Raw genomic sequence first — 72,089 nt, 5'->3', positions numbered from 1 at the left:
TTTAGATTAGTTATCTTGAAAATTCTCCTAATGGGCACTAAAACGAACTTAATCTCAATTAATGGTCCACACTTAATGATCAGTCCCCAATTTTGGAAGAAATACATAGTAAGGATAGGCAAACAGTTGGATAAAATTTAGTGGTTAATCAACCGATTGTGGAAAAGGCATAAATCTAAAATTTCACATTTTGTACCAATGAGAGGGAGCTAACTCCAAACATTCACCGGTGTATGATTATAGATTGAGGTCTAAATTATGTATAACATCATAGTCATATGAGACCAAAGTGTGGTCCAAATTTAAGTTGTGATGGATAGCAGGGGGTGGTTAAATCAGAATATCTAGATTTATAAGGAGTTGGTAAGCTTTGAAAGGATAACTTCGCGTCAAAGGAAAAGCCTACCAAAGTGGGATCTTCATATTTCACACTTGGTCCATATTATACGTAATCCAAGTCACTCATATGAAGGAAAATATCCTACTATGACTATCCACGAGGTTTCTTCACTCAATGGACACCAAAATTAACGGTTAAGGGGTTGATTTGTCAATTGGGTCACTTTTACAATGATCTAAGGGCTGAAATTTGACATGTATAGTTAATTTATGATACATAAGTATGGAATAATATTTCACATCGAACGGATCATGAGAACCATGTGATTTAGAATTCAAGGGTCTAAGTTAAAGGCATTTTTATTATAATTGATGATATGAGAGTTTTGAAAAATCTAATGGTTCTACATGGTTATAAACATGTTTCTAAGTAATTCTTACAAAAGAACTTATATCTAAATTATTATGAATAAAGAATTATTCACCAAATTAATTAAGGGAATATACAAATATCAACTAACATAATGGATGGTCAGATGATATGTTAAAAATTAAAAAAAACTTGATGGTTAGTACTCTAATCATGTATGTAAGTGGGTGTATGATTAGTTTTGTAAACGGATGATTATAAGTGAGTTTTTGAAGTGATCAAGAGACAGAACATGTATACCGTTAGATTCAAGTGACTTGTTCACAGGTGTAAGTTTCTTAGATTGTAGTTTTAATGGTACGTTAAACATATTCATATGTGGTGAACAAGATGAATAGATAAAATCTCAATTTGATATGGGTACAAGCGGATTCAGATATCAGATAGTTAGTTTACTATGATCGGGTGATCTAAACTCAAAGTGGATGGTCAGATATCTTTACCTATTAGTGGATAGTTGGCTGAACGGTTGGTTATGATAGACAAGTGGGAATACCTGGACATATGATGATCTTGTCTTAAAATCAATGGTCGGATGGCTTGATCTATGACTGAAGATCATTCTCAACAGTCAGATTCATGCTGGAGAATATATGTAAGGTTAGGATAGCTAGATTGGTATCATACACATGTACATATTAAGTTAAATTTCATGGTAACACTCGAGAACTTTTAATATTCGGGTATTGAAAAGTTCGAGGTGTTACAATCTACCCCCCTTAAACAAAATTTTGTCTCCGAAATTTTATTACTTATACCATTTACACTGATTCATATGTTTAAGTTTTCACTGTATTCTTCGTAAGGTAGTTATATATGTTTAAGCATGTGTATAATTGGCTACATGAACTCGGGACGTTATAATCATAAATTAAGTATAGGTACTCATATCGAGAATAGTTGACTATAAAGGTGATAAAGTGCTTTTGCCCATTCGAAGAAGCCATGGGGAATGGACTACATATATCTGTATGTATCACCTCAAAAAGACCAGTATTCCTGATGGCACCTAACTTCCTTATTCTCGTATGCTTTCCCTTTATGCAATCTACACAAATTGTAAAGTCCGTGAAATCCAATGCATCAAGAATTCCTTCTTTAATAAGCCTCTTAATTCTCTCATGAGAAATGTAACCAAGTAGCTTATGCCATAACATGGAGGAATTGTCCTTAATCAATTTTTTCTTTACACTAGTATTCATGTTTTCATTCACATGTTCAAACTTTAATCAGAGGTATAAATTGTCAAGGTGTAAATGATATCGGTTATTCACTAATTATGAGTCAAGGCCAATGATATATGAACCACGCAACAACACAAACTTTTCATTCCCAAATAATAATGTATATCCATTAGCATCAAGATGCAATATGAAAACCAAACTGTGTCGTAGAGACAACACGTAAAAAGTGTTGTCCAGGTCTAAAAATGCCCTGACTTCAACTTTAACTTATAGACCCCTATAGCCTCAACCTTTACATGAGTGCCATTGGCCATGAGAACAAGGCGTTCTCTGTTTGTTGGCCGACAATCCAAATGAATCCATGTATGTAATAATTAGAAACATGAGTTGTAGTGCCTAAATCAATTCACCATAAATCTTCTTGCGCATCAATTAAATTTGATTCCAAACATATAAGAATTTTATGTATTGGCTTCTCTAAAAGTTCCTCTTTCATGTTTGTGACCCTAAAGACCTTTTTAGAGTTGGATTGCACTAATATCTCATTAGAACTAGGATTTGAAATTGCGCACAGTGAGCCGACATACTATGCATGCAGAAGCTTGCCAGAGCTAAGGAATGAATGGCTAAGTCCTAAAGGGGGAGAGGGTGATTAGAACCAATTAAAAATTATGGCAATTCAAACACAACTGTCTACTTAAAAAATTTACCAATTAATTAAGGCAATTAAACTAAGGCTTCTAAGTTAAAGTGAGTTCAATCAATTGATTTACCAATAAAGCAACTAGTCTATAATCGATAGTGATCTTATGTGTGGGATGTGCTACCAATCAATACTTAGCGTTCATCTAATCATGCATATACATAATTCAATAATTAATTAAGTTAATAAACAAAAATAAAAATGTGCTCAAATGACAATCCCAAACACAAGCATGTATAGTGGTCCAGTTTCCCTACTCTACTCCTAGAGGATGCACTCTCCTTGAGTATATTAGTATTCACTATCGGAGGTTTTAAATCATGTTTACCTCTAACCCATACAAGTGTACACTCCCGTCGGAGGTCTACACAAGGACTTATCAAGTATACAGAGCCACGATAGGCCTATACAAGGACTTATCAAGCGTACACTCCCACCAGAGGCCTATAAAAGGACTTACACATACTCACTTGTGTTGATGGAGTTATGGTCCTACACATGAACCTACACAATTTTGGATCACACACTCTACACTCAATACTACACAAGGAAATAGTATGTGGACTCTTACAATTGACAACTTGTCAGATTGAGCCATTTTTGTATCGTCGTTCTTAAGTCGCTTTTTTAAAGCTCTTCCATGCTTGAATCCACTCCTCAATTGCTCTCTCGAACATTGATGATGATGCTTCAACTCCTATAATTGTATACCGAATTTAGCTGTCCATTAGATGTTATATAGAATATGCCTTAAAACCACATAGCCCACCACATAAAATTCTAGCATGCAAATGCATAGTCTTAAGCTATAGTTCACATCCAACAGTGAGTGGTGGGCTGCTTGCATGAATGATGGACATGACCAGTAAAAAGGATCATCTTCACCATCCGAGACCCATGGATTCAACAACGATGTTGGAACGCCGATAGCCACACACGACACAATGGCCGGATGCACAATCAAGGAGTTGCTCTGATACTATTTGTTATGAAACTTGATGTGTATCCACAATAAGTTTTGGAGCTTACCTATTTTCTTCAAGTTGACAACCATTAATGGCGGTGATGGTGGAGCTCACAGGAGATGAAGATGACACCAAAGATTTCCTTCTGTAGCGCCCTCTCTACAATGGGAACTAAGAACTAACAACATAGGGCATAAAGTCGAGGACTGAGGTTATGAAATATATATAGATGAGGGTTGGTTGTAGCATCCTACCCATCATCAGATACTTGCCAATTCCACAATCCACACGTTTCTCCGCCATAAGAGAAAGAGAGAAAACTGTAGCAAAAACAAATAGCTCTCTTTAGTATGATACTCTATAGGACCTTATGAATATGGTCGGCGCCACACCACTGTGGGCCCCACTTGCAACTTGGATGATGGATTCAAATTGTCCAATCCGTTGCTCTAGCCACTAATACCATGGGTGGCCCACAAACTCCACCACATAAAACCAAATCTTTGAGACAGAATATCATGAACTTATCCCAAAAGGAGGATGAAATCTTTTCCAATGTTGGAAACATTTCAAGGAACTCTTACTTACCTGCCCATATCATGGCTACGAAAGATGGAGAGTCATTAGCTTTTTCTATCATGGGCTAAGTTCCAACATGCACAATTTCGTAGAGATGATGTGTAATGGTGAGTTCATGAGTAAGGATCCCGATAAGGCTAAGGATTTCTTTGATCTTATGGCTAAGAACATCCAATCATGGGATATGTACGTCTAATAAAACTAATAATACCAAGCTTGTGCCTAAGGAGAATGGAGGAATTTACATTCTTAAGAAAGAGGATGATGTAAATGCAAAGATAACGGGTTTCACTCGAAAGGTAGAGGCCATTGAATTAAGGAAAGTGTAAGCAATTAAAACCAACGACAGTGTCGAAAGTGCTTATAGTATTTATGAGAATAATGCACACTTGACTAAGAATTGTCTATGCGCTAAAAAGTCACGATGAAAAGTCCACGCTAATAGGATGAGTCTATCCCTTTTTATTTTTCAAAGTGTGTCATTTTTGCCATTTTTAACAACCCTATGTATTTTATAATCGATTGTGGATATATAAGATGGTTGATGAAAATATGTTTTGGAACCATAAGAAGCTCATATGGAGCCTATTGAATAGTCATTTCAAGAGAAACTATTTCCTTTTTCCATTCAATCTTTTGTTGTTTTTTCTTTCTATTGATAGAATGATTAAGCTCATCAGATCTCCACAAATTTCACTGTAGCTTGATGCGAATGGTATGACAGAATGAACGATTCAAATTGATGAATGGTTGTCCCATGTATCATTTAAAAAGTTGGGAGACATTGCTATTGCTATGAAAGCAGGATGTCAGCGTTTCCCTTAAACAGCAAGTCGAGCCAACTCAAAGAGTTAGACATCAGGTCTAAGTTTTCAGTATTTAAACTATAATCATGCCCTTTGGAACTGCTATCAGTTAGCTGCCTAGTAATACAAAATGCTCTGCCTCTATCCTGGTAAAATGGAATCAGCCCTCCCCCGGGTGGTTCAAATTGAATGTGGATGGGTCGGCGGTTCATAATCCAGGCCACTCAGGCAGAGGCGGAGTCTGCAGGAATGACAAGGGTGACTTCGGTTTTTCTAACGCCTATGGAAGTGGTTCAAACAACCTAGCAGAGCTTCGTGCAATCCACAACGGTATAGTGTTATGCTTAGAGAAAGGTATACGTAGAGTTATGGTCGAGTCTGATTCAAACTTGGTGGTCACTAGTCTCACAAATCAGTCTAAGATTCCGTGGAAGTGGAAACCTTAGATAACTCATATTAACCACCTGCACCAGCTAGGAGTTTTTTCCTTCTCCCACACATTCAGAGAAGGTAACTGCCCAGCAGACGGGTTGGCCTAGGAGGGGAGCCATAGTCAACTAAACCCAATCCATGTTCAGCTTTTGACGCTCCCGGTTCATATCCGTGGGCTGATTTTCTTGGATAAGGTCAAGCTAGGGTCGCTTAGATCAGTCTGTTAAGTCCTACTTGTTTCTTGCCTGCTTCCTTCCGTCTTAGTTTCTTTTGTATATAGGGGTCGCCTGTGATTCCCTACGATAGACCCTCTCGTTGTTTTTTTTTTTTTGGTTCAAGAGGTCTGAAATATTGTGCAAACCTTTTATGAATGAAAAACTTTCTCTTAAAAAAAAACTATAATCATAACAACTGGCCCTTTTAGCAGGTCGAACCCCATCAAACTTCACTCCAGCCTCCCAGGTGAACTAGACAACCCAAGTAGGGCAGTCAATGGGTTGGGCCTGCGTTTGGCTTTGGCTTGGATTTTGAACTAATTGGGCTAGGCTTATTAAAAAATTTGAACTGATTAGCCAAGATTTTGAACTGATTGCCTTTATCTGAGCCGCACCATAATAAAGAAGCGTAGCAACTGTTAATCAGTTATGTATGCAGTAGTCATGATTACAGACTAGATATCAGTTAGGCTCCAATCGGGGTGGGCCGCACATAGCAATGCAGGCACACCAACAACGTGGGGTGATGACATGAACGTACTAGAAAGCAGCCTATATTACTCGGATTGGTTACTTCCCCTACCACCAGCCCAGTGGCTGGTGGTCGGTGCTCTGTGGGCCCCACCATAATGTATGTGTTTCATCCATTCTGTTCATCCATTTTTACAGATCATTTTAGGGTTTGATCCAAGAAATGAGAGGGATATAAATCTCAGGTGGACCACGCCACAGGAAAACAATAGTGATTGGATATCCACCATTAAAATCCTCCTAAGGCTCGCTGTACTGTTTTTTTGACATCCAATCTGTTGATTGGGTCACACAGACCCAGATGAAGGGAAAAAACAAAGATCAGCTTGATCCAAAACTTTTATGGCCCCCAAAAAGTTTTTAATGGTTGATGATTATTCAACACTGTTTCCCGTAATGTGGTCCACTTGAGATTGGGATATACCTCATTTTTTTCTCATACCATAAAATGATCTAGAAAATTAAATGGAAGGCATGGATTGGCTACTCCTCTTGCCACCAGCAAATGGCTGGTGGTCGGTGCTCTGTGGACCCCACCATGATGTATGTGTTTCATCCATGCCGTCCATCTATATTTCTAGATCATTTTATGGTATGAGACAAAAAGTGAGGTATATCCCATTCTCAAGTGGACCACACATTACAGGAAACAGTGTTAAATGAACGTCAACCATTAAAAACTTTTTGGGGGCCATAAAAGTTTTGGATCAAGTTGATCTTTGTTTTTTCCTTTCATTTGGGTCTGTATCCAAGGCCAAGTAATCATTGCATATTGGTTGACATCAACGGTTAGGAGCCCACGTGGCTAAGATATTGACTCCTGGGGCCACTATTCCAGCTTTGGGATCCACGGGATCGCCCGATTTAGCCCACGAGAAGAGAAGCTAGCCACCTGATGCGCTGGCTTTGATCCCAACACCGTCATCTGGAACTTAATATCCACCTTTGGTGTCTAGGCCACATTCGTGATATACCTCTTCATGATCTCTCCATCCTTGAAGCTGATCATAACGAACGACATGAAGAACTCAATCGGATACATGAACAGGGACAAATCGGTGGCAAAGATCGCCCCTTCAGCGTCGGTCCTATTCAATTCGGATATCTGAGAAGACAAGTTCCGAGGGACACAAAAGACAATCTTGCCTTCTATGTATTCGGGGTTAAGGGTGTATAAATTGTTAGGTTTTTTAAAAATAAGAAGAAAAGAAATTTTAACTTATTAAAGATAGTGACATAATAACATCTTTAAGCCTATCTTTGAGTGATTAGTTTTCTATCTTTCGGCTTCAATAATAACATAAATCACAGAGCTCCTTACTCGCATTGCCATGTCCGATGCAAGGATGAAGGTAATGAGGTTGTTCACCATCTTTCTCAAGGAGATAACTACTTTGAATCCAGAGCTTCTCTGGACTCCTCTACGAGGAAAAATTAAAAATATATAAATAAATATTAAAAATTTGTGAATTGATTGATAATTATAATAAATGAGTTTACAATCCTTTAAATATGGATACCAAGCCTTTGAACAAGTTCTATGTGGCTTAATCGCGTTATTCTCCTGATTTTTTTAAACACATGATTGCATACAACTCCTAAAGCTCAAGGGATGAAGAGTTATAATCAAACTAAAACTACTATAAATAATAAAAATGGAAATAAAATGGATTTTCAGGGGCAATCTAATGGAATCTCGCAAATTCGGCATAGGCAACCCAGAATAGCCGGTTGGATATGAAGTAGCTTATCCTACCCCAAAATCATATATGGTACGTTGAGTAACTGATTCTGATTTGCGATATATGCCTATTGTAAGGTTCTAACGGTTTGGATCACCTCCACCTCCGATTGGGCCTTATCTAGTCCATCTTGGACATGAAAGTGTCTGCAACCCGCTCTACGTCAATATTAAAGTAGGACGCGAGAGCTGTAGATGCTCACAGGATAGATTGACTTCCCTATAACAGTTGTGATGCCATCGCCGAGGGTGATTGAAGCCGGATAATCTCTATCGATGGTCCCCGCGGCCACCGTCATCATCCAAGGGGCACCGTAAAGCAAGGTGTAAGCATGTGGTCCACCATTTCCAGCTGAACAGGACACATAGATCACCTCTTCATGGCTGCAAAGGCTCCCATGCATGTGCAATCACATCTTCGTTGTAAGGCAATAATAGCGAGAATCCTAATGACAATGACATCAGATCCACACCGTCCGCAATTGCCAGGTCCATGCCAGCCAGAATATTGGTTACAGCTGACTTGTACGTGGACGTGGAGAATACGACCCTGTAAATTGCAAGCCGGGCCATGGGCGCAACCCCAACGGTAGCGTCCTTAGCATAGCTGAAGTAGTCCACGTTAGGCGTCCAGCTTCCAGCAGCCATGGATGCTGGAGCTGGTATGGCTAATTTGTCCATGTGGATGATGTAGGGCTGACGTTAGTCGGCTGATGATGACGTGGTCACACGAATGAGAAGGAACAGTAAGGAGAAAAGCATGGAAGGGGTGATGATGTGGTGGGCCATGGTTAGTGACATAGACCATTTGTTTGGGGTGAGTGTTTAATATTTGGGATTTCTATACATAGGCATCAGATACGTTCAGCTGATGAGTTAAAATGCAAGCGACAATACCGATTGAGAGGACTTTTTAGCGAGAGAATTCTGTCTGTGAACCACAAAATAATTATCTTCTCCAAAAAAAATAAAAAATAAAAAAATAAATCTTCCCAAAAGACAGAGATATCTATTTGCATGGTATACACTAGTTTTCGCTGAGGACAAGTGCGCCATGCTTTTGAATTTAAAGGTTACTACGAAAGGGAGGGCCAGAGAAAATGAACCAACAGCATTTTGAAACTGACATTTTGTTTAAGGGACGCAGATTGCATACTACCCGCCAGTCCGTAGCCATGAACCGGCAGTTCTGTAGATGGGCCCACCATAATATATCTATTTTCAGTGGCATTCCTTTCCATATATCATTTTAAGGTATGAGCCAAAAGAAATATGGCAGATCCAACGCTCAAGTGGACCACACCAAATAGTAAGGTTGAGTCACATTAAATGTACAAAGCATCAAATTCAAAAGTCATCCTCCCATGCTCTACAAAACATTTAATGTAACGCAAGCTTACTATTTAGTGAGGTCTAGGGGAGGAAATTGGATTGCATTGAGTTACTCGGTACGCTCTTATCGTATTGAGTAAACTCAGTTGGGCCCACCGTGAATGTATGCAGTCTATCCACGCCGTCCATCCATTTTTTCAAATAATTTAAGGGTTTAAACCCAAAATTGAAGCATATGCAAAGATCAAGCCGATCATACCACAGGAAACAGTGGGAATAATGATTTCTACCGTTGAAACCTTGTTAGGCTCCACAGTGATGTTTATTTATCATCCAACCTGTTGATAAGCTCATACAGTCATTGATTAATGGAAAACATAAAAATAAGCTTGATCCAAAACTTATGTGGCCCCCAAGAAATTTTCAACGGTAGATGTTCAATTCACACTGTTTCTTGTTGTGTAGTCCATTTTAGTGTTGGATGTTCTTCATTTTTTGGCTCAAGACCTAAAATTATCCGATAAAATGGATGGACTGAGTGGATCAAATACATAAATCACACTAAACCTCATAGAGTTTACTCAGTAGGCTAAGGGTACTGAGTTACTCAGTACGCAATCCATATTGAAATGATTTACGTAAACAGATGGATGACTTGAATAAATAAATACATTATGGTGGGCCATGCATTGGACTGGCTGTTCGTGGCTGGTGATAGGCAAGGCTAGGATGCAGTCAGCATCGTTGTTTAACCACTCGCTGACTAGACTGACAGGGCGGCTAGAATGGGCTCATCCAAAACCAAATAGGCTTTCGCAAGATGGAAAAATGTCATGCCTCGTACTTCAAATACAGGGTGTAGGGTGTGTACACTCATATAATGAGTCGTGCACTAAGTGTATATGAATCAACTTATCATATAATTATTAAGAGACAATTACATGTATTCTAGATCATCATCATCACATTAACATTTATATACCCAACTATTTCCACTTCACTTATTAATACTTCATCCATAACATTCTCATTCATACATTAAACTATTAAAATTAGTTTATAAGTCAACCCATCTGAGACTTTATTGATGCAGGGAAGGATTTTTTGAGGTCGAGCACCATCTTCCTCAGGGGGATAACTACTCCAAATCCATGGAGCTTCCTAGTACTCCTCACAAAGAGACCTCAAATCCACGAGAAAAATAAGAAACTAGAAATAATTCTAGAAATTTGGTAATAAATTGATTGATAATTAAAATGAGCTTAAAACCTTCTTAAATAATGACATGAAACCTAGGAAGAAGTTTTAAAATTAAACTATAACTAAAACTCCTAGATCGTGACTTACTATAAATAGTAACTTACTATTTATAGACAGTCGTGATCTCCACTAGACCTCATGGTTTTCAGCCAAAAATAGTAAGTGTCCTATTTGTCTCAACCATGCTATTCTCCTAATTATTCTAAGCACTTTTCATGTTAGATGCAACTCCTAAAGCCCAACGGATGAAGAGTTATAGTCAAACTAAAACTTACTATAAATAGTAAAAAAATGAAAATAAATTGGAAATTCAACCATTGATCTGATGTGACCTTACAAAATTGGCTTACGAGGTGGCTAAAGTAGCTCGTCCTACCCCAAAATCATATCTGGCATGTCTGATAACTCATTCCGGTTTGCGAGATACGCATGTTTTAAGGTTTTGACAGTCCAGATCACTTTTGCCTCCAATCGGGCCTTTTCTAGTCCACCTTGGCCATGAAATTGTACGCGACCCACTCTACATCAATCCCCTCCACTTTAAAAGAACTCTTCCTCGAGTTCTAGTTCTACTTTGGTTTGTGATACTCAATCAGGTCCGCAACATTGAAAGTGTGTGAGATCTCCATGTCATATGGAACATCAACAACTTAAGCATTGTCATTAATCTTTTAGAGGATCGGTACTGGTCTAATCTTCTTGTTTTTTAATTTGTTGTACGTCTCTGTCGAAAATCTTTCCTTGCGTATATGGACCATAACTTGGTCACCCACCTCGAATGCCTTTTGTCACTAATGCTTGTCGGCTTGCTCCTTGTACTTGTCGTTCGAGGCATGTAACTTGGCTTGCACCTCCATATAAATGCCCATGATTATGTCCTCCATAGAGCTGGGCATCAGACCGAGTCGGATCAGATTGGGTGCAACTCGACTTGGTTCAAAATCTGCAGAGCCTGACTAGAACTCGATCTAATCTGGGACCGAGTTCGGGTCATCTGACTTGAACCGATCCGAACCCCTGCTGGCCTGAACCGATCCGAGTCCGAATCAGTAAGGAAAACCGAGTCGGATCGGATTAGGCAAGGTTTGGATCGTCCATTTTTTTCAATGGTGTGGAAATCATTATTCCCACTGTTTCCTATGGTGCGATCTACTTGATTATTGGATATACTTAAAATTTGGTATCAACCCCTAAAATGATCTGAAAAAATTGTTGGACGGTGTGGATAAACCAAAAAAATTAAGACGGGCCCCACATAGTTTACTCAGTAGGATAAAAACGTACAGTAAGCTTCTTGAAGAAGCTTTACATTAGCCATGGGAAGCGGATTGCGTACTGAGTAACTCGGTACACTAAAGTGTACTGAGTAAACTCTGTGGGGTTCATCATGATCTATGTATCGACGCTCCTCGAGCTCCGAGTTGTACGAACGGTTTAAAGGAGATCAAAGTTACATGGGCCCTGCAGTGATGTATTTATTATATCTACACTGTTCAACTATTTTTAGAGATCATTTTAGAGCATCATCCAAAAAATGAATTATATCCAAAGATCATCTAGACCACACCATAAATAGCAGCGGAGACGAACTAGGTTGTCTATCCAACCACTGATTATAAAGAATAAAATAATTTTCAATTAGAAGGGTTTTTCCTTCTTTTAAGTTCTTTTTGCCTTTGTAATGAAAGGATTTTTAATTAATTAAGCATGTGAGAGTCTGAATAGTTCAGGGATATGAAAATATTAATAGAAAGGAAAATGGTCTTAAGCTAGAAGTATTCTATTGATATTTAGATGACCACCTATGATAAGAGGAAAGATAAAAAGAAAAAGAAAAAAAAGGATAGCACACGACAGTTTGTTCTTCACTCAGCAAGATATTAGGTTTCTTAGGCAAGATAGTCGTCAGGCATGATGGTCTGTTCATCGTTCAGCTATGCTTCATAAGCAAGATGGTTGTTTTGCAATGATGATTTGTTTATCTCTCAACTAAACTTGATGGGTGAGATAAACGTGGTTCGTGGGATTAAATGGCCGGTGGATTTTCGATGGTTTGTTCATCTCATAGCTGGGTTTCATGGACAAGTCATTCATGGTTAGATGACAATCTATTTATAGCCCGGAACTTTATTCGTAAATGAGACGGTTGATAGGATGACAGTCTATTTGTTGCTTAGTACCAAACTTCATAGGCAAGGTAGTCATGGCCAACGCCTCCTCGTTCGTCACTCGAAACCTCATTTCGTGGGTGAGACTATCATGATTTGATTATCATTTTGCTACTCGATAAGGTTTCATAGGCATGACGGTCATGGTTAGACAATAATTTGTTTGTCATATAATCGAACTTCATAAGAAAGGTAGTTGACGGAACCACTAAGTATGTAAGCAAGAAAGACCCCTTGGCCTTTTGTTTAAAATTTAGGGATCTTCATAGTGATCCAATGGTGTGATCATGGGTGAGGGTAGAGAGATTAAAATAAAATCTAATCGATTTATGCTTTCTATAACATTTTGCTCGCTAGTAGTGGAGTTATATAGAACAAAGCTTAACTAAACTAAGATAGGCATCCATTTAGGCCAAGGATAGGTAGTGTTATGTTGTATACAAGAGTTATGTTGGATTGGCGTGGGCTTGGAGCTCTCTATTATTTTCTTTATTTATAGGCATGTAACGTAGTTGTTCAGGAATTGTATTCACAATCTTCTCTCGACTAATTGGCTAATTAGTAGATGTGGCCAATTATGCTTCTATGTTAATGACAACTTCAGGATTTTCATGCTTCTAACCAATCATTAACAAGCATAGCCAATCACATTCCACCATTTGTCCTAGAATATATCATCATCAACTACCTATTCGATGGTGCACAATATTTTAGGTCACCACATAAGCTATAACCTCTTATGCTTTGCCATGTATCATTATGACAATTCTATACTATTGGTTTCTTTGTTCGTTTGACATGTGTCACTAGATGATGACCATCTTGATCCCCACGATTTTCTTTGATTGATGGTATCGGCAGCAAGAATCTTGTCCTAATCTTCCACATGATAATGTTGTCGTGTATAGCTTTCTAACAATTGGATCCGTTGATGTCAACTTACTGAATGGTCTTTTCGAATGATGATCCTATTTTTTTTGCCCATTCAGTTTGAATGTTTTTTCAATCCATTGATAGGATGGTTAAGATCATGAGATCTCCATGATGTCCCACCATAGCTTGTTAGCAATACCACAAGCGTATGAAAATTCAAATTGATGAATGGTCATGTCAACTTCAAAAAAAAAAAATAAAAATAAAAATAAAAAATAATAATAATAATAAAATAAATAAATAAATTGGTGACATGGCTAATGTTGGGAGCGGATTGGGTGAGACTCAGAATCATCCAAGACAATGCAATCCTTAAGTGAGGCCCACATTGATGTATTTATTCTATATCCATGCTGTCTATATATTTTTTTCAGATCAATTTAAAGCATTATTGGAAAAATAAAATAGATCCAATTATCAAGTGTACGTTACCACACGAAACAGTGGTGATTGACCATTAACAGGCCACAAAAGTTTATATTTGTTTATACCTTCATCCAGTCTTATATGACCTTATCAACAGATTGGATGGCAAACAAACACTACGGAAACATTAAGGTGCACCCTAAGAAGTTTTTAATGGTAGGGTGTAATTAAATCACCACTGTTTCCTATGATACGGTCCACCCTATAATTGGATCTGCTTCATTTTTGGTATAACAGCCTAAAATCATTGCGGATCAGTTGAAATCCACGGTTGGGAATCCACGCGGCCAGGATATTGACTCCTGGGGCTACGGGGTTTAGTATCCATGGGCTCACAATATTGGGTCCACGTGAAGAGAATTCGGCTACCTGAGGCGCTGGCTTGGATCCTAACACTGTAATCTGGAACTTGATATCCATTGTTGGTGGCTGGGCTGCCTTCGTGATATACCTCTTCATGATCTCTCCATCCTTGATGCTGATCGCAACAAATGGCATGAAGAAGCTACGGGGACTCAAGTTCTGGGCCAAATCAGTGGCAAAGATTGCCCCTTCAGCGCCTGTCCTATTCAATTCGGATATATAGACCGTTGGTCTGTTTTGTCATAGGCGGCTACAAAGAGAGATACCAGATTGACCCACGTTCGGCTGAAAGAAATGGTCCCAAGATCGGTCCTTGTGATCTTCCAACGAGGGATCTCTATTCATCATGGTAGGGCGCAGCCTATGAATGAAAGGTGGCATATACAAAACACTGTGGGGCTACACACAATCTGGAAGGTTCAAAAGATGGGATCTCCATCACAACTACTGTTCCGTGGTGTGACCCACCTGTATTGATGTGTGCCTCACAAGCGTAGTTGTAGAATACGCTTTTCTCACAATAGATACTGGAGGAACCGGACTCCAATTAGCTCTGTAATTAGTTGTCATTGGTTTTATTAGTTTTAAGCTGTCCTCTCATAGATAATCACGTCCGTACATGTTTGTAGTCGAAGGTTCCTAAGAAAGGGTGGGTCGGAGCAAATCAAAAGGCTGGCATTTTAAAACTGGCGGGTTGATGAAGCACTCATTGACGAGACCTACAGTGAGGTGGAATGAGCTCATCCAAAGCCCAGTGGGCTTTACCAGACAAAGCCTAGCATCAGCTGATTTGGCATAGTGGGCCAGGAATGGGCTCAAAATTCAAGGCCTAGTAGGCGAAGAAGCCTGGTTAGGGCGTGTTATGTGACAACTTTTCTACCTGACCATATAAAGTTTAATGACCCTGTTTTGTTTTGTTTTGTTTTTTTGACCCACTTAAGACCATGACTAATTAAATTAGTAAATTTATTTTTCATTCATTAAATCAAGAACTTATCCTAGTCAGTAGAAGTACTCTTGGTAGAGGGATAGCTTAGTAGATCAATTTCCCATACCATAAAAAAATAGATGTGATCTGTCACAAATAAATGACGGATCTTACCCATCGCTAAACTATGGAAAAACTCACCCCGATCATTCATCATTATAAAATTTGGAAACGGATATGGTCCCTTACTATTAGGAGAAGTGACAGACTTTACCTTTGTTGTTGATTTTCAACTTGTTTAGAAATTAGCAATGTATTTGGTCCATCGTTAAAATTTTTTTGTTTTTTGAATCTGTCGTACCTCGCAGTTATCCCAAAATAAAAAAAAAAATTACAAAATTCTTTAATAAGAACCCCATTCACAAAATTCAAAAGATCGGCCTAAATAAGAAACTGGATTAAATATCACTTTGGGTGTGTATGAATGTTCAGTTAGCTTGAATAGCAAAATGAACTAAATATATAGTAAATAGCCAAAATTGAAGTGTGACAGCATTGCCGTCTTACCATTGAGATGGTCTTCCAAGATTCTTCTAAAAGTCATATTTGAGTGAAATTTAATCTAAACATCTGAAGTCATTTATTCTTTAATCTAGATCGATCAGGTTGTCCAACGTCTGTCTAGATCTAGAAAAATTGATCGTACCCATTAAAAAAGTGTTTTGGATGGAATTGACTGGTTTAAGGTTAGAATGGGCTGAATTTTGTTCTTTTTCCTAATTAGCACATTCGAATATATCTAACTGTTCATATCAACATTAGGATGGCCTGATCGTAGAATTTGATCAATCTCATCATTATAAGTGATTCTTGTAATTACACTTAAACTGATATGTTATTTGATAGACGAATAAACATCAACCAATCTGATAGACAGTTAACCGAATTAGTGTAATTTTTCATTTTCGAACATCCAATAAATGTCCACCAATAAATTTGGTCCACTCATTTCAAAATTTTGAAATTTTCTTTTAAAAAAATCTCTCCAATTTATGTTTAAATCTCATTTTTTTCAAACTTCTTGATTTTTTTTTTTCCAAAATCTCAAAAATAAAAAAATAATTAAAAAAATAAAAAAAAAATCTAAAATCTCAATTTTTATCAAACTTCTCATTTCTTTCAAACTTCTTACTCTATTCTACTGGTCAAGAGCTTTGATATGACTGGTCACTCACCCCAATCGGGTTTCAGATAAGAAAGATATTGGGCGTACAAAATTGATCAACAATATGATGAGCCATATCTTGTGATCCAACCATCAGATTTAAGCAAAATCTAATCTAAACATCTGAAGTTATTTATGTTTCAATCTAGATTGATCAAATTGTCTAAATTCTATCCATATATAGAGAAACTGATCATGCCCATTTAAAGAGTGTTTGAGTGTTTTAGATGGATCTGATTCATGGATGTCCCTAGTAATTTATTACAAAATGTCAAAATTTTTCCACTTATAAATGTCAGTCAATTTGATAGCTAGTTAACCGAATGAGCGTAATTTTTCATTTTAAACCGTCCAATAAATGTCCACCAATAAATTTGGTCCACTCATTTCTCAATTATTTTCAATCTCACTATTTTTTTTTAATCTCATTTTTTTTTTCATTCTCAATTTTTATTTTTATTTTTAAAATCTCAATTTTTTTCGAAATATCTATTTTTATTCAAAATCTGTTTTTGTTTTTTTTTTTAAAGTCAAACTTCTCATTTCCTTCAAACATCAAAATCACATTGTTTTTATGAAACTATTCATTTTTTTTTAATACAAAATCTCAATTTTTTTTAAAAAATCTCAATTTTTTTCAATATTAAATTATTTTTCAAACTAATCAATTTTTTGCAAAGTACCTTTTTTTTTAATGTCAATTTTTTTAATCTTACTAATTTTTTAAAATCTCTTTTTTTTAAAAAAAATAAAATAAAATCTCAAATTTCTTTTTATCAAACTTCTCATTTCTTTCAAACTTCAAAATCACATTTTTTTAATGAAACTTTTCAATTTTCTTTCAATATCTAATTATTTTTTAAACAAATAATTTTTTTGCAAATTGCCATTTGTTTAAATGTCAATTTTTTCCAACATCTCAATTTCTTTTTAAATATCAATTCCTTTCAAAATCTCGAAATTTCTCAAATATTGTTTTTTTTTTTTTTTTTTTAATTACTTTTGAACTTTGTTTATCAAAATCACAATATTTTTAAATCTCTCGATTTTCATTTTCAAAATGCCAATATTGTTTTTCAAAATCTAATTTTTCATTGAAATTATCAACTTTATACAAACTTCCTAATTTTTTTTTCAAAATCTCAATTTTTAATAAATCAAGATATATATATATATATATATATATATATATATATATATATATATATATATATATATATATATATATATATATATACACACACTATGCGCTCGACCTCACGATAAGCTTCCGTGAGGTCGAGCTGTGTGGGCCCCACTGTGATGCGTGTCGACCATCAACACCGTGCATTTGATGGGTCCCCTTTAAATTATGGGATGTCCCAAAAATCAACCATATATGGAACTTAGCTGGGCCATACCATCTAAAATCATGTGAAGACACCGTTAAAACATATAAAAACACTTGGTGGGGCCCACCTAAAATTTGCATGCATCTGAAACTTGGTTTGAACCCGCATCCAAGTGGGACACACATAATGGATGGGTTGGATTTGCAAACCACATCTTGGTGGGCCCAAAAAATGATTACAAATGTTTTAATGGTGCACGGCCCCTCTCCACTTCTGTATGTGGTGTGGCCCACACAAGTCACGGATTGACTTGATTTTTGAAACCTAGGGCCACGATGGAATGGTGCATCTGACCAATGGGGTAGATTTTCGAAACACATCACGATGGGGCCCACATAGCTCGACCTCATGGGACGGACTCATAAGGTGGAGCGCATAGTACCTTTTCCCATATATATATATATATATATATATATATATATATATATATATATATATATATATATATATATATATATATATATATATCAAAATTTCAAAATGTCATTTTTTTGTCAAAATCTCAATTTTTTCCGAACTTCATTTTTTCAAATCTCAATTTTTTTCCCGAAATCTATTTTTTATTTTTATTTTTGAAAATCACTTTCTTATTTTATTTATTTATTTTATAAAACTTCTCATTTCTTTCAAACTTCTCAACTATTTTTCAAAATACAATTTTTATTTATTTATTTTTTTTGAAATTTTTTCCAAATCTCCATTTCTTCTTCAAAATGTCAGTTTCAAAAAAAAAAAAAAAAAAAATCAAAATATCTCTCTCTTTTTTTTTTTTTTTTAAATTATTTTTTTTAAAAAAAATCAAACTTTTCACAATTTTTACAAAATACAAAATCTTAATTTCTTTTTAACAAAATCTAATTTTTATTCAAACTTGTCCAAAAAAAATAAAATTCAACTTCTTAATTTTATTTTTCAAAATGTTAATTTTTTGTTGAAATCTCGAGGCTTTTTAAAATCTCGATTTTTTTTAAATATTGTCATTTTTTTTTTAACTTCTCAATTTTATTTTTCAAAATGTCAATTTTTTGTCAAAATCTCATTTTTTTTTTTTTTTTTTAAATCTCACTTTTTTCAAAATTTCTAGTTTTTTTTTCAAACTTCTCCATTTCTTTTCAAAATGTGATTTTTTTTTTTTTTTTTTTTCAAACTTCTCAAATTTATTTTATTTTTTCAAAATCACAATTCTTTTTCAAAATCTTATTTTTTTTCAATGTCTAATTATTTTTCAAACTTATCATTTAAAAAAAAAAGTGCCACTTTTTTAGGTGTTAATTTATTTATTTTTATTATTTTTTGTAACATTTCAACATTTTTTAAATATCAATTCTTTTCAAATTCTCAAATTTTCTCAAACATTGTTACTTTGTTTTCAAACTTTTGAACCTTCTTATTTAAAATCACAATTTTCTTTTAAACTTTTCAATTTTCGTTTTCAAAATATCTTTTCTTTTTTCAAAATCTATTTTCTTTTTCAAAATTATCAACTTTATTCAAACTTCTTAATTTTTTTCAAAATCTATTTTTGTATTAAATCACAGTTTTTCTTTTCAAAATCTCAATTTTTCTCAAACATTGTGAATTGTTTTTTAAAACTTCTCGACTATTTTTTTTTTTTTTTCCAAAATCATCATTTTTATTAAGGTTCTAAATTTTCTTTTTCAAAATGTTTCTTATTTGTCAAAATATTGATTTTTTTTTTGTCTCAATTTTTTTCGAACTTCATTTTCTAAAATCTTGATTTTTAATAAAATACTTAGGATGTAAAGGGGGAATTTTCATGTAATATTGCAAAGCATTTAAATATCAGTTTCAAAGCAAATAATAATAAATTCCACTCAATTGATATCAATTAATTGATGCAAAAAAAAAAAAAAAAATCTTAGACACAAATAAAATTAAACCACTACAATTCTATTAAAAATCACTTCTTAGACTACAATAAAATACAACTTCCCACCAAATTCTACAAAATAAAAATATAGAGGTTTAGCCCAAAAGTGAATTTATGAAGGACCATGATCCTTCGCAAAAGTCAATAAAATCCATCGATAAATGTTAAGTTAGTTTTTGGGTGGTATTTTGCGACGGACCTAAATCCATCAAAAAAATCTCTAAGTTGCCAGGACCTAATCCGTCGCAACTTCCCAACGAACTAAATCTGTTGCAAATCTCATTTTAGCAACAGACTTGATCCGTCGCTAAATCCCTCCATAACCGCCATAATTTCCATTAAAAAGGCAATGGACATTTTCAGTTAGTTCGTCATTAAAGCATGCCTTTTTTTCATCACAAAATTCATCATAAATTTGCAATTTTGTAGTGCTTCCACTTTAGTTCTCAATCTCACCATCTATTTTCTTGCCAAGGGTTAAAGGAGTAAGGTTTGAATCAAGCCACCTTAGGATCTGGCAGGCCCAACACGCATGCTAACCATTTTAAAAATAAAAATAATAATAATAATAATAATAAAAGTTCACATTGGACCAATTGAATGGTCATTTTAGGAATGATCACCAGAACCATTTTATCTATTCAATCTTGACTGGATTGTTAAGATCACCAAATTCCACCAATGGTATGAACTAATGAATGATTGAAATTGATGAATGGTCGTACCATGTGTCACTTAAAAAAGTTTGAGGACGTTGTTGATGTCCCATAAAAGTAGGGATGTTAGCATTTCCCTCAAGTACTCAGTCTGATTTAAGTATAAAGACTTGGTTAAGTCTTCAAGTCAACTCAATCTAAGTGAAACATCAAGTTGATCACTCTGGATTTCTAAGTTGTATATAAGAATAACCCTTGACCCTTTTAGCAGGTCCAAGCCTACCAAACTCCGCTCCATCATTTTGGGCTGACCAAAGTAATGCTGTCAACGGACCGGGCCTGGGATGGCTTGAGCTAGTATTTTTGAACTCTATAAGGCTGGGCCTATTCAAAATTTTGATATGGCCTGGACTGAGCCTGGACATTGACAGCCATACACTCAAGGGTTGTAGATTTAAGCTTTTTAATACTCTTAACAATTACGAATATCATAATGAGCTACTTTTTGTCCATTGCATTTTACTGGGCTTTTGTACAAGATCAGTGGGCCATCTTATCACATCCATTCATTTTTTTCATGGCCCAAAGGCTGAAACAATGGGTTTTCTAACAACATGATTTCCCCCATCTTCATACCAACTAAGATACCCATAATTACCTATATAATCACTATTTACCTTTTCATGATCTCTCCATCCTTGATGCTGATCGCAACGAACGGCATGAAGAAGTTACGGGGATTCAAGTACTGGGCCGAATCAGTGGTAAAGATTGCCCCTTCAGCGCCGGTCCTATTCACTTCAAATTTCTGAGAATATATGTTCCCGAGCGAACAAAAGACGATCTTGCCCGCTACATCTTTGTGATCAAGACTGTAGTAATCACAGACTTCCTTACTAGTATTTCCATGTCCATAGTAAAGTGGGACACCAGAGATGTAGGTGCTCTCAGGATAGAATGACTTTCTTTGTACGGTTGTGATGTCATCGCCAAGGGTGATCGAAGCTGCATAGTCTCTATCAATGGTAGCCGCAGCCACCGTGGTTATCCAAGGGGCACCATTGTAAATAGTGTAAGCTTGTGGCCCACTATTTCCAGCCGAACATGAGACAAAGATCCCTCTCTCCATCGCTGCAAAGGCTCCCAGTGCAATAACATGTTCGTCGTATGGCAATAATCCTGGTAATCCCAATGACAATGACATCAGATCCACACCGTCTGAAATTGCCTGGTCCATGCCGGCCAGGATATCGGTTGACGCTGAGTCAAACGTGTCCGTGGAGAATAGGACCTTGTACATAGCAAGGCGGGCCATGGGTGCAACCCCAACAGCTGTGCCCTTAGCATAGCCAAAGTAGTCTGCGTTAGGCGTCCTGCTTCCAGCAGCCGTGGATGCTGTGTGCGTCCCATGCTCATCGTAGTCCCTCGGTGAATCATAGTCATCGATCTTCGATATGCTGAGGCCCCCTTCCTTGAGGCCCTTGTTGTATTTTAAATTATTTTAAAATAATTTAGTGTTTCAAAATATCCGTTGGGACGGACCATGGCTGTGGCCATATGTGCGCATGTGCCCTACGGATGTGTCTTTTCACTGAAAGGTTATTTCCTTTTAATTTTTGTTTTGAAAAGTTGTGTCTTTTAAAGCCTAAGGGTCGCACCACTTAGGTTTAAACCCAATAGTCACAACCCTTTGTGAAAGAGTGTCTGCACAAAGTCTATAAATAGACTTCCTCTCATCTGTTTCAAAAAAAAAAAAAAAAAAAGTTTGTTTTATAGTAAAAGTACGGTTTAAGTGTTTTCTAGTTCGGGTTAAGACTACAAAGTGATTCGAGCCCGTATACAGTGAGTGCACCACTGGGATCGGGTCATAGTCGTTGTATCCTGGAGGTCGATTGCTCTGGAAACCTGTTGCACTTGGGACGCTGTCCAAGGGGAGCAAATTCGATTTCAAGCCGAGTGACTCATGTCACGCCTCGACTTCTATAAACCGATAAGTTTTCTCTTTTTCTCAATTTAAATTTATTTTATTTAAATAGTTTTTCAAACTCCATATCCCAACAATCTTGAAATCGAATTTGTTTGAAAAACTATTTAAGAATTACGGTTGCATCTATTTGGTTGGAATAGCCCAAAATGAAACCACACCAACCCGATTTGTGGGCCATGACTCATATAATCTAGAGTTGTCATATCTCACCTAATGGTCAAGATCTTGTAGATACTTGTTATGTAAGTTCTTTGGACCACATGTACAAAAGTGAACGTATGCACCGACTGAGAATGTTGGAATAGCTTAAAAGGAAACCACACCAACTTGATTTGTGAGTCATGGCCCATATAATTTGGAACCCTCATATACCATCCAATGGTTAGGATTTACACATATTTGTTGTACGTATTCTTTGGACCACCTGTGCAAATTATCTAAAAGGCTTAAAGTTATGCACTAGTGTTATAGCCTATTGATTGTTTTTATGTTTTTGTCACTGACAATGGCAGTCTATCACACACAATAAGATCAAGTCATATATGGTGCCATACCAATTAGGTATCCACTAATATTCACCATCTGTGTATAATGAGGATTGATCCGGGATGTATTTAAAACTAGGATATTAGGGTGGGACACAAGTATCAGAAACTTTTTCAACTACCATACATGCATAAACAAAGGAGAGCCACTTTCACAGAGAATCTTTAAAACATAAATGGTGGGAACCATTAAATAAATAAATAGATGAAAATGACTCAAATCCAAAGGGGTGTAACACACAAAGAAAAAATCTGACTGATCAAATATCCTCAGCATGCACAACTTTCATGTGAAATTGCATTTGAAAGTTCTTTTCAGCCTGTAGTTTTTAACTCTTTTAGGGCATAGTGTGATCTACAGTATCATAAATATTGATATGTCTTGTTTATGGTGGGAATTATTAGATGAATGGTTTGAATAATCATGTTGTGGTATGGAAGTTGTTGAATATGATTTACAAGATCTTAATCCGCTGCCCCATTTGCAATTATCTACTATTTTGAGCACAACGTCTTTTGCCAATCCTATGTTCCTCCAAAAGTTCTATACATGGCGTGATCCAACGTTCGAATCAGGTTGTGGCCAATACATTACATCTCCAATTATGAACTCATTTCAATCTCTAATAATAATGGTGGATGTGGTGCAAAGAGGACAATGGAAAGATGAAGAAGATATGTTGGGTGCAAATGAAATCATTTATGCATTGGCAACGGTTACCATCAGCTGTTAGCAATTGAAAGAAGATGGAGAAGGGAGGAAGTTATAACCATTTTAGTTTAAAAATAATATATATATTTAGATAATTTAATTGAGGCCTAATTTTGATGATCAAGACTATTCAATTAATATGTCAGACCATATATAATGTGTATCGCTAAATTATTCTCTCATTGGACAATCTTATATGTCCAACTTATAGATTGCAAGTGGATGGTTTACTGTCTACTTTATGATAGGAGATTTTGGGAAGATATTTGATGGTGACTAATGGTGGGTAGCACAAGAGTGCATAGTCTGAATTGTGAAAAAATGGGGCCTACTATATCACTGGTGCTAGAACAAATATAATATATCATTTTGATCAAGTGCATGTTAAGGAGTTGATTTTTGTGTGATTGATGCACATAGAATGAATATTTATATTGATGTTAATCTTTACAAATGCAGTAAAATACACGGTTATACACTAAAGCATACTGCACACATGTTTGTAACATGAGTAGTTCATTACTAGGTCCTTTGTATTTATAGTGACCTAAAAATTAAGTTGTAATGTGGACCAACCATTGGTATGAATAACCTTTATGATAATGAGTGCACACAAGGAATAAATGAGTATGCTATATTGAACTTAATCAGATCAATGACTAAGTGTATCAAGCCATGAGCTCACTTATCACTGTGCTATATATAACGCACATTATTTATTTTGTATCATTGCATGTATCTTGTGGCCTTTGATCTATCCTATGTTGATTTATGATTGATATGTTTGAATCTTGTATCCATGTGTCACATGTACAAAATATAGTCTTCCTATTATAATATGAAACATTAGACAATATATGACACTTGATATATAGATACTTAGAAATTGTACATATGTGGAAAACATCTCATTTATAAAGATTTGAAATTATGGGGGTTATGTACTTATATGCACTACAATGTTCCAAAGTTATAGATCCATACAAATATTATATTGGCCCATGTGGGATGATTAGGCTGGTGTATTTTTAAAATATTACCTTTTGCAGGCCCAATAAATGAAAGGTCTAAATCTTGCATATGTATTACTTTTATGAATATTAAGTACTTGATAACTCACATTTTATGAATGCTTGTCTCTCTTGAGTTTCACTTACCATGAAGCAAATGGTGACTTGAGTTTCTCAAGTGGACTAGTAGTGAATGTGCATTAATTCAATGTTAATTCTGACTTACATTTTATTATGTATAAAGTGATATTATATAATATTGGGCTCAATAATAGACGGACTATCGACACATATCACTTAACTATGTAACACACTTATCGTTGTTTTTCTATATATAAACAGTTCATATTATTGTTCTTAAACATAAAGTTGTTAATAGGGTGACGAATACGCATGCATAATTTATGAGACAAGTTACATTCACTTTTGGCATCGTTCACAATACTTTGTAAATAATATTACCTACTTAGAAAGGTGGAAGAAATGTTATTTCTATTCGATCATGTGCCAACCTAAAACACCCATTAGATCCAGTCAATTCATATGATAGTTCCTACGAAAGATTTTTCTTAACTCTTGGTTACTCGAATGCATAAACCACTTAATGCATAGAATCTAAATTTAGTCAATATGTATTTGATAAATGGGTTGAAATGAAATTAAAGATTTGCACTAAGGAAACTATATGTTGAATGTTATGGATCAATATGCACATGTTTTACGTTGATGTGTAGGTCTTTGAAACAAGGTGTCTGAAATTAAACATATTTCATGTTTTAATGATCAAATTAGTAGACATCAAATAAATGGTTAAAAAGAAAATTATTAGTAGTTTGAATTCAAAGATGATTATTAGATCAATGAGATTCTTAAGCTATATTCTATTCTCATTGGAGGCTAGATCTGAACATTTGGTATTGGTATTCATATAAGAATATAAGTTTATGTGATGAACTATTTTGTTTTACCATCAACAAATTATCTAATGACCAAACTTATACACCTAAGGAAACTATATGTTCAATCCACGGATTCAATCCGTAGCAGGTCTGTGGCACGACCGTCGTTGTAGGTCCCGAAACAATAGGTCTAAAACCTATGGCTACGGATCTAATCCGTACAATAGGTTAAAATAACTATGGATACAATCCGTACCAAATTTTTCTGTAGCCAAAAAACCTACAGATACGGATATTATTGGTAGCCAAAAGTAGTAGTAGTGTTGGATCCGTAGCAATATCCCGAATTTTATAACAGCTATGGTTAATATCCGTAGTTATAGCCTACATTAAATAAAATTTTATAATCATTCATTCATTCATTCAATTACCACCTACATAATCATTCATTCATTCAATTACCACCTTCAAAATCATTCATTCATTCAATTACAATCATTCATTCATTCAATTACCACCTGCATAATCATTCATTCATTCAATTACAATCATTCATTCAATAATGAATCAATTACACTCCCATAATCATTCATTCATTTAATTACAATCACATATGAGCTGCCTCAGATTGAAGTAATTACTAATGGTGAAGAGTTACAAGACCATTCAGCAATGGTGAACCAAGAACCATTCTCTGGCCTCATATGAGCTGCCTCAGATTGAAGCAAGGCAAGAGAAACACTTTCATTTCAGTTGCGGATGACTTCCATGGCCAGCTGGTGAGCAGTCTTGTTCTGCAACTTTGCAAGTTCATCCATGGCTTCATATGTGTCTTTGTCAGCAAAAAGCTTTAGATTAAATCATGCCGGTGCCTTTGTTATGCCCTCCCACTTCTCAACTGTCTCTTTCAGTTTGTCAAAGCCCTGCATAGGACAGGAAGAAACTTAATGTATGCTTACTTTGCCGGTATAGAACCGTTCGGATTTTCTATTAGTTGCCCCAGGAATGATATGTAGATGAAAATGGGGCAAAACCAAGCATTAAGACACTGCTGATATAGAAATTTTCTGTGGTAGTGTTCTTTTAAAAATGGTTAGACATTTGCTAAATTTCAGATCCCAAAACCCATGAAATAATTCAAGTTGCAAGTATGGCTGGAAGAAATTCAGATGTTGTAAATAACATGACCCAAATACAAACTTGGGTACTCACCAGGTGGGTTGTGAAATCGCCGAAAGATTCTTCTTATTTGCGTTTGTGACTCCAGTTGTAAGTTTAGGGATTTGAGAATACATTTACATTTTAGGTTTAGATTTAGGTTTTACGTTTAGGTTTAGGTTTAGGTTTAGGTTTAGGTTATAGGTTAAGGTTTAGGGAATTGAGTTTAGGTTATAGGTTATAGGTTTAGGTTATAGGTTATAGGTTAAGGTTTAGGCTATAGGTTAAGGTTTAGGTTTAAGAAATCGAGTTCAGGTTCGGGACTGGGTTTATGTTTGGGTTTTCAAGTTTAGGTTTAAGTTTAGGTTAAAGAGTTGAGATTAGGATTAGGTGTAGGTTTAGGTTTAGGGATCTGAGAATACATTTAAGTTTTAGGTTTAGGTTTAGGTTATAGGTTTTAGGTTAAGGTTATAGGTTTAGGTTAAGGTTGAGGTTAAGATTTTAGGTCATAGGTTTTGGTTTATGTTAAGGTTATAGGTATAGGTTAAGGTTTAGGTTTAGGTTAAGGTTTAGGTTTAGGTTTAGGTTTAGGTTTAGGTTATAAGATATAGGTTTAGGGAATTGAGAATAGGTTAAGGTTTAGGTTTAGGAAATCGGGTTCGGGTTCGAGATCGGGTTTAGGTTTGGGTTTTCAAGTTTAGGTTTAGGTTTAGGTTAGAGAGTTGAGATTAAGATTAGATGTGGGTTTAGGTTTAGGGATTTGAGAATACTTTTAGGTTCTAGGTTTAGGTTTAGGTTTTAGGTTTTAGGTTAAGGTTGAGGTTTATGTTTAGGTTATAAGAAATAGTAGCATGTGGTGGCCATTTTTCTGCTAAGAAAATCACTGCAAAAATCCTGCAGTGTGGTTTTTACTGGCCCACCATGTTTAAAGACACCCATGCTTTCTGTGTTGCTTGTGATAGATGTCAAAGGTTAGGAAGAGTGTCCCGACATAACATGATGTCTTTATCCCCAATTTTACCATTGGAGATTTTTTATTATTGGGGTATTAATTTTATGGGTCCATTTCCATCTTTTTTTGGTTTTCTTTATATATTGGTTGGTGTGGACTATGTTTCAAAGTGGATTGAGGCAGTTCCAAGTAGGACCAATGACAACAAAGTGGTCATACGATTCCTCAAGGAAAATATTTTTGCTAGATTTGGAACTCCAAAGGCCATCATTAGTGATGACGGGTCTCACTTTTGCAATAGGACATTTGAGGCTTTGATGAAGAAATATGGCATCAAGCATAAAGTGAGCACCCCATACCACCCACAAACGAGTGGGCAAGCTGAGATTTCTAATCAGGAAATCAAACACATTTTAGAGAAAACTATAAGGCCAGATAGGAAGGATTGGTCCCTTAGACTATCCGACGCTTTATGGGCTTATAGGACTGCTTATAAGACCCCGATTGGAATGTCTCCATACAGATTGGTGTATGGGAAGGCTTGCCACTTGCCTGTGGAATTGGAACATAGAGCCTATTGGGCAATAAAGAAATTAAACTTTGATATGGATCAAGCAAGTGGACAAAGGAAATTAGAGTTGAATGAATTAGAGGAGCTGAGGAGAGACTCCTATGAAAATTTTAAAATCTACAAAGAGAGGACCAAAGCTTTTCATGACAAAAACATCCTGAGGAAGAATTTTGAACCTTAGTAAAAGGTCCTATTGTATAATTTCCATCTCCAGTTCTTTCCATAAAAGTTAAGATCAAGATGGACAGATCCCTTCATTGTGAAGAATGTTTATACTCATGGGGCTGTTGAAATTGAGAATCCACGTAATGGCAATGTGTACAAGGTTAATGGTCAGAGATTGAAGCCTTATGTGGAAAACTTTCATTTGGGAGAGAAGTCTGTCCCTCTTCATGAGCTAGAATATTCAAATTGATGCTCCTAGTCTGACGGAGCATTTGTGTAGGATTTGTATCATATTGAATTATTTTTAGTGTCACATAGCAGGTGAGTTTTTTATGGCAGGTACTATCCACCCTTTCTTTTATTTTTATTATTTTCTGTATTACATTATCATTACATTGGGGACAATGTAGATTTTAGGTTGGGGGGTGTGGATAGTCATCCATGTGAAGGTTTTTTTTTTTTTTAGGTTTCAGTTTATTTTATTATATTTTTATTATTTTTAGGTTTTAGTTGGTTTAAGTTTTTTTTTTTTTTTTTTAAGTTTATGGAAAAATTTTCAAAATAATTTTTTTTATATACAAGAATGTGAACATGATATTATGTAAATTTCAAAGGCAAAGTTAATACTTAGTCTAGGTTAATAGTAGTCAGAATTCTGATAACTAAAAATTATAGACTTGAGTTTGATTATCTAATCACTAGTTTAAAGCGATTTGTAATTTAATGTACTAAATTCACAATATACCCTAGCTAACTAAGTGATGAATATGAAATGTAAACTAGAATACCAAATTTTGATTCAAACAAGGTTGAATAAACTAGTACCATTGACATATGTTTAAAACAAATAATATTGAAGAAAAAAAGTGATGAAAAAAAAATATTATAGAGCATGAATGCAATGAGTATAACAATCATGTCAGTAATCCGGAGTAAGGATACCTAAGTATCTGTTACTGTTACCATTACAAGTACGATACCTTAGGTTATGAAGCAAACCCGGTGGGAATCTTCATCTAAGGGTGGTTTATAATAATGAGGATATGATGATAAAAGAAGAAATGTCATGAAGGAAATGAGATAACTAGAGATTTCATATTCTTGGGATGATTGAAAGGAGTTAGGATAGGGAACATGCATATTTCTCAAAGTTAGACTAGTGTCATGGAGCACCTAAGTATATTGGATCATAACTATTCTAAATTTTGATTAGGTCTTTGAACTCAAGGATGTAATGGATTAGGAAATTGAGATTCTAACTAACTTCAGACTTAGGGTAAGTATTGTTTTGTTTTGGAATTCATATGATGAATGAAGGCATAATTGTATAAATTTCTGAGTGTTGAACTGTTTTTCATGTTTTCAATGTTTGTGGGTAACATTTCTGTAAACCCTCACGAGACTATAACTCGTCCACTAGGGGAAACCTAGGGGTTTAAAGGCTTGTTGCATATGCTAAATGCAATCGAGATTACCTATGAAAGTGGTGTAGTTATAATTTTTTTTTGTTTTAATTTTGTTTCTAAAATTAATTTTTATTTTTATTTTTATTTTTCTTCGCTTATTTTGCTCGGGACTAGCAAAATGCTGGTTGGGGGGTGTGTTGAGACTCAAATATTGCATAATTTTGCCCATTTACATCTTGGTTTTATGAACATGAATCAGCTTAATGTTCTAATTTACTCATGTATGTGTTGCAAGGTGAATTTAAGAGCTTGGATTGAAAAATGGTGCTAAAAAGTAAGAATTTGATGCTAAAAAATCACCAAGGCAAGGGATGGATCTTAGGAGACCAAGATTGAAGAATTCACATGTTAAAGATCCAAGAAAACCAAGTGAGGAATGAAGAGAATTGAAGATTTGAAGTGAAGAATCCTGAAATCGTCCTGAAAAAGTGTATTCTAAAGCTGTGAAGTTTATTTTGGAAAACTACGCAGCAGGAAGTCTGTTTTAAACGAACTATGCAGCGAGAAGTCTATTTTGAAAAAATACGTATATTTTAGACGGTTTCTAGGGTTTTTCAACTTTATACGAAAATTGGAGTTCCCTACTTATAAATAGGGCTTCCTAGGGCATTCCTAAACATTATTCAAGGCATCCCAAAGCAAAATTTAGGGTTTTTAAAGAGTTTTTAGTTTTATTAAAGCTTTATAAGTTATTTTTTTTATAGATCTTTTCTATTTACATTTTTTTTCTTTCTTGTTGTTTTTTTTTTCTGCAATTTAATTATGTTTTTCTAAGTTGCTTCTAGCCCAAGTTAGAAGGGAAGCACATGGGTTTAATAATTTTTTAAAGTTATGATGATTGATTGTTTTAATAATGAGAAGAATGGTGTATGCATGTTATCTATTATTTAGGTTTTGTTTTTTTATCCTCTTGTGAGATCCATATGTTTCCATCATATGAGATCCACATTGATGGATAGGCTTACCCTAGATCAATCAGATTTCCTAGATAGGAGATGTTCTCAACCTGTTATATTTCTTTGATATTCATTATCCTATAGATATTGAATACTTAAAATCACTGGCGCTTGAGAATATATGTCAATGGTGCAAATCCATTATTTTCTAATCTTTTATATCATTTATTAAAATATTTAAACTGTTTTATTTTCTGATTAGGCTGACCATAGTGCTCAGATCCTAGTTGTGTTATCCAAGTCATCATGATTTTGGAACATTAACCTATGTGTGGAACTTTAAAGCTTAGGTGTTATTTTATTCAGTTGAATTATATCCATTCAAAAATTCCAAAATCAAATCATCATATTAATTTTTATTACTTAGTTTGTTTTGTATTTGATTTTTTTTCTTCTCGCAATTCATCTCCCTGTGGGATCGACCCTGTATTCACGGGATATTACTTATGAACCTCTGCACTTGGAGGCAAGCAATCAAGTTTTGGTGGTTTAGGGAATTGAGAATAGGTTAAGGTTTAGGTTTAGGAAATCGGGTTCGGGTTCGGGATCGGGTTTATGTTTGGGTTTTCAAGTTTAGGTATAGGTTTAGGTTAGGGAGTTGAGATTAGGATTAGGTGTAGGTTTAGGTTTAGGGATTTGAGAATACATTTAGGTTTTAGGTTTAGGTTTAGGTTTTAGGTTATAGGTTAAGGTTATAGGTTTAGGTTAAGGTTTAGGTTTAGGTTATAGGTTAAGGTTTTAGGTCATAGGTTTTGGTTTAGGTTAAGGTTATAGGTATAGGTTAAGGTTTAGGTTTAGGTTTAGGTTAAGGTTTAGGTTTAGGTTATAAGCTATAGGTTTAGGGAATTGAGAATAGGTTAAGGTTTAGGTTTAGGAAATCGGGTTCGGGTTCGGGATCGGGTTTATGTTTTGGTTTTCAAGTTTAGGTTTAGGTTTAGGTTAGGGAGTTGAGATTAGGATTAAGTATAGGTTTAGGCTTAGGGATTTGATAATACATTTAGGTTTTAGGTTTAGGTTTAGGTTTTAGGTTATAGGTTAAGGTTATAGGTTTAGGTTAAGGTTTAGGTTTAGGTTTAGGTTTAGGTTTAGGTTATAGGTTAAGGTTTTAGGTCATAGGTTTTGGTTTAGGTTAAGGTTATAGGTATAGGTTAAGGTTTAGGTTTAGGTTTAGGCTATAAGCTATAGGTTTTGGGAATTGAGAATAGGTTAAGGTTAAGGTTTAGATTTTTAAAATCGGGTCAAGGTTCGGGATCGGGTTTATGTTTGGGTTTTCAAGTTTAGGTTAGGGAGTTGAGATTAGGATTAGGTATAGGTTTAGGTTTAAGGATTTCAGAATACATTTCGGTTTAGGTTTTGGTTTTAGGTTTTAGGTATAGGTTAAGGTTTAGGTTTAGGTTTAGGTTTAGGTTTAGGTTATAGGTTAAGGTTTTAGGTCATAGATTTTGGTTTATGTTAAGGTTATAGGTATAGGTTAAGGTTTAGGTTTAGGTTTAGGTTAAGGTTATAAGCTATAAGCTTAGGGAATTGAGAATAGGTTAAGGTTTATGTTTAGGAAATCGGGTTATCAAACCCCATTTATTACCTGGATTTATGAGCATGACTCTGTTTAACGCCCGGTTTTAATTATGTTTTGTTGCAGGATGCAATCAGGAGCTTAAACTGAAATTGGGTATTAAAAGCGTGGATTCGGCACTCCGATGTCACAAAAGCAGGGGACGGACTCCTGGGGATTGGGATCGACGATTTTACACAGCCGAGATCCGAAAAAATCGAGAAACTGAAGCTCAAGTGGCCCGAAAGTCAGCCACAAGATCATAGGTTTCTCACCACCCGTTTGTCCCGAAATTTCATACACGACCTGAAGAACATAAATTAACCGTACATGCAGAATTTCGGCCGTTGTATCCTGGTGGAAGTGGCCTAATGGATAGATCATCCCTTGGAATCATGATTCTGGGCCCACCTGCTGTTTGGATCTGCTTCATCTCCGGTCTCCACGGTCTAAATGATGTGACAGAATGGATGGACGGAGTGGATTTCATATATACATCATGATGGACCCCATAAGGAGCATGCGAGTGCATAGACGGTGCACTCCTGTGGTGCACCGAATTCCTACAAAAGGGTCAGTCACCGCTGACCCGCATCCTCTTCAAAAACGCAACAGCGTTTTCGCTGTCGTCTACCGGTCCTCCTCAGTGGGGCCCACTCGACACCTGGAGTGATGATCCGAACCGTCCATTGTATCAAGAGGGTGGGCGTGAACATCGCCTAGGTGGCGTAATCTCGGAAGATAATGGAGAGTGGATTTCAGCTGTTAAAACGGATGATTAACGGTGACTTGAAAGATAACGTGGGTCACATGGAATTTAATCCAAAAGTAGTGCTTCCCACCTGATTTTTCGAGTATAACGCAGTGGAAGGATCGGATTATTCAAAAAGACAGTGAAATGGGGCCCACCATCGTCACAGCGTCAATGACGCTACCCTGTTTTCGCAACCGGAAGCCGTCTGGATTGTACGCCCTTGGGCGCGGTCGGACAGCTGATCTGAACCGTTCATCATGTAGGTGGGCCAGAAAGCTCCCAGAGGACGTTGTCCTTTTGGAAGGAAAGCAAAGAAGAAGAAGAGGAGAAGACTCCGAGTTTGGCTGCTGTGCGTGAAGACGTCTCCGCAACCAACTCGTCCGCGGACTCCGGCCTTTCGCACGGACCTCCTGCTCTACATACAGGAGTCTCCAGCTTCTGCAGCCGAGTCCTGCCAGGACTCCACACCAGGGAGGTGAGAAGAAAGATAAAAGGAGAGGTCTCGGTTTGGGTTGAGGAGGAGGAAAACGAGGAAGAAAAGAAGGAGGGAAGCTGTGTGGCTGGAGGCAGGTGGACGTGAGCAAGAGGTTGGGTTTGAGAGAAGAAACAGAGAAGAAATAGAGAAGACAGGAAAGGAGGATGTGAAGTTTTTTAAGCTGTTTTTTTCCCTTCTCGTTCTTTTCTTTCTTTTCTCTATTATCATTTGTTTTGTTTAGTCCATCCATGTCAGGCTAAAACCTCTTAGCTAGGGCTAAGAGGTGAAGCTTGTAGAATGATGGGAGATTGTATGCGTGTGCCTTTTGTTTAGATTAAGGGATTTTTTTATTTAATTTTATTATGGAAGTATTGTTAGTTTTTAATGGCCTGTTGTGAAATTACAATGGGTTTGCAATGGCTTTGAGTATTTCTTGTTCCTTATTTTGATTATGATATCAGGAAGCCCTGTTGTTCGCCATCGTCTCCTGGGCATGGTTGGATGTCGGTACCCTTCATAACCTTCATAATCAGCTGATTGGTTGGTAATTAGTTTAATTCTGTTGTTGACTTTGTCTCTTGGGCATGGTTTGGTGATGGAATCCATTCTAATTCATATACCTTTCACCCCTTGAAAACTATATCAAAGGAAGTCTAGTCAATTTCCATGATTTCTAAAGCAGGCATAAGATCTCCCTGATCTCTACAAGCTGATCCCGTTCCAACCTTTTTTTCTCCTGCCCTTCAACCCAAACCGAGACCTCTCCTTTTATCTTTCTTCTCACCTCCCTGCTGTGGAGTCCTGGCAGGACTCGGCTACAGAAGCTGGAGACTCCTGTATGTAGAGCAGGAGGTCCGTGCGAAAGGCCGGAGTCTGCGGACGAGTTGGTTGCGGAGACGTCTTCACGCACAGCAGCCAAACTCGGAGTCTTCTCCTCTTCTTCTTCTTTGCTTTCCTTCCAAAAGGACAACGTCCTCTGGGAGCTTTCTGGCCCACCTACATGATGAACGGTTCAGATCAGCTGTCCGACCGCGGACTAGGGCGTACAATCCGCCGTAAAAACCGGACGGCTTCCGGTTGCGAAAACAGGGTAGCGTCATTGACGCTGTGACGATGGTGGGCCCCATTTCACTGTCTTTTTGAAAAATCCGAGCCGTCCACTGCGTTCTACTCGAAAAATCAGGTGGGAAGCACTACTTTTGGATTAAATTCCATGTGACCCACGTTATCTTTCAAGTCACCGTTAATCATCCGTTTTAACAGCTGAAATCCACTCTCCATTATCTTCCGAGATTACGCCACCTAGGCGATGTTCACGCCCACCCTCTTGATACAATGGATGGTTCGGATCATCACTCCAGGTGTCGAGTGGGCCCCACTGAGGAGGACCGGTGGACGACAGCGAAAACGCTGTTGCGTTTTTGAAGAGGACGCGGGTCAGCGGTGGCTGACCCTTTTGTAGGAATTCGGTGCACCACAGGAGTGCACCGTCTATGCACTCGCATGCTCCTTATGGGGTCCATCATGATGTATATATGAAATCCGCTCCGTCCATCCATTCTGTCACATCATTTAGACCGTGGAGACCGGAGATGAAGCAGATCCAAACAGCAGGTGGGCCCAGAATCATGATTCCGAGGGATGATCTATCCATTAGGCCACTTCCACCAGGATACAACGGCCGAAATTCTGCATGTACGGTTAATTTATGTTCTTCAGGTCGTGTATGAAATTTCGGGACAAACGGGTGGTGAGAAACCTATGATCTTGTATTCTGGCTGACTTTCGGGCCACTTGAGCTTCAGTTTCTCGATTTTTTTCAGATCTCGGCTGTGTAAAATCGTTGATCCCAATCCCCAGGAGTCCGTCCCCTACTTTTGTGACATCGGAGTGCCGAATCCACGCTTTTAATACCCAATTTCAGTTTAAGCTCCTGATTGCATCCTGTAACAAAACATAATTAAAACCGGGCGTTAAACAGAGTCATGCTCATAAATCCAGGTAATAAATGGGGTCTGATATGCAATATTTGACCCTCAACACAACCCCACCCCTTGAAAACTATATCAAAGGAAGTCTAGTCAATTTCCATGATTTCAAGCAGGCATAAGATCTCCCCGATCTCTACAAGTGGATCCTCCGAATCCCTAGTTTTCTTCCTTGGATTGTTTAAAGTTTTAGATAATTATTCCACAATTATTTCTGAAATTCTATTTGGTTTAGATCATATCTTAGTCTAATTTTAGTTCTAGTTAGTTTTAGATTACGTACAGGTTTCAGTTCCCGTAGATTCGACCTCGGTCTCACCGAGTTTATTACTACATCACAACCCTATACTTGGGGAGTGAACAGTTTAGGTTTAGGAATTCGGGTTCGGGATCGGGTTTATGTTTGGGTTTTCAAGTTTAGGTATATGTTTAGGTTAGGGAGTTGAGATTAGGATTAGGTGTAGGTTTAGGTTTAGGGATTTGAGAATACATTTAGGTTTTAGGTTTAGGTTTAGGTTATCGGTTATAGGTTAAAGTTTAGGTTTAGGTTAAGGTTAAGGTCGAGGTTTAGGTTAAGTTTAAGGTTGAGGTTTAGGTTATAGGTTAAGGTTTTAGGTCTTAGGTTTTGGTTTAGGTTAATGTTATAGGTTTAGGTTTAGGTTTAGGTTTAGGTTATAAGTTATAGGTTTAGGGAATTGAGAATAGGTTAAGGTTTATGTTTAGGTTTAGGTTATAAGCTATAGGTTTTGGGAATTGAGAATTGGTTATGATTTCGGTTATAGGTTTTGTTTAGGTTAAGGGTATGGTCCCTGCAAATACAGATATAAACACGGCCACCAGTGCAAATGGCCAGGCCCTTCCAATGCTATCCATAGGAAATGGACAGCTTCATTATGGTCATAACAGCAGTTCCCATCTTCTACGGACCCCGCTCATCCGAATAGCTCCGACGCACATGTGGGCTCCATTACTTTCAAGCAAATACATAAACACGGCTGTCCAAATGGCCAGGCCACTCCAATCTTGTCCATAGAAAATGGAGCTTCATCATGGTCATAACGGTTCCCACCTTCCAAGGACCCCCACTCATCCGGATAGCTCTGACCCACATCCAGGTCTGCTCCATTAATTTTGAGCAAATTTAATGGATCAAATACATAACCACTTGGCCCCAAATACTTACTTTATAAAAGAAAATTTCTCATGTTTTCTCAAATTTTTATTTCGATCTTTTTGGCCCAAATCCATGTCGATGCATGAGAATCATGCATAAACATGGATTTCAAGCAAAATACATGTGGAAAATTACAACATAGATATCATACACACGATATCATATAATGTATTGTTTGATGAACTATACATGTGCATTCTTGACAAGCTTGTTCGTATTCGATACGTTAGGATAACACTTTAACCCGAACCTCTGGACTAACATTGTCATCATTAGGGTCATTATCAACGATATCTTCCAACTTACGTAGTCTGGAATGACTCTGTTAAACCATTTTTCCAGCTTTTCCAGTAGGTTGTCTTCTGTTTTCCTTTATATTGGTTGCGAATATAACTGTCTCCTCTTAGATGTATTGCTCTGCAATACAACCCTCAGGTCGTGTTTTGTTATGGACATAGGCCTTGAATGTCTTTATGAACTGACAAAGTTAATGATACATTATATATACATGCAAATGTAGATGTTAAGCCGATTTATTCTTATTAAGCTCACAGTGTACCTTTCGAATGGATACATCCATCGATAGTATACAAGACCACATATGCGAGCCTCGTAAGCCAAATGGATCGACAAATGCATCATAATGACAAATATCAATGGCGGGCATATAGTCTCAAGCTGACATAACATCATAGCCATACCCCTCTCGAGAGTAAGGAGTGTTTGAAGGTCTACGGTTGTCGAGCACAAGGCATTAAAGAAGGTGCAAAAGCTTGTAATTATATGACGAATGACCTTTCTATCCCTGAATGCATGCTGAATGAGAACCGGGAGCAGATGTTGCATCAACACATGGTAAGAATGAGACTTCATTCCCTTTAAATCCATGCAATCTTCCTTTACGATGGTCCTTCAATTCGTACTAAAACCGATCGAAACAGCAACTCATGCAAAGTTTGGATGAAAAGGTTTTTCTCTTCTTTTCTTAGACAAAAAGGACCTTGTTTCTGAATAACCTTGTCATTATTCTTTTTCAGCCATAAACGCTTCTTAATTCCCAATTGTTTCAGGTCCCTGTGTGCATTAGCATCATCCTTGGTTTTGCCAGGCGTGTTTAACATCAAGGCAACAAGGATTTCACATATATTTTTCTCAATATGCATGACATCAAGGTTGTGACGCACAGGAATATCTTTCCAATACTCCAGATCAAATAATATAGACCGTTTGAAGAACCATGGTGATTCAACATCATCCGCTAGCTCTTATCGGCCTCCATCAATACCCCTTATATTACTCTTCCCAGTCTTCCCCCACTGCATATTCAAGTTCACGGTTTGTCTTTTAACCTCAATCTACGGATCGGTTGACGTCGTATCTCCACCTTCTTGTTGAACGTGCCAGCACTTGTGTCCTTCCTAGCCTGTTCTGACATTGGCAACCATCGTCTGTGGCCCATATAAACATATTTCTTTCTATATTGGAGTCGCAAAGAATTTATGTTGGGACCACATACAAGACAACCATACTTACCCTTTGTCCAATAACTAGAAACGTTACCATATGCTGGAAAGTCATGGATTGTCCAAAGCAGAACGACACACATGTTGAATTTGTTTTCATGGTATGCATCAAACGTCATGACCCCTTCTCACCATAACTTTTGCATTTCATCAATCAAAGGCTGTAAATAAATGTCAATATCCTTTCTCGGTTGTCGCAGTCTCTCAATGAGTAAAGTCAACATAGTAAAATGAGGTTTCATGCAAAGCTTTGGTGGAAGGTTGTACATCACACACATAATGGGCCATGAACTATACGACATACTGAGAGCGCCGATGGGTTAAACCCATCTGTAGCCAAACCCAATCGAACATTGCAAGGCTCAGCTGAAAAATCTGTATACCTGTCATCAAGATTCTTCCATGCAATAGAACAGCCAGATGCTCCATCTTTTCATGTTGAAATTTCCTAGTTAAGTGCTAAGACATTTCTTTCGCCAACCATGGCACACTGAACATTCTTTGTAGCCTTGGTGTTAATGGAAAATACCTTAACACCTTCCTAGGTATTTGAGATTGTTTTCTCTTAGAATCCATTTCACTCTTGTACCTAGAAGTTTTACAATTTGGACAAATGGTTTTCATCTCGTTCTCTCTCCAGTATAAGATGCAGTCATTTAGACAAGCATGGATTTTCACATAATCAAGACCTAACTTTGTAATGATCTTCTTTGCTTGATAGGTATTAGTTGAGGCCTTATTACCGGAAGGTAACGCCTTCTTTAGTAGTTGAAGGAGCTCTGTAAGGCTTTTTTCACTCCATCCATGATTCACCTTTAATTTGAAAAGCTGTACAATGAAAGTCAGCATGGTGAAATCTTGGGCCCCAGGGTATAGCTCAGTCATTGCGTCTCGTAGATTTGTTTCAAAGTCATTGGTTTCATTTTCTCCAAAGACACCTTCAACTATAGGGGTCACATTCGGCTCATCCTGTACAACTTCATCTAGGTTATTACCACTAAGTTCTTGAACGATCACGTTGTGAACCTCATTTAAGTTTGGGACACTATGGTATTGTTGGGAACTTTATTCACGTACAGTATACTTAGGTGATACATGCTCCCCATGCATGTTCCAAACCCTATAGCTTGGGTCGAATCCATTTTTCAATAGATGTATTTCCATATCATCATAAGAAATCGGAAAACATGCACATCTGCAAGTGGTGCATGGACAAGGAACAGATTCTCTACCAGGAAGGTTGATTCCAGAAAGAAAACGTGGGTCTGGGAAACTTAGTGTCATCCACTCCCTATTCATTATAGCCAAATCTCGATTAACTAACGGGTCCACTTTCAACCTGCACCTTACGAAAAAATAAAGTTGGAAATTAACGTAATGCACCATCCTCCTCAAAAGTTAGAAATGAAGGAAGTGCTATCAGATGATTGGACCCATACAAATATTATCTACCAAATACAATGTATTAAGGAGTTTGCAATCATCGCATTTTTATAATAAATTAATAATGTAATTTATAAGTAAAATCTTAAAGCACTTGTATAGATGAAAAGTCTCGCATGCAATTCTAATATATCAAGCTAAATGATGGATCGTACCAGTTAAAGACTTGACCACACAAGGGCAATGGAATACTTACAAAGACCTAGGATGAAGAAACCACACAAATATCAGCTCTATCCAAAATTTCTTTAACCCACATTAAGTTTTAATGGTGAATTACCACTGTTTCCTATGCATCCAATCCATTCATATAGTATTGACTCATCATGATGAAAAAAACTACCCAAAATTTGTATTATTTCGAGATTGAAGTGGACCATACGATGTATATTTAGAATTTTTAGGTATAATTTTATAAGTGGCCAGACTAGGAGTTGAAACAGCCTGATTTTTTGAATAAAAGCCAAAAATGTTTACCCCCAAGCTAGTAAAAGAAACCCAAGGTACCCAGGCGGGGTACCTAGGCATGTTCCAATTTTCTCTCTTCTTCCTTTCTCTTGCATCATCACACCCTTCTTTTCTTTTTCTTTTTTCTATCAAGACTCATTATAACAGGCCAATAGTCTTACCATCCAGCGCGAACAAAAAATAAATCATCCGCAGTTATAGACACTGAGAGAGATTTCTTTTGAGGATTTTCATTTAAAAGGTTTATAACTCTGTAGGGGCCGTTTGGATGCCTTTTACTTCTGTAAAATGTAAAAAAGTCAAAGTAGGGCTGAAAGTCGGGTCAGATTGGTCAGGTGGATACATGCTAATATTTTTGTTATTAAATTAATCCGTTATATTTCAATACCCATCTTATTTTTTATACTTATGATTTTATTAATTATATATTCATTTATTTACAGTAAAAAAGCTTCATTTTTTCTAAACAAACAAGGTAAAATACAGGACAACTACTCCTTTAGAAGTTATGTTGTGTAGCATGCAATTTATTTGGGAGAGAGAAATCTGACATACTTTGTTAGCTCAAGTCATCTGAAATGGCATGGACCAATGAGACCCTATGAGGTCAGGAAGGGCTCATATATTTATAGATCGCCATTACAAGTAATTGGGAGACGGAGAGATTCAATATAATTACAGCACGCCTGAAGCCAGATCATTTTATATAGCTGGGGATACAAGGAAGAAATCCGGATAGAAAATATTTAGAGTGGAGAATTATCAAAAAAATAAAAATAAAAATTCTTCCTATTAAGAATATCAATATTGAGACATAAGAATTTCATGTGCCTTCAAGAAAGACAATATATCCGTACTCAATTATAATTTATATATCGATCGGGTTCAGGTAACCTGATACCTCAACCTGAACCAGACCCAAGTTTTATCAGGTTGGTGTTTATATACCCAAGCTTGAGACCAAACCCAACACATCTTGCCCAAGCCCAACCTAATGTCAGGACTTTCAGCCCTAGTTACAAGAAAGTGAGTTAGGATGATGCAGCAGCCAATAAGTTCTCCAGCTACACTAAAGCGATGCCCTAAAACCCTCTCTTCATTGTTTTTTTTTTTTAATAATGTATTTTATATCTGGCAAGGCTTTAGATGGCATTGGTATAGCCACGTGGCGGCTACTGGTTAGTGCCTTGTGAGGCAGACCATCTTGTAGGTGTTTTAGACCACACCATAGGGAAACAGTAGTAATTGAATGTCCACCATTAAAAACCTCCAGCCCACTGTAATGTTTGGTTGACATCCGACTTGTTGATTAGGTCATAAGGACTTGATGAAGGGAAAAAACAAATATCAATTTGATCCAAAACTTTCAAGGCAGCCAAGTTTAATTATAATGGTGGGCATTCAATTAACATTGTTTCATGTCATATGGGTCACTTGAGATTTACACCAGTGTTTAAAAATCAGTTTTCAGGGCGTCCTATTTGCAATGCATTTCTGGCATTGTATTAGGTTTATACGGTTTCGCATTGGCCAATATGAACCATACTAGACAGGCCAATACGGTTCGCATTGGCCCTCAGCAGTAACCATCAACCCATCAGACGGGCCATACCCAAAAATCCCCTCAATACAAGCCCTCCCATTGCAGCAGTGGTCTGTATTCAGCTTTAATGGTGGGCATTCAATCACCACAGTGGTGAAATCCCACGGCGTGCGTGTGTAGGGTGTGTGTGCGTGTGGCGTGAGTGTGTGGGGGTGTGTGTGCGTGTGTAAAAAAAATCACCACAGATTTCAGAAACAGAGAGAGAGAGAGAGAGAGAGAGAGAGAGAAACTTACCGTCCTTCTTTTTCTTCTCCTTCTTGCGGTGAAAGGGGGTTTTGACACCAGAGATAGGGGAATGCGGCCAATAGATAGGGAGAGAGGGTGAGGGAGAGCGGGAAATCGAGAGAGGGCAAGGGAAAGAGAGAGGCTGAGTGCTAGAGAGAGATGGAGAGATGGGTTTTCGTCTGCTGCGCGCGAGAAATGGCAGACGGAAAGCTTTTGGTTTGGGGAGGGCATTTTGGAAGCGGTGGTGTCACTACAAGAAAGAGGGTTTTTAGCGACGAAATTTTTTTCGTGGCTAAAAGTGACTTTCAATGACGAAATAAATTTATGTTTCTGTAAGTGTTATGGTCTCATGCTCCTTTGATTGTCAAATTTTGTTATGCCAAAACCTCTATCTGTGTCTTGTGTTTGTCTGTTGATAAGTATATGATCAAGACACTACATCACAAAGGTTCAAGACATGTACGGTGCCCTGCTTCAAGAAATGTAAAGTCACACTACAAGAAAGAGGGTTTTTAGCGACGAAACTTTTATTAACGAAATTTTTTTTCGTCGCTAAAAGAGTACCCTTAGCGACCAGACATTTAGCGATGAAATTTTTTGTAGCTAAAAATCATGGACGAGACTTTTAGCAATGAAAATATTCGTCGCTACAGGCTTAACACATTTTTTGGACGATTACTTTTAGCTACGAAACTTTTCGTAGCTAAAAATCGCGTAATGCTTTTTTAAAAATTTTCCAACTAAGAGTTTTAGCGACGAATATTTTCATCGCTAAAAGTATCATGCATTCCAATTTTGGCCCTGACTTTTAGCAACGAACCAAGACCGTCGCTAATAATATTTTGAGCGACGAAAGGTTTCATTGCTAAAAGTAATTTCTAGAAGAGTTTTAGCTTTTAACGACGAAAGCTTTTGTCGCTAAAAGTGTTGTGTATTCCAGTTTGAAAATTTTGGCCCCGACTTTTAGCGACGAACCAAGACCGTCGCTAATAATTTTCCCGCTTTTTTAAAAATTTCCCGCTAAGAGTTTTAACAACGAATATTTTCATCGCTAAAAGAGTTGTGTATTTCAGTTTGAAAATCTTGGCCCTAACTTTTAGCGACGAACCATTAAGATTTTTAGCGACAAAAAGTTGCGTCGCTAAAAGTAATTTCCCGCTTTTTTAAAAATTTTTCCTCTAAGAGTTTTAGCAACGAATATTTTCATTGCTAAAAAATAGAAATTTACTTTTAGCGATGAAAATTTTCGTCGCTAAAAGTGGTGTATTTTGGTTAGTTTACTTTTGGCCTTGACTTTTAACGACAAACCAAAACCGTCGCTAATAATATTTTTAGCGACGAAAATGTTCGTCGCTAAAAGTAATGTTGCTTTTGAAGAAAAAATAGGAAATTTGAAATTTTTGAGAAAAAAATTATAATATGAGAAATTTTTTGAGATTTTGAAAATAAAAATTCTAAATTTGTATTTTAATTTTTTTAGAAATATTTTATAATAAAAATGATATTTTATTAAAAGAGTAAAAAAAAATACATTTTGGGAAAAAAGTTATTTTTAAATGTTAATTGAAATTTATTTGTGAAAAATAAAATTACTAAATTATTAGGGAGATCCACTAATTGAACTTTTAATCAACTCTTTTTGGACAATTTAATCAGTTCAAATTGAACAGTAAATAACTTCAGATGTTTAAATCAAATTCACCAATTTCTCCCAAATTGGATCACCTGCCCTCAAATTTTGAAATCGAACGTTCAAATCCTTGATTTTGTAGGAAAAACATGAAGAATCAAGCATTTCTCAGCTATTGGCACTAATTTGGTACGATTTGAACAAAAAATGGAGCAAAATGCAAAAATATGACAATGAGAAAAACTTTGAAAACAAAATGATGCTTTTGGAAAAAAAAATTCAACATTTTGAAATTTTTGAGGAAAAAAATTAAAATATGAGAAAATTTTTGAGATTTTGAAAATAAAAATTCAGAATTTGTATTTTTTTTTTGAAATATATTATAATAAAACATCATGGTGATCCATGGGTTTGCCATATCCCGGGACAAATTCATTGGGTTTGTTTGGCTCGTTTGGCATATCATGGGATTTTACCATCTCATCCCTCCTAATCCCTCTTAATCTGCTTGGCCAAACAGGCCCTGAATGTATTTGGTCTATCCATGTCATCCATCCGTTTTTCTGTCTAATTTAAGGAGTAGAGCCCAAAAGATCAAGTAGATCATATCACTGGAAACAATGAGGATAATAATTTCCACCGTAAAAACCTTTCTAGGCCCCACAGTGATGTTTATTTGTCATCCAACCTGTTCATAAGATCATACAGACATAGATGAAGTTAAAACACAAATATAAGCTTGATCTAAAACTTCTAGGGCTCCCAAGAATTTTTCAACTGTAGATGTTCAATTCAATTGTATCCTATTGTGTGGTCCTTATGAACATTGGATATGCCTCATTTTTAGTCTCAATCCGAAAATTTATCTGTTAAAATTAACGGATGGAGAGGATAAAATACATAAATTATGGTGGACCTCACAGAGTTTACTCGTAGTGAGTTACTCACTACGCAATCCGCTTCAATGGTAATAAGCTATATGGGCCCATAGAAGAGTTCAAAAATCAGGCAGATCTAAAATTCAAGTGGGCCACACGTCAGACAAAACAGCCGGGATGGAACATCCACCATTGGAAACTTGGTAGGACATCGAGACGATATTTGTGCCATGGTTTTATTCGTGTGGTGATAACCTTATTAATGGTTGAGATGGTGTATAAATATCATAATGGGTTCTAGGAAGTCTCAATGGTGGACGTTTCCATTCTCAGTATTTCACTCGGAGTAGCCTAGCTTAGTTTTGAATTTACCCGATTTTTAGACCCTGTCCCATTACGAGCTTGAGAAAATCATGAACAATGTGGTTTTGTTACTGCATTTCTGAGGGCCCACATAGCTTCTGGTCACAAGAACTTCCCATGATGCATTTCGTCATCCATCCCTTGGCATGCATTTTGCAGTGAGGATTTTGACAACTCACGGTGCCCCTTATCAGCATACATTGTTGGGGTGGGTTTTCAATCCATTTTGCTTCCTAAACTATGATCTCCCCTGTTTTTGTTATAATCATGCCATAGATGCTATGGTAGCAATGCTTCATTGTTGATCCTAACCTATCATGCTTGGATTCGAATATGAGCCATTTGATCTTTAGTTCTCAATGTTCTAAATTTTCTGTCCTAGACAATCATTAGTTCAGCGAATGCTTCTTAGTATAGACTAGAATATGAACAGTTTATTTCATCATCTAAGATGTATTTCGAGTTCTAAACCCATCCTCGATGGCTATGGTATGGTGGGCACCATTCTTTATCAAAACCCTTACAGCGACTGACGCAGGTATGGACGTGGCCCCAAAAATCAGGTTGATCAAAAATCACTCAGGTGGACCACACTACAAGCAAGAGTGGGACTAGAGGCCCACCATTGAAAGCTTCTCGGATATACCGTGATTTTTATATGCCATCGTACCCATACATGTGTACTTGCGGTTCAAATGGCAGCCAGGCACGTATCTGCCCGTCTAAGTCATGACCAGGGTCTACATGCCGGGGAGTGGATTAGCTGTTACTGGGGTAACAGCTTAGTGGGTGTTATCCTCACTTCGCGGGGCTCACCTTGATGAATTTATTTCACATCCATGCCGTCCATTCATTTTTCACCTCATTTAACAACGTAATCCCAAAACTTAAGCAGATCCAAATCTCCCACTGTCTTCCTCAAAGTGGATAATTATTCCAATTCCATGGAGCTTTTCTATATTCTTCATAAAGATTCCTCAAATCCACGAGAAAAAATAGAAATAAATTCTAGTAAATTCAAAAATAGCTTAATTGATGATTAAAAAACGGAATTACATGGGTTTTTAATTGTCACTTGCACAAATGTGATTCTTTACAATTATATGCAAACCATGATAATCCTAACAAATGGATGAATCGAAATGTTGATTGGACCTATTTTTGCGTAAATGATCTTGACTGTCCATTTTAAATTCCATTTACCAAATGGTCAAATTTACTAAATCAGTGTGATATTTTCATGGTAGTTCTTGAAATATGGATTAGACCTGATGAACCATATTGATCTATGGTTTGGACCGTCTAGGTTCTGAATAAAAATGGGAGCACTATAACTAATTGTGTTCGTAGGCACGGGAGCATTTCTAAATAAATAAATAAAAGAATCCTTGTGGAGCAACAACATTCCTGGGAGATGTGTTGGTGTTCCCTCACATAAATTTGTTTAAAAAATAAAAAATAAATAAATTAGGGCTTGATACCAAAAATGAGAGGGATATAAATCTCAGGTGGACCACACCACATGATAACAATAGTGATTGGATATCCACCATTAAAACCCTCCTAAGGTCCATTGTACTTTTTATTTGACATCAAATCTATTGATTAGGTCATACATGCCCATATGAAGGGGAAAAAAATATCAAATTGATCCAAAACCGTATATGGCCTCCAAAAGTAACTTAATGGTCGACGCTCATTCAACACTGTTTCCTATAATGTGGTCCAATTGATTATTGTGCTTACTGAAACACTAAAGATTTAAACTGAAGATACAATGGTAGTTCAACACCATTTAACTATCAAATTGGCATTTAGCAAGTAAAATGGCTAGAGGCCCGAATTCAATGAGCAATATCAGATTGTTAAGATCGCAGAATCAAGTGTGGATATGGGCTACATTCAACAATGGGGCCTCAATTTGTTATTTTGTATGCTCTTTGTTTTTTTTAAAGGGTAATTTGTATTGTCTGGGGTTGCCAACTTGCCATGCATTTAAGCCATATGGTGGATGAGAACCAGACATTAAGAATAGTGCACTATTTGAATTCTAGCTCATGTTTTAATGGTAGCTACATTTTAGACAACAAATGCTACAAATGTCACACATTTGCTTGCTAAATGGGACTCAACAAATTTTATTTATTTTTACTTTTATTTGTAAATTATTCATTTATAAATGGAAAGGGTGAACTTGTGAACACATGGTAGTGACGTAGCATTAGCTAGCAGCTAGAGCCAGAACAGATTTTGGCATGAGTGTGGGAATGCTGAACGAGTGGCACAATTGGTGATATGTACCATATGCATATACTGTTTAATTTCCCTAGAAAACCGAAGCAAAACCTGCTCAATCTTAATTCTTTGCCAGGAATGAGCTATCTATAACAAGTTTCAATTTTTATTTTTATTTTTGTCTCACTTTATATCTTTGTACAGACTGGATAAAAACCAGAAAACTGAGTCGAAATGGATAACGTCCAATATGGAAGCCTAAAATTGAACCCTTATTGCATTTTTATCACTCTAGGCTACCTAGCCTTGAGAAATTCTAGAAATTCTATACTCCCATAAGTTCTGATTCAAAAACAGGCAGAAGACAGGTGGAGTTAATATGTCCATCTCATCTTTCAATCCAAATTGCATTTTTTTTTTCATATTTCAAAAATAGGAAAATACTTATTCTTTGGGTGTCTTTTCTAATACTTTCAGGTGCTTTCTTGTACTAGCCAAGAAATCAAGTGCATGAAGATTCAAGTACTAGAAATCAAGTGATGCTAGCAATGATCTTCAGATTTTCAATGCTGAGAACTTACAGAGCAACAATAAAATCTACTACAGGTTTGTTTTCACAACCAAATTTAGGTGGATGCCCTTTTTTGTTGGTGGATTGGTGGTGGCCTTTTTCACCAAGTTGGTGTCTACTTTGAGGCTAAATCATTTTTTGAGTTTTGCAATACTGAGTAATCTGAGAAAACCTGAAGTTTCTGACATAAGTTTCTGATGTAGAGTTTGAGAACCAAAAATGTTAGAAATATGAAGAAATTCTATGTCCACATTAAGATGTTTCTTGTTGCTTGATTTTTGCAGGTTCATATGTATGTAGATTCTCTCAGGAAAAGGTTATAGCTCGGTATCAGGTAACACCATTTTAAGCCAGGTTTTTTTTTTCTTGCCAAACACGCAAGGAACCCATTAGAACATGAACTCAATCCTTGTGTACTGTAGCATTGGACAACCACATGCATTATGACTCATCAGATGTATAGTTCTGGATTCACGATCCATAAAAACATGTGTACAGTTGAGTGGGAATGAACCATCCATAAACCATGTGTGCAGTTGAGTGGGAATGAAAGGGACTAATTAAGTCTTGCAATAATGTGAAGGTTCATGTAACTTACTTTGCAATCTATTCTTGGCTGTCATTGTCATAAGGCTATAAGATCTAAACATTTTAGCCCTTTCTATTAGTTATTGCATGTTAAGGGTGTCTTCATGTGCAAATTTCTACACTTTGCTATATACCAATATGTGAAGACTTCAGCTACATTGTACTTAGTGCTCTTTGCCTCCTGATATAAAGCAATCGTTGTAATTTCTCCATTTCTCTGTGTGCTGTCTTCATTGTAACTTAGCTGCACTGGTCCTTTGCAATACTATTGTTTGGTTTTTGGCTTTTTGCTAATCCTTTGCTTTTGAGATGACTTAACATTGGGGAGATAAATGGACCCTCCTTGAAACCATAATGATAATTTGGTTTAAAAATCTCAACCATTTATTTTTATAAGCTGGCTTATTGTCATTTGGTCATGTTTCTATTCTTAATAACTTCTTCGAACTCTTTGTGATGTGATAAGATTGTTTGTGTTTGGATGAATGTACTTTTATGTTTGGATGGCTAGTTTGGGTTTATATGGATATGAATGTGAATATGATGAAATATATTATATATCAGGTGTATATAATATTCCAGCAATTTTGGGCTAGATGTGAAATGAGTAAGAGATTTTTACCTACGAAAATTTTCGTAGGTAAAAGTTTTGTAAGTATTCTAATTATTTTTAGCAATGAAAATTTTCGTCGCTAAAAGTTCAAGCAATATAGCAAAGCCTTTCGTTGCTAAAAGCAGAACGAATATTTTTAGCAGCAAAAATTTTTGCTGCTAAAAAGTCTTGTAAGTTTTTTTAACGACGAAAATTTTCGTCACTAAAAGTGGAACGAATATTTTTAGCAACGAAAACTTTCACTGCTAAAAGTCGTGTAAAGTTTTTTTTAGATATTTATGGTAGCGAAAAGTTTCGCTGCTAAAAGTCTTATAAAGTTTTTTTAGCGACGAAAATTTTCGTCGCTAAAAGTTGAACTTATATTTTTGGCAGCAAAAATTTTCGCTGCTAAAAGTCTTGTACAGTTTTTTTAGTGACGAAAATTTTTGTCGCTAAAAGTGGAACGTATATTTTTGGTAGCGAAAATTTTCGCTGCTAAAAGTCTTGTGATATTTTTAGTGACGCAAATTTTTGTCGCTAAAAATATTGCCTTTAGCGACGATTCGAATTTTTCGCCGATAAAACCCTTCTACCTCGGTATTTTAGCGACGAAAATTTTCGTCACTAAAAGTTTTTAGCTACGAAAATTTGACTTTTAGCGACGAAAATTTTAGTTGCTAAAAGTGGGATTTCTTGTAGTGTGTACTAAAAAACTCTGTGGTTCCCACAGTCATTCGTGAATTTTATCCACTCCGTCCATACATTTTAGAAGATAATTTTAGGTCTTTAGCCTAAAAATGAAGCATATCCAAAGCTCAAATGGACCACACCACCAGAAACAGTGTGAATTCAACATCTACCATTGAAAATTTCGTGGGGGCCATAGAAGTTTTAGATCAATATGATATTTGTGCTTTCACTTCTTCCATGTCTTTGTGATATTATGAACAGGTTGGATGACAAATGAACATCACTGCGGGCCATAGAAATGTTTCAATGGTGGAAATCATTATTCCCACGGTTTCCTATGGTATGTATCCACTTGAGTTTTAGATATACCTCAATTTTGGTATCAACCACTAAAATGATATGAAAAAACGGATGGACGGAGTGGATACAACAATTGCATTCACGGTGGGCCCAATTGAGTTTACTCAGTATGATAAGAGCGTACAGCTCAGTACACAACTCCATTTAGGGAGTTTCTAAAGGGGCGCGTGACGGACGACCCCTTTGGGAGTTGAGTTTTAGGACCGTGGGGCCCACTGGATATGCATTTTATATATCCACTCCGTCCATTAATTTTAAATTATTATTTTAAATGCTGATACAAAAAATGTGTCAGATCGAATCTGTAAGGAAACCACACAACATATTAACAGTAGATATTTAATTTTTATTATTTCTTATGGTGTGGTCCACTTAGAATTTAATTTATATAATTTTTGAGCTCATCTACTAAAATTATATATCAGAATTAATGGGCGGCTTAGATGACCCCATGGAGCCCCATAAGCACCATCTATGTTTAATATCGTTTAGGAGAGGAATTACGCTTTAGCTACAGATTAACTAGGATCCGTAGCTAAATTTGCTACGAATTAAATCCGTAGCTAAATGCTTTCAACTTCCATAGCCTTTGCTCGATTTTTTGGTAGTGATACCTCAATCACATTTACAAAGTCTCATTATTCAATCCGTCGATCAAGATACTGGATAATGAACTTGGACATTTCTTCTCCATATTCAGTTGTCAAATATTTATTGATTGTATTGAATTCTAATAATTAATTGATAAATTGACCAAACTTTCATGTGTTAGGGAACATATGATAACATGATAATGTTGTGATATGATTACATGAAAGTTATACTCTATTTTAATTGTCATATATCTATGCATGACAGATTACTCCAGCTTTTTTGTATTGCAGATACAATAAGATCGATTGACTTTACTACCAGTTGGTTGAATGGTGGGCTAGTGAAGTTGCTTGAATTGTAAGAGTACATTCAAGGCTAAGAAAGTTGGTTGTATTCAGAGCCGGATCTATTGCTTGATGGAATCGTAATTCTCTGTGAGGTTAAAAATGAGTTTGGTATGCGCTGGCTTGAGATATGAATAGTCAAAGAGGATACGGCTGACTGTCGAAGCTGAGGAGCAAAATGAGGAATCCACCTAAGCAGAGACTCGTTTATGAGTAGCTAGTTGGTATGGCAATAACTTGCCTATACGATGATCCCTAGCTTATCTGAAAGGATTATTAGCCACAATGGGACTAAGACAAGACCAAAATCATATGAAAAGAAAGCTTGACGAGCAAAAGGCAGTGCGAGGTAAAAGGCATACAGTCATAAATCCTCGACTAAGTTACTATCTAAAAGATTAGTCAATGATACATTGAAAGGAATGGGGCTGAGCCTAATATATGAGCTACCAGTGTTGGCAACCCAACCTATACGAGTAGAGATCCTATTAGATAGGTTCAATGGGTAAACAACAAGACACGAGGTAGACAATTGCACTGATGTAAATGGGCCCCTTCTATGGTGTACAGTGCGAGCAACAATGAAGAATGATGAGTTTTTGAACTCTTAATGAATCCATAGCCATATATTTGGTGGTGTACCCAATTGCTACGTACACTTGATGAAATTCACCTATATGGGTGTAAATGTGGAGGCCGCTTCCTATGAGAATCTAGGCGAATTCTCTAGAGCACTCATGAAATCCAGGTAATGGTGTATGGCCGAAACGCACCAAACAGCAGAATCACTTGTAGAAGAAAAGTTATGTGAGTGGCATATACTTGCGATCTACATCAAAAGAAATCAGGTTCAAGACTATGGTGTCACCTGATTCCTGTAGACCTGTCGTGTTTACTCTAATGTTGGTTCAAGTCTATGGTGACACCGGCACCATTGCACAACTCTTCCATCTTAACCCGAAATGTCAAAAATTTTGAAACATGTGGAGGATTGTTGTATTTTAAATTATTTTAAAATAATTTAGTGTGTCAAAATATCCGTTGGGACGAACCATGGCTGTAGCCATAGGGTATGCATGTCCCTACGGATGTGTCTTTTCACCGAAAGGTTATATCCTTTCAATTTTTGTTTTGAAAAGTTGTGTCTTTTGAAGCCTAAGGGTCGCACCACTTGGGTTTAAACCCAATAGTCACAACCCTTTGTAAAAGGGTGTCTTCACAAAGTCTATAAATAGACTTTCTATCATCTGTTTTTTTTTTTATAAAAAAATGAAAAAGTTTGTTTCATATTAAAAGTACGGTTTAAGTGTTTTCTAGTTCGGGTTAAGACTACAAAGTGGTTCGAGCTCGTGTACAGTGAGTGCACCGCTGAGACCGAATCATAGTCGTTGTATCCTGGAGGTCGATTGCTTTGGAAACCTGTTGCACTTGGGATGCTGTCCAAGGGGAGCAAATTCGATTTCAAGCTGAGTGACTCATGTCACGCCTCAACTTCTATAAACCAATAAGTTTTCTCTTTTTCTCAATTTAAAGTTATTTTATTTCGATATGCTGAGGCCCCCTTCCTTGAGGCCCTTGCTGAAAGAGCGTGCCCCAATGAGTTTCCGATTGCAGTTGGAAGAATTGAACTCGGTACCAGTCTCGCATGCTCCCTTCCATTTCTCTGGCACTGGCGGCATTCCTTCATCACTGAACATCTCGCTCTCCGGCCATATACCGGTGTCGATGATGCCGATGATCTATCATCGCCAAAGTTGGTCGTGGACCACAGGCCCACATGCCTATTTAGGCCCAGAAACCGAGGGGTGTGTGGTATGGAGCTGGGCATGTCTCTGGGTACGTGGCAAGGTGACCTGGCATTCTTTCCAGCTCATTGAGCTGGGCCCGCGACATCACGGCACTGAAGCCGTTCATCACGTGGTTGTACGTATACAGGTGTACCGCAGCAATGCTGTCGGGTGCGGAGAGGGATGAGATCGTTGACATATACCAACTATCATGGGTGGCGAAGGGAGCTGGAATAGCCGATTTGTCCATGTGGATGATGTAGGGCCGACGTTCGTTGGCTGATGATGATGTGGCCGCATGAGTGAGAAAGAAGAGGAAGGAGAGGAGCATGAAAGGGGTGATGATGTGGTGGGCCATGGCTAGTGACATTGACCATGTGTTTGGGGAGAGGTTAGGATTTAGGAGGTGTATATATATATATATATATATATATATATATATATATATATATATATATATATATATAGACGTCAGATCTGCTCGAGTTAAAGTGCAAGCGATAAAACCTATTGAGAAGATTTTTAAATAAGAGAAATCTGTTTGCATAGTATTCACCGTTTTCCCGTCTGACAAGTCGGTCCATGGTTAGGTAATCTAGACCGTCGGTCTATTTTGTTTTAGACGGCTACAAAGAGAGATACCAGATTTACCCACATTCGGCTGAAAGAAATGGTCCTAAGATCGGTCCTTGTGATCTTCCAACGAGGGCGATTTCTGGAACACGGTCCATCCAATGTTGTGTGGGTCCCACTCGCCAGACTTGAAAACCTCAATAGCTTGAGCGATAAATCAAGAAAGGTGTTTGTGCGTGCTTGGCATATATTATTAATTTCTAAGGAAAGTGTGGTGGTTTTTGTACGTGCATGACTTGAGGGTTATGTCCACGAACAGAAACCTCGAACACGTCAAGTTCCGTACTTGTATGGTCAATGAATCTTGATCGTTTGTCCGGTGGGCCTTACTGGGGATGGTAATGTGAGAAACACCTTCTAATCTGGCAATCATGGATGTCCGATCTTTAATGAATCAGAAGGTTCAATGGTCCACATTCAAAGAAGAAATCTATTACATGGATGGGTTGAAACCTTTGTGGCGTGGGTCGATTATTTTTTATCCACCTGATGAACGGATGGTCCGGATTCTCCAACCGTACGGTCACAAGTGTACAGCAGCCAATCGCAGAGTACGTACAAAAGGTTAATCTTTGATTAACGGAAACTTCTCATTGGGCATAATCCTGTAGGCTGCTTCCTATGCAACGTTTGTTGAATAAGCTTATTCTACAACTCTGTATATGTTGGGCTTACCGTGATGTGCGCATACATCCACTCCTTCCATCATGTCCGTGCCATTATGATCTCCTCATAAGGCTAAAAATCAGCTCGATCCAATGCTCAGGTGGGCCACACCACGTAAATCATGCATAGCATGGCCCACCTGAGTTTTGGAATGACCTGATATTTTTAGGTGTCCATTCATCATGGTAGCTAGGGCGCATCCTGTGGGGCCACACACACTCTGGATGGTTTAAAGGTGGGATCTCCATCCGAACCGTTCCCTTTGGTGTGACCCACCTGTATTGATGTGGCCCCCACAAGCGTAGTTGTAGAATAAGCTTTTCGAAGGTTCCTAAGAAAGGGTGGGTCAGAGCAAATCAAAAGGCCGGCATTTTTAAAACTGACAGTTTGCTGAAGCACCCATTGACAAGACCTACAGTGAGCTGAAATGGGCTCATCCAAAGCCCAATGGGAAGCTTATCATTGGCTGATCTAGCACAGTGGGCCGGGAATGGGCTCAAAATTCAAGGCGTAGTGGGTGAAGAGGCCTGCAAATAGATGATCAGAGAAAAAAGCCAACAATGCTTAGAACTATATTTGTAGCCAACCAAAGAGTGAACTGAATGATTATTAAGTCAAAACATGCTAAAGATTTCAATCTACCTGAAGAACGACCCAAATACTTCACATGTGTGCCGCGTAGGTACGTGCAGTGTGAGGCCATTCCCCTTGTCACTTGCATGAGTTTTCAAATGGACTGTTGAAATTAGATGCTTAGAGGATTCTACACTAATCACTTTTGTAAAAATCCAAAATCATTCCAACCTCCTTATAAGATACAAATAAAGAGGACAATGAACAATCAAAGTCTCTCTTTCTCGCTTGCATAACTTTTTATGTGCGCACTCATGTGCACCTTTGCACACGTGTCCTGAGCACAAAATTTGAAGGGTCCATGTAACGTGGCACCCATGAAACCCTAAAAACCCACCTTTCACCCTTATCCAAAATTCTGGTGCTCTATAGGAAATAGAGTAGAAATCAAGGGAAGAAATTATTTCCTTTTGTCATGGCTCGCCAGAGTTTTGAATCAGGGTGAAAGTTAGGCCCTATTAGTTTCATGGGGTGCCATGTCACGTGGACGGTTCGAAATTTTATGCTCATATAACATGAAATGAGTTCTCAAAAAGTGATTAAGTGAGTGAGTGTGTGTTTGTGTGTGTGTGTGTGTCTATATATATATAGTATGTCGAACATCTACCCCATCAGCCAGATGCACCATTCCATGATGGGCCATAGACTTAAAAATCAAGTCAATCCATGACTTGGGTGGGCCACATCAAATACAACAGTTGAGAGGGGTTAACCTCTCATTAAAACATTCATATCATTTATTGGGCCCACCGAGATGTAGTTCATAAATCCAGACTATCCATTGTGTGTGTCCCACCTGGATGAGGGGTGAGATCAAGTTTCAGGGGCATCCAAAACTCAAGTGGGCCCCACCAAGTGCTTTTATATATTTTAGGCATGTCTTCACATGGTTTTAGATGGTATGGCCCACTTGAGTTCCGTGTACGGCAGATTTTTGGGATATCCCATAACCTAAAGGGGACCCATCAAATGCATGATGTTGATGTTCGACAAATATCACAGTGGGGCCAACACAGCTCAACCTCATAGTACCTCATGGTACCATTTCCACACACACACACACACACACACACACATGTTCTTACTATTTGCTATAATTTATGGATTAATGTAAATAAATGATGTTAAGACTTATTCTACTTTTAGTTTCAAGAAGGGGTCATTGCTTGGGTAAGCCCCACCATGGTGTTCATATTGTGAAATACACCCCAACCATTAGGTGCTTAATCACATATCAGACCCAACACTCAATAATTATCCAGATGTGGACCCCACGATTAGAAACTCTGTACAAGAAAAGGTTCACCCTCTAAACTATTTCCCTTGGTGTGGCCCACTTAAATCACATATAGGCTTGATTTTGGGACCCATGCTCACCATTAAGTGGGCATTTAACAGTTGGAGTTGATTGCACATATCCATTCTAATTAGTCGTATAAAAATCATGTTGGATATCTCTTTCTTAACTGTTTCCATTGATGAGGCTAAAGGTGGGCAAATCTGACCCGATCAGACCCGATTCGACCCGTTTCGAACCGAAACGAACCGAGCTAACTAGGTTAACTCGCTCGGTTTGATTGAAAAAACTTAACTCGACTCGACTCAAAACTAGATTTGGGCTGAGTCGAGCTTATTTTTGTAACTAAATTTTTTTTAAAAATAAATAAATAAATAAACTTAAAGCCCACCCTTGTTTTTCTATTCATCAGAGCGCCCGAATGCCTAAGCCCTAACCCCCTATCCTCTCTCATTGTCTGAGAGCCCAAGCCTCCCTTCCCCTTTCTCTCACTTTCCGAGCAGGCGAGCACATCCGGCTGTCCCTACTCTGCAGACCTCGACCTTTTGGTCGTCCCTGCCTCTGAGAGTTCAGCCTGTTGCCCTTCCATTACATGCCCATCTGTCTTTACCTTTCTCTAATAACACACACACACACACTCTCTCTCTCTCTCTCTAACCTCTGCATTTGCTTTGGCCCCCAAACAGGCGATATCCATTGCAGCCCGGTCGGGTTTCAACTTTAAAGACACAGGCGATATCCATGGTAGCCTAGTCGAGTTTCAACTTTAAAGACACATATTAATAGATTATTAATTAATATAATAATATGTATATATATTATATAGATAATAGATTATATATATATATATATATATTAATATTATTATACATTAATGTTAGGTTGTTATTTAATATGTCATATGTGAATGTTAATGTTATTTTTATTGTTATTTATTGTTAGTTATCAATTATGTGATTGTAAATGTTAAATTATTAATGTTAAATCATTAATTTTAATATTAATGTTACTATTAGTTTATTATTGTTCAATTAATTAGATTTTTTTTTCTGTTGTAGTATAGGATAATTAGTTGGTCATTTGAGAATTTTTATGTTACTAGGCATAGATTCAGTGTGTTTTTTGAGGCATAGAAATTCTCAAATTGTCACATTTTTGGATAGTTCAAGGTTGGATAGATAAGAATACTTTCATCTATTCTAATTAAAATGCATATGCCTATCTCGATTCGTCTCTCTTCTCTGAATATATTTCTTGTATTTGTTTCTGTCATCAAATATCCACACTTTGTATGGATAGTTGACATGGGAATTAAATATTCACACTTTCTGTCATCAAGAACATCTTGAAGAGTAGACGGATCATCATCATCTGTAATGAAAACTTATGCAAAATTTGAGTCATACTTGTATCCATGGCAACCTACGATCCTGGGGCAGATTCCTTCACACAGGTGACTACTCCACCTAGTATTATACATCTGTCTGCGCATCTGCATCAACCTGAGTATCATGTGTCTCCACCTGAACATCCAGAACCAACTTTTCTGGTTCCTCTTGCTCATCCTTACGGAATAAGGATCTTTCGTCGAATTTAATATCATGGCTAATGATGAATTTTCGTGTGACTCAGTCATATAGTTTATACCCATTCACACCACCACCATATCCAATAAAGATGTATTTTTTTGGCTATTTAGTCTATCTTATATCTCTCAACTAACGGTACATGAGAGTAAGCCTCACAACTAAACACACACAATCTCGAGTAGTCTGCCTACTGACCACTCCATACTTCCTCTGAAATTTTACAATCAATGGCCGTAGAAGGGGACTGATTCACTAAGTAATAAGCCGTATTAATGGCCTCAGTCAACAATTTCTTGTCAACCCAGCATTATTAATAATGCATCGGGTCATCTCCAAGAGAGTCTGATTCATCCACTCTGCTTCATTGTTCTGCTATATGGTGTGTGGCGCACTGTGTTGTACCTCACGATCCCTACATCCTTACAATATTGTTTAAATTCACCTAAAGTAAATTCTCCAACGTTATCTGTCCTTAGTATATTCACTTTTTTCCTTTACTATTTTTCCACCATTGTCTTCTATTGCTTGAAGTTGATGAAAATATTGAATTTATTTTTCATAAAATAAACATACTTTCTTGAAGTAATCGTCAATAAATGTGACGAACCATGATGACTTTCCAAAGGAAACCACGGGCGTCGACCCTCATACATCAGAATGAACATAATCAAAAACACCCTTACATACATATTTTTCAAATTTAAAAGATAACTTTGAATGTTTACCATATATATAATCTTCGCATATACTTAATCAAAACTCTTAAAAACTAGAATTAAACACCGGTCAGAAAGTACCTTCATGCTTCACTTGCTCATGTGGCCCAGACGTGCATGCCACATATGTGCAGATGTGGAATCTGCTACAGGTGTTGTAGCTCCAACTGATAAAATACTCCTAATCAACCTATAAAGGTTCTTGTTCCTCTGGTTTTCATGACAACGAGTACCCCTTTTGAAACTTTAAGGACATAATCAAAACCAGTGAATCTACACCTAAGCACCTTGAGTGCACCAAGAGATATCAAGCTCTTTCTCATATCAGTAACGTGTCTCACATCGATCAAGGTGTGCTCCATTCCATCAAACATCTCGATGCGCATTAATCCAACACCCATCACATTACAAACATTATCATTACCCATAAATAATTGGCCACCATCGCACTCTCTGTAATTGGTGAACCAACTCCAATGAGGAGTCATGTAATATGATGCCCCAGTATCCAATATCTACTCATTGTTATGATCATCGTATAAGTGTCTGACCATGGACATGGACAACACATCACTTCCACTCGTACCTTCATCAGACTCGGCATTACTGGCTTCCCTAAAAGAAATATCTGAGTTCTCTTTTCTTGGCTTATGATTCTTACAATCCTTCTTCATGTGCCCAGACATCCCACAATTCTAGCACTTCAACTTTCCATTGCCCTTTCCGTTGGATTTGGATTTCGATCGAGAAGATCTACTGTCTCACTCAGAATTCTTCCCCCTCGTAACTAATGCATCACTAAAAGCACCTATGTCACCTCTTTTCTTTCTCATCATCTTTCCTTAAAGGGCTGAAATAATGGTATCGATGCTAAGAGTTAATCTACTGGTGCACGAGTCATTGAATGACTCAAAAGAAGCCAGGAGAGAATTCAACGGGATACATGTTTGATCTTCATCCTTTATCATTTCCTCCACATCTAGCAATTTGTAAATTATTTCATTAAAGTTGTTAATGTAGGCCTTAACATCACCTCCCTCTGCCATCTTCAGATTGAACAACTGAAGCTTCAAGTATAAGTGATTTTCAAGAGATTTTTTCACATAGATATCCTCTAATTTCTCGTATAAACTTACTACAGTTTTCTCTCTCACGATGTTGTAAATGACCTCATCCGTTAGGCACAATTGGATAGAGGTTCTCATTTTCTTATCCGTCTTCTTTCATTCCTCATCTGTCATAGAATTTGACTGCTCCTTAAGGATGGCATCATTCAATCCTTGATAAACTAGGTGGCTGATCATCTTGACCTTCCATAATTCAAAGTTATTTTTTCTAAGGTATTTCTCAACATCAAACTTAGAATTGGAAGCCACTGATACTCTACTTTCATAGTTGAACTACGTACCAATGTCTACCTCTAATACCACTTATCGGGAAATCGCGGAAGCACACAGAGATAAATTAAGTAGAGTATTCCAATCGCACAATCAAGCCCAATCACAAAGACTTCGAATTAAACATGAAAAATTCTTTTCGGGAAAAAACCACGCCACAAAGCGACAAATATGCACTATAAAAGTAGAAAGTTACAAGAGAAAGATTACCCAATTCGAACAAGCCTCGAATAAACCCAAGCTACACCCTTGAAACCCTAGGAACGAATTAGAAGCCTTAAGATACCCCAAATTCTCAATTACACCCATAATTATAACCTTTATGAGAATCAAAATTGAAATATGAAACAAATACCACAAATACGCAACTTTGCATAACTCTGTGCGATTGTTCGATGATGCTTCAATTGCATCGAACAACCTTCATTATTTTTATGGCCCAAAGGCTGAAGCAATGGGTGTTCTCACCACATGATTTCCCCCATCTTCATACCAATTAAGATACCCATAATTACCTATATAATCACTCTTTATTACAACTTCTGCCATGTCGATCTGGACACTCATAGTAAATCCTTGCTTGCTGTATTTACTGTCGAATTTCAATTCCGGTGGGTCCACCACAACTCTCATCCCGGTTGGCGCTTTCACGACCGCACGATAGATGGACGGAGAATCTGCGACGTTGGTCAGGACCCGTGTGAACACCACACGGGATGAGTTGGTGTTGTTTAAGATCACCATGAACGATGGGTAATTGAGATCGAGGGTGGCCTTAGTGCAAGTGTAATTCAATCCACGGGTGATGATCTTGATTCGGTCGGTCGTGTAGTTTAGCCCGCAGAGGAAATTAATGTAATCTTGACGCTCGAGATCATACACTAGACCGGGGTCCATTGCCTTGTTTGGATCAATGTGTCCTGCGCCATAATCAAGAGGTGTGGCAGCTGTTCCAGTGATCGGATCTAGGATCGGACCGTGGGTGTTATCGGTTATGTATGCAGTGGTCATAAGTGCGGACCGGATGGCAGCTGGGCTCCAATCAGGGTGGGCTGCACGTAGCAATGCAGCCACACCAACAACGTGGGGCGATGACATGGATGTCCCAGAAACCAGCGCATATTCCGAGACTAAATAATCATCATCGATCGGTTGACGTCCACGGTTGGGGACCCATGCGGCCAGGATATGGACTCCTGGGGCCACTATGTCGGGCTTCAGAATCCATGGGCTCAGAATATTGGGCCCACGTGAAGAGAAGCTGGCCACTTGAGGAGCTGGCTTGGATCCTAACACTGTAATCTGGAACTTAATATCCACTGTTGGTGGCTGGGCGGCATTCGCGATATACCTCTTTATGATCTCTCCGTCCTTGATGCTGATTGCAACGAACGGCATGAAGAAGTCATCAGGATTCAGGAACTGGGCTGAATCAGTGACAAAGATTGCCCCTTCAGCCCCTGTCCTATTCACTTCGAACATCTGAGTATATTCGTCCCCGAACCCACAGAAGACGATCTTGCCAGCTACGTCTTTGGGATCAAGACTGTAGTAATCACAGATTTCCTTACTAGCATTGCCATATCCATAGTAAAGTGGAACACCAGAGATGTAGATGCTCTCAGGATAGAATGACTTCCCTTGTACGGTTGTGATGCCATCGCCAAGAGTGATTGAAGCCGCATAGTCTCTATCAATGGTCCCCGCAGCAACTGTCGTGATCCAAGGGGCACCATTTCCAATAGTGTAAGCATGTGGCCCACTATTTCCAGCCGAACATGACACAAAGATCCCTCTCTCCATCGCTGCAAAGGCTCCCAGTGCAATAACATTTTCATCGTAAGGCAATAATCGCGGCAATCCCAATGACAACGACATCAGATCCACACCGTCCGAAATTGCCTGGTCCATGCCGGCAAGGATATCAGTTGTCGGCGACTCCAACGTGTCGGCGGTGAATAGGACCTTGTACATAGCAAGCCGGGCCATGGGTGCAACCCCAACAGCTGTGCCTTTAGCATAGCCGAAGTAGTCTGCGTTAGGCGTCCGGCTTCCAGCAGCAGTCGATGCCGTGTGCGTCCCATGCCCGTAGAAGTCCCTTGGCGAATCATAGTCATCGATCTTCGATATGTTGAGGCCCCCTTCCTTGAGGCCCTTGCTGAAAGAGCGTGCCCCAATGAGTTTCCGGTTGCAGTTGGAAGAATTGAACTCGTCACCAATCTCGCATGCTCCCTTCCATCTCTCTGGCACTGGCGGCATTCCCTCATCACCGAACATCTCACTCTCCGGCCAGATACCGGTGTCTATGATGCCGATGATCGTATCATCGCCAAAGTTGGCTTTGGGCCACAGGCCCACATGCCTATTCAGGCCTAGAAACCGAGGGGTGTGTGTGGTATGGAGCTGGGCATATGTCTCTGGGTACGTGGCGAGGTGACCAGGCATTCTCTCCAGCTGATTGAGCTGGGCCTGCGACATCACGGCACTGAAGCCGTTCATCACGTGGTTGTACGTGTACAAGTGTACAGCAGCAATGCCATCGGGCGCCGAGAGGGATGAGATTGTAGACGTGTACCAACTATCATGGGTGGAGAAGGTAGCTGGAATGGCTGATTTGTCCATGTGGATGATGTAGGGCCGACGTTCATCGGCCGACGATGATGTGGTCACATGAATGAGAAGGAAGAAGAAGGAGAGGAGCATGGAAGGGGTGATGATGTGGTGGGCCATGGCTATTGACATGGACCATGTGTTTGGGGGAGTGGCTAGGATTAATTTAGGACGTATATATAGAAATCAGACGTACGTGCTGAACTAATGAGTTAAAATGCAAGCGATAATATCGATTGAGAAGAATTTGAAACAAGAGAAATCTGTTTGCATAGCATACACCGATTTCGCCTCCGACAAATGGGTCCCGTGGTTAGCTTATCTAGACCGTTGGTCTGTTGTGTCCTAAGATACACGGCTTCAAAGAGAGATACCAGATTGACCCACATTCGACTAAAAGAAAGGGTCTCAAGATTGCTCCTTGGGATCTTCAACGAGGGATATTTACGAGGAACGGGCCATCCAATGTTGTGTGGGTCCCGCTTGAGCGATGGCTCCAGAAAAGGAAATTGTTTGTAAGTACCTGGCGTATCTATAATGAGCCCGGATCCACTCCAAGCATTGGTAGGTTAAGCGCAAACTACAAAGTTATTTATTGTACTCGTCCTCGTGTGTACATGCAATCCAATTCGTCCATCATGTTCGTATTCTGAGGTTCTCCTCGGTGGCTAAAAAAGACTCCATTTCAAATTTTAAGTGGGCCACACCACAGTGAAAAAACTGCCACCACTCATTTTGGAAAAGGTTATCTCCTCTCAAGGAACACGCAGCTCACATTTATTGTCGTCGGTTACCATGCAAGGAAACTTGTTGACGTCACCAAGTTCGGCAGGGCCACCATGATGCATATGTTATATCGAAACCGTCCATCCATTTGGCGACATTCTTTTAATGGTTGTGCCCAAAATGAGACAGATAAAAAGCTCAAGTGGACCACATTGCAATAAGCAGTGGAGATTGTATGTCCACCATTGAAACCTTCCTGGGTCACAGAAGCTTTGGATAAATCTGATATTTGTTTTTTTTTTTCATCTGCTTTTTGTGATGTGGTACACTTGAGCTTTGGAAATTAGCTTTATTTTTAGCTCATGCTCTAGTGTGTGTGGGGTGTGTGTGCGCGTGTAAATAAATAAAAAAAACTTGGTGACGTCAACACACCACCAAGTTCGGTGGTGTTGGCCCCCTTGGATTGACGTGGGTTGCCTGGACTGTTCAATGCCGGACCACAATGGTATTTGTGTTTTATCGAAATCAGTCATTTATTTTGGATCATTATTTTAGATCATCAGCCGAAAAATGAGGCAGATTCAAATCTTAAGTGGACCACAACACAAGGAAACAGTGGTAATTGAATGCTTACCATTCAAAACTTTCTAATACCCACTGTAATATTTATTTGCCATCCAAACTGTTAATTAGGTCACAAAGACCTAAATGAATTAAGAAACAAATATCAGTTTTATCCAAAACTTTCATAGCCCTTGAGAAGTTTTCAATGGTGGTTGTTCAATCACCACTGTTTCCTGTAGCGTAGTCCACTCATGTCATAAAATGTTATATATATAAATTAAAAAAAAAAAAAATGTACAATGTGGATATATAAATGGGCGAGCACCATACATTTCCACCGTCAAAAACATTTTCGGAGCCAGTGAAGGTTTGGATCAAGTTTATATCTGATGTTTTTCCTTCATCCCCGGGTCTACATAACATTACGAACAGGTTGGATGGTAATATATATATTAAAAAAAAAAAACATGGTGGCCCTTAAGAAGGTTTCAGTGGTAGGTGTCATAATCACCTCTGGTTTCGGTGTGGTCCATTTGGATCTCCATCATTTTTTGGATCACACCGTAAAATGATCCGGAAAGATTGATGGACGGTGTATAAAACCTATACATGGGCGGCCACATAAAAATGCCCCTCATTTCATCTACAGTGGCGGTTTGTTGTGGCCACCTATGATAAAACTCCCCTAATAGTTATTTTTTTTGTAGTGTTACTGTGTATATGTTACCTAGTCATTTAGTTTTCCCACCATGATCAGGATGGGCCACACTAGTCAAATCTGAAAGTGTTTAATAATAAAAGCTTAGATTTTTGCACAAGTATTGGTATCACTTGGTGTAAAAGGTCGAGATGGGCCATCGGTGTATGCATGGTTAGATTCATACCATTTATTCAATGTTAGAAGGAAAATATACTAAGACCTCGAGAATCTGGATCATCTAATCATTTGGTGGGCTTCCCCGATCAATCATTGTCATTCAAATTTCAGAATCGTAAAATAATAATTAAAAAAATATATCTAAATTTTGATAATTGAATTTAATGAACATATTTAGTCATCTAAGACTTGGCCACATAGAACGTTAATAAAAGGAGGGCCCCACCATGTAATATAAACAGGTGAATAATATTGTTGTGGATATAATTGATAGGATTTCTGAATTCAAACCAGCTTGATTATCTTATGGATTCTATACTACCAGACTCTGGTGAGTAACCCCACGTCTCTTATGATTTATTATAATTAAAATAAATTGTTTGTGATGGTTTGATTGATTGATGTATTGATTAGAGTATTTTGTTACAATATTAGTGATTCAATGACTATAAATATATGCAATGTTAAATCATATGTTAATTTGTGCCAAATTATAGGAAATATGATAATTGTATGTCAAATGTTCTGATTAAAACAAGTAATTATGATAGTTATGAAAATAATGCATTCATACATCATCCATCATTCATTGCATTTGCATAATGCATCATGGTTGATCATAGGGGCCATCCCTAGAAGAAATATCAATCCTAGTAGAGCGCTACTAGATGCATGTTATGCACAAGTCTACCAAAAGGTGAAAGCCTACCCAATGGGTAGATGCTGGTTGACGATCTTCAACCCGAGCAGATGGATGATCATCCCATCTGATGCACTCATGCACCATTTGCATCCATATCATTATGCATATATTATTGCATTTAGTGCTTTATATTATTTTAATTGTTATGATTATGAATCATGCTGTTTTATTTCACTAAGCCTAGCCTACTTACTATTTTAGTGATGGAAAAACCATATAGATGAGCTGTTAGAAGATGATGCGGCTCGACAACCAGAAAGAGCCACCGCACTTAAACACAACTCATGTGAAACGTGGTCATACTTGTATAAAGATGAATTGACAACATTAGACCATTCCTGAATATTTGATTTATTTGCTAGAATAGCTTAATTGACATATAATGCATATTAGAATTGATTATGGAATTTTAAGAAATTTGTTCAGATTTATTTGATTGATATAATATGAGTATGGAATAAACATATTTATAATAGGATGTTATAATAAATTAATGATGTTTGAGATTTATTGTATTTTAATGGTCGTGAAGTTTTACATATGCTCGGTTGATTGGTCCTAAGTATTATATATGCATGATTGGAATTCGATGAAATTAGGTGAAACTTAGAATGAATGTAATTCTCACCCCTAATTAAACTAATCAACAAATGAATAATTAGTACACTTTGTGTACGAGTTACAACTTAAAACTTCAGTCTGAGGATGCACACTCTATACCCGGATTTTAGGGCATGATAACTCCAACTTACATTATGGTCCCTTCGAATACATGTCGAACTCCTTCATTGAACTACGAATGGGTGTGTTTTCACTTGAAAAGATATTACGTGAATCCAAACACACTCAAACCCCACTCCGACCTACACCAACCAACACCAACCAACTCAGATAGACACTGCAACCCCTTCTAGTGCACATTGTACTCCTTCGAAAAACTATGGATATGTGTGTATCCACTTGAAAAGATGTTACATTAAGTTACATGGATTCCGGCCGGGCATACTTAAAACCTACTTCGACCCACACTGAACTCCTCTTAGTAACATTGACCAACTCCAACTTTCATTGCAGCTCCTTTGAACTCACATTGAAGTAAGAATAGGTGCATATCCACTTAAAAAGATGTTACATTAGGTTACAAAGACTTTGAAGACACTCAAACCCCACTTCGTCCTGCACCGATCCCCTCTAACTAACACCAGTCAACTCAACTTGCACTTCAACCCCTTCGAACGTACATCAAATTCCTTCATTGAACTACAAATGGATGTCTATCCACTTTAAAATATATTACATTAGGTTACGGAGACTCAAGTTAAACTTAAACCCCACATCAACTTATAATGACCTACATTGAACTGACCTAAACTGCAACCTCGTCGAATGCACGTTGAACTCCTTCATCGAATTGAAAATTGGTCGATATCCACTTGAGAAGACATTACATCAGGGTAACTCCAGACCCACGATGACCCCACGCTAACTCACTACAACCACTCCAACTTAGGCTGTAACCCCTTCGAATGCATGTCGAACTCGTTCACCAAACTTAGAATGGTCAATATTATCTTGAGAAGATGTTATATCAGGGTACGATGACTCTAGACCCACTTAGATCCCACTTCGACCCACAACAATGCCCTTCAACCAATTCTGACCTATGTTGCAGCCCCTTCAAATGCATGGCGAACTCCTTCATAAAACTTCTAATGAGTGCATATCCACTTGTAAGATGTTATGTTAGGTTATGGAGACTTTAGACACACTCAAACCGCACACCGACACCCAACGACCAACATCAACTTGAATTGCAGCTCCTTTGAATGCATGTGAACTTCTTCACCAAACTACAAATTGATGCATATCCATTTGAAAGGATGTTACATTGGGTTGTGGAGACTCCGAACAATTTCGAACCCCACACCAACCCACACTAGCCCACATTGACCCTATCTGCATTATAGCCCCATTGAACACATGTCGAACTCATTCATCAGATTGAGAATGGGTTGGTATCCATTTAAGAAGATGGTACATCATGATACAAAGACTACGGATTGATTCAAACCCCACTCTGACCCACATAGACCAACACCAACCATTGGAGATCTACACTGCAACCCTTCGAACACCTCCTTAATTGAATTATGAATTAGTGTGTATCTATTTCAAAAGATGTTATATTAGGTTGCCAGTACTCCAGATACACTCAGATGTTACACCAACCCACTCCGACCTAAACTGTAACCCCTTCAAATGCATGTCGAACTTCTTCACTGGCCCACCATGAATGAATGTGGTTTATCCATGCCACCCATCTATTTTTTCACTATATATAGTCCCCTACCAAATGACCATTTTACTATGGAGTTTAGTCCATACTAAGTGACAAATGAATTATCATTTTTAAAGCTAATTGTAAGTGTATACATTGCAATTACCAATTAATAATATAATTTTAGCTTTTTATCCACTTATATCTTTAGTCTTTATTATGTTATTGCTAAATTACTATCGCCATCACAAATTTTGAAAGTCCTTTGACCGAATGGTAAAAAGAACATATTTAAAAGATAAACCCTCCTCTTCACAAATCACTTGAACTCTTATCATCAATAGCTAAATAGATAGCCAATCCACTTTAGTTTTTGATCTCATGGTCTATTTTGTTGCCAAGGGTTAAAGGAGTTTGGTTTGAATCAAGTCACCTTGGGCTGTGGCACACCTGACATGCACGCTTCACTGATTTATAGCCAAACACATGTTGCATGGAAATTCATTGATCCCAACTGTTCATTCATTGTATGGTTAACATCATTAAATTCACGTCAGACCAATTGAATGGTCGTTTCAGAATGATGATAACTATTTTCTCTATTCGATCTTGACCATTTCTTCAATCTATTAACAGGATTGTTAAGATGACCAAATTATGCCAATGGTGTTAGGGGACTATGGAAGTACACAGAGATGAATCAAGCAAAGTATTTCAATCACACAATTAAGCACAATCACAAAGACTTCGAATTTAATGTGGAAAAACCCTTATGGGAAAAAGCCATGGCACCAAACGACAAATATCACTATGAAAGCAAAAATTACAAGAGAAAAAGAGAATACCTGATTCGAACAAATCTCCCCTTATAAGCCCTTCAAAACCCTAGGACCGAATTAGAAAGCCTTGAGATGTGTACCCTAATCCCAATTACACTTATATTTATAATCTCTGAGAGAATCACAATCAGAGTAAGAAAGAAATCCCACAAAAATTCCATACTTACTCAATTTTGTGTAACTTTGCGCGATCGTTCGATGGAACTTTTAATGGGACTTCGATGGCATCAACAGACCATCGATGGCATCAAACTAAAGACCAAAAGTTCCAGCTACTAAACATGAATTTCTGGGATTTTACTGACGGCATCCAGCGGACCTTCGATGTCACGAACAGCCTTTGATGGGATCAAATAGGACACCTAAAGTGTCCAGCAACCAACTTGATAAATTTTAGATTTTATTGATGGCATCGAGCCGACTTCAATGACATCAAAATCTTCTCGATGGCATCGAACCTGTAATCGACAAACCTGTTGATTTACAGATTTAAGACATCAATCAATAATCTCCACCATGTTTTTAATCGCCATTCTTCATAACTTTTTTTTTCAATCTCTAATTCCACCTCACATCATAGCTCCATAATCGCTTCTCGTACATCTTGTCTTTATTTTACGCCTTTGCTAAGCTCAGAGAAGTTGCACAAAAGTTGAACTTTTCTATGGGAACTACCTTAGTGAGCATGTCCAGTGGATTTACATTCATGTGAATCTTCACCAAAGTCACGCCTCCTTCCTCAAGCACCTTTTGGATAAAATGATGACAAACATTAATGTGTTTAGAACGTGAGTGATAAATAAAAATTTTAGCTAAATTGATTATACTTTTGCTATCACAATTAACCAGCACAGCCTCCTACTGAAGGCCCAACCGATTATCATCCCTCTCAACCTAACACATTCATGAACACCTCTGTCACTACCATATACTCAGTTTCGGTTGTAGAAAGAGGCACCACAAAATGAAGCTTCGACATCCAACTGATTGCTCTACCCGCTAGCACAAATGAGTAACCAGAAGGCTTCAATTTAAGTTCACTATCAGACCGTTTAACCATAATGCCTCCTTTGACTCCTTTGTCATAACCATGTATTCCGATTCAGTAGTAGACAATTGTAACACCCTGAGTTTTTGGAACCCGAGTATATGACTCGTTCTCCAAAAACCCAAGTGTTAACCTTTAAACATTGTCAAATTTAGGTATTTTTTTCTTTTTCTTTCAGAGTTAGCAATTTAGCGAAAGATGGACAGATCAAACATAAATGAAAATTTGCATTTACATTCAAAATATATGAGCGGCTGCCCATAATGACTTATACAAATCAATGTCTTTATATTAACAAATATGATAACTACATAATTTACACATGAGAAATAATAAAATGCATATAAACTTGAGCCGCAAGATAGCGCAGTTTCTCCAGGCAGATACAGCCATATATCCCTAATAATCGTGCCCTATTATTCATCACTCTGGACATGAATATCTTTTAAGCCACCTGTATTACTTGTACGGTTGAATATTTGAAGAATGAGTGGCCAACTCAATGTGAATTCCCCTTAAGATTACACACCGCCGCCTTAGACAAGTATAATTTAAAAACATAACAAGGCATACAAAGCAATACAAAATACAGTCTTATTTAATGCATGAATGTATGAGTGCACATCAAAATAGGTCGATAGTCAATGGTCTGGGAGTTAGTGAAATGATACCTCACTAAGCCTAAGGGCATGCGCTATAACATCCAGAATTAGTCACCTGTCATCGTTAATAGTAGGTCGATAGTCGATGGTCTGAAAGCTATCGAAACGATACCACACTAAGCCTAAGGGCACGTGCTACAGCATCTAGAATTAGCCACTTGTCATCGCCAATATGCTATGAATGCATGATTAGTAAAACCATTATTATTTCAATTACAACTAGCCAATTTAAGTAAACTCAAAGGTCACTATGGGGAGCTCGTCACCCAGCATAGGCTGACAGTTTGGGCATAGTGTCCCATGACCACTATCCCCGGCTCATGAAGCTAGCACGTTAGGATAACCCATCGACTAGTGGCCAATCATATTTAGTATATAGGGCTTACTACAGCATGGTTGCACAAAATAAAACATCGAACTCATCTATGGAAAATACCAAAACAAAGTCACACAGGGTGAATATCAAAACTAAGCTAAATCGAAACGGTAAAAAGGTTGTGTAAGGCAGCGTTAAATCAGAGTGGTAAAGAGTCATCCCCAAAGCCATGTAAGTAAGACAACCTATGGATAGTAAATCCACATTGATATTCCACATCCCAGATAACCTCCTAGTTGAGGGTCCATCTCTAACACATTCCGTCTTATTACATCCTAAGTGTGGGTTCATATACACAAGTGGAGTTTTCCACTAATAGATGTAGTGAATTTAGATCCATAAGCGACTTACAACAATTCATTGACATGTGAAAGCGTATAGATACAACATGTCAGATATATGTTAAACATAAAGTTCATAATTATTGCAATAGATCATGATTCAAATATATAAGCTATCAATTGGAATTTAAATGAAAGCTATCATATAAGTAACTATTGCATGGGATTATAGTTCACAAAACACCAACTGTAATCCAAATGTAAGTTGTGCCATAAGGGTTGATAACTAATGTAAGCGACCATATGTTATAATATAACATTTGATATTCTAATGAAAACTATTCCTTAAACTAAATTACAAATGGAAAGCTTAAGGGGAAGAAGTCATCACCTTAGGAGTCAGCTATTTCTTATCTTTCCTATGAGCTATTTAACACCTATTTGTTTGCCATGACGAGTCAACCTGGTGTGAGTAGGTGTGACGATCCAACCTGATAATAACAAGTTAGAAGTACAAGTTGACTATACGCAGTATTAAATCTTTCCCTTATCTGAAAATGACTAGGTAGATAAGGAATCAACTCACTAAGTCGACTCGGTCAGTTTGGACTAGATTGGAAGGATTTACCTTACAGATTAAGCCAAGAGCTTGATGGATGTCGCTGGTCTATTGACTGGCCACGACCCTACGCTGACAAAGGTTCGAGCCAGCCCTACGACTCGGAGCGAGTCAACTCAATTTCGGCCAGACAGCCTTGTGTTTCTCTTCTTCCTCCTTCACATTCTCCTTGTATGAACCCCAACTAAGCCTGGACCAGTCCCAAGCCCAGCTCAAACCAGCTAGACGTGGTGGGGTTTCAGCCGAGTTCACTTGCAACAACTGACAACCCAACGCCCTCTCTTTTTGTAACGTCCCGAATTCTCACGGCCAGAGTTTATACTTGTACCTGAGAAACCCAGGTGTTAATAATGTACAAACTGGATGCTTTAAAATCGCTTCGATTCAAGCCTGTGCAACAATGCATCTACCTTCTCACTCTCTTTCTTTCTGATTCTTCTTCCTCTCTTTCTTTCTTTCTGCTGGAAATGTCCAATAGTGCACACCATGCTTGGCCTATCTCGGTTCGGACTCAGTTTAGTTCGAGCCACCTAATGCGGTGATGCAGTGCAGCACTAGCTTGTTGTCTCTCTCGTTCTCTCTTCTTTCTTCTTCTTTCTTTCTTCTTCCAGTTTCTCTCTCTCTCTCTCTCTCTCTCTCTCTCTCTCTCTCTTCCCACACAAGGGACATCACTAGACGGTGAGAGCCCAAAAATGGCATGCCCGAACAGATCGAGTCTGACTAAGTCTGGAGCGGGGAGGAAGATGATCGACTATCATGGCAGATTCCCTCCCACTGCTTCTTTCTTCAATCCGACAGTGTGGGAGGGTCCCTAAGGAT

The 72,089-nt window shown here is 37.6% G+C and overlaps 2 protein-coding genes across 2 annotated transcripts; both read right to left on the bottom strand.

Moving 5' to 3' along the window:
* Positions 1 to 14,263: 14,263 nt before the first annotated feature.
* On the bottom strand, positions 14,264 to 58,691 carry LOC131227266 (subtilisin-like protease SBT1.8). Its single transcript, XM_058223034.1, has 3 exons — positions 58,578 to 58,691; positions 21,176 to 21,978; positions 14,264 to 14,495 (listed from the first exon to the last, which is right to left on the bottom strand). The coding sequence occupies exons 1-3, from the start codon at positions 58,689 to 58,691 to the stop codon at positions 14,264 to 14,266; spliced, it is 1,149 nt and encodes a 382-aa protein (XP_058079017.1).
* Positions 58,692 to 60,119: 1,428 nt separating this feature from the next.
* On the bottom strand, positions 60,120 to 62,423 carry LOC131237528 (subtilisin-like protease SBT1.7). The gene has a single exon (XM_058235352.1). The coding sequence runs from the start codon at positions 62,415 to 62,417 to the stop codon at positions 60,120 to 60,122; it is 2,298 nt and encodes a 765-aa protein (XP_058091335.1). The 5' UTR covers positions 62,418 to 62,423.
* Positions 62,424 to 72,089: the final 9,666 nt, after the last annotated feature.

This window comes from Magnolia sinica, chromosome 2, assembly GCF_029962835.1.
Source record: "Magnolia sinica isolate HGM2019 chromosome 2, MsV1, whole genome shotgun sequence".
NCBI classification, from domain to species: Eukaryota; Viridiplantae; Streptophyta; class Magnoliopsida; order Magnoliales; family Magnoliaceae; genus Magnolia; species Magnolia sinica.
The sequence above is the reverse complement of the archived record's forward strand: the minus strand, read 5'-3'. Positions and strand labels throughout refer to the sequence as shown.

Coding starts and splice junctions, on each gene's coding strand:
- LOC131227266 (XM_058223034.1), bottom strand. CDS start 58,691: ATGGGTGTTGGATTAATGCGCATCGAGATGTTTGATGGAATGGAGCAC. Junction 21,979..58,577: donor TATCTCTTGGTGCACTCAAG/GTGCTTAGGTGT, acceptor AAATACAACAAG/GGCCTCAAGGAAGGGGGCCT. Junction 14,496..21,175: donor GATGGAGAGATCATGAAAAG/GTAAATAGTGAT, acceptor GATCATGAAGAG/GTATATCACGAAGGCAGCCC.
- LOC131237528 (XM_058235352.1), bottom strand. CDS start 62,417: ATGGCCCACCACATCATCACCCCTTCCATGCTCCTCTCCTTCTTCTTC.